Source organism: Acomys minous, assembly GCF_964271855.1.
Source record: "Acomys minous genome assembly, chromosome: 8".
Taxonomy (NCBI): domain Eukaryota; kingdom Metazoa; phylum Chordata; class Mammalia; order Rodentia; family Muridae; genus Acomys; species Acomys minous.
The window spans coordinates 90,632,940-90,705,028 of record NC_140489.1 but is presented as its reverse complement, the minus strand read 5'-3'; the positions used below and the strand labels follow the sequence as shown (position 1 = coordinate 90,705,028).

Genomic DNA, 72,089 nt, shown 5'->3' with positions numbered 1-72,089 from the left:
AATGAATAAATTATAGACCTGTAAAACCAATTGAGAACAATTAAATAGGGTGTTCTTTATAAGGAAAAATTTAACATTTTCAAAAACAACAGATTATTAAACTTGAACATTAAAAATGTGTAAGAGGTTTTCAAATAAGACTATAGGCCTTTAAACATTAATAAAAAGAGATCAGGAAAATTTTATATTAAAAAAAAGACTCATGGCAACAAAAATCACACTGACCTCAGAATTTCTAAAGACAACCTGTATTAAATGAAATGTTAGTAATCCTAAAAGGAAAGTCTTTGTAAAGGAAAAAAATATGCACAACCACCTGGTATGTTCACAAAATAGGAACATCTGGCTAGGAGGGCAATTCAGAGGATAAAATACTTGTCTCAAACACTTAAGACTTGGCATTCAAATCCCTGGCACCCAGCAAAAGCTGAGCAAGCAAACCAACCTGCCTTCAATCCCAGTGATGGGAATAAAAACACAAGGGAGCCCCGGAGCAAGCTTTGTGGCTGGTCTATCTGAACTGATGAGCTCTGGGTTCACCAGGAGACCCTGACTCAGTAACTATGGAAGGCAACCCCAGCTGACAAAGACACCTGACCACCCAGCATCAAGCTTTAACCTCCATACACGTGCACACATGCACAGGAACCTGTACACATAAATGTGAACATGTGTATTCACATGCACCTGCTTGCAATATAAACTCATATGAGAAGCATAAACATTTAGTTTGCCTTTTGAAAAAGAAAAACTAATGTAATTGTACAAAATTGTAAGAAAGAAAAAAGCCTCAGGAACAATGAAAGATGACATTGAACTATGATTTCTTTCTGTCCCCTTTCACTGTTAAAATTTCAAGCTTGTCTGCCTAATCTTTTGGCAAGACTGTAGGGAAGCAGATTTCTCTCACATTGCCCCTAGATTTGCCAAAGGCTGTGAAATGGAAGGAGGGGGGCTTGGACACATTTAGAAAGTTTAGATATGCATTTCTTCTCTAATCCTGCAATGTTGCTGGCAGAACTTGATATCATAAAGTCAGCTGTCATGTCTATGAAAAAGATGTATGCACAAAGCTATTTATTGGAACACTATCTAAAATAGCAAAAGAGCTATGGTCTTAATGTTCAATATAATGTCGTACTATATAGATATAACATGTGGGTGTTTTTAGAAACCCTCATGCAAAAAAGCAGGTAGAAAGAGCATACATAGGCATTCACTGATTTTCAAAGAATATGGCAATTTCTGTAAACACATTTGCAATCAAAACATTAATTTAGGAAATGTGTACATATACAAACAAAACAAAGAAAGAAAAGGAATCTGACCACTGAAATATAGTCACTGTAAATTTGTAAATTGCATTAAGTCAATGAAGAGCTTGGAAATCCCAGTTTCCCTCCAAACCTGGCTTCTTGATCTCCCTGCCAGGAGCTATGAAGTTTCCAGGCACCAATGATAGGATTCCTCTCCCTGTATAGATATTCAGGAAGCTCACTATGTAAACACTAATTTGATTAACTTATTAAAGCTTTTCCCAGCTGCATTAGTAGGAAAAATACTCTTATCTCTCCATTCCTCAGTATTCCTTAATACTTTGAATTCGATTATTGTTAACTTTTAAGAAGTGTTTGGCTACAGGTACCTCTTCATATGGCTGTTTTGTTACAAATAAGTTAATTGGAAGTAAGGATGTAAATTAATTTTCTGTCTATACTTTATGCCACATTTATGAGAAACACTGTGCATCAAAAAAGTCTCCACAGAGCAGGGCACAGTGGCACATGCTTGTAATCCTAGCACTTGGGGAGGCAGAGGCAGTTGGATCTCTGTGAGTTTGAGGCCAGCCTGCTCTGCAAAGCAAGCCCAGGCCAGGCAAGGCTACAGAGAGAAACCCTGTCTCAGAAAAAAAGAAAAGAAAAGGAATCCCCATAGACTGAAGGGTGAGGGGCTGAAGGTGAAGTAATAATAAAAAAGAATCATTATGTCTAAGGGGGCAGCTCCGACAGCAGAGTGCTTGCTTAGCATGGGGGAAGCCCAGAGCTCACTCCAGCAGCCCATAGCCAGTGAGCTGTGGTGCACACCTGTAATCCCGGCACGTGGGAAGGAGGTGGAGGCAGGGGAATGAGAATTCCACAGATCTTCAGTTAGCAACCTATAGAGTTTGAAGGCAGCCTAGGATACGATAGACCCTGCCTCTAATTAATCATTGTTTAAACTGAAAAGAAATCACAACCCTCTTGGACTTAAACTCAAAAACCTCACACTTCGCAAAATGAAAATGCATCCGAATGGCTGCCAAACTGAGCAATTTCTGTATGAAGCAGCTTCTGCAAGTTCAAAAGACTTACTGACATTTACTCTTCCTGAATGAGAAAGAGAAAAGCACAGGTTGAAAAATAAGGCTGAACTGCATCCTTTCAAGCACTCGATGAAAGTCCAACTGTTCAAGACTGCCTTCTGTCACAGTAGACCTTAGCTGTGGAACGTTAAAGCAGTTCTCCACTCAAAGAAAATCATCCCACAGTCAAACAGCTAGCTGGTGGGGTAGGGATATCCTCCCTGAATCTGCAGACCACTTATTTAAAATGAGTTATGGTTGAATATGTCTCCCCCTGCTTAATATATAGCTTCTTCAAAATGATAATTAAAATTTCATATTACCATATGATTTTCTGCAAATTATTTAGCTCAGAAGGACTTTGGCTATGCCTTCACATTTTTTTCCCAAATTGTCCCAGAAACAGCAACAATAATAAGTGATTTTCATTTTGTCATTGATCAAAAAGTATTCATTAATAAAATGATACATTAAGAGCTAAGCTCTGTGTGGAGACTGACTATGAACCATTACAACTAAAGAGTCTACATTTATGTAAACAAAGCAGATGTGCCCCCGACTCATAAAGAAAATCTTTTCATTTAAACCTGTTAAGGAACTTTGAATACAGAAAAAATATTTCTTTTAATCAATGTATTTGATTAAAAACATTTCTAAAGATAAGTAAAATATAAAAAAATTATATGTTATAGCATATACTGTATACAATAGCATATAGGTATTGTGTCATTCATTTGTCCTGTTGCCATGATAAAATACCTGACAAAAACAACTCCAGAGAAAAAAGTTTCTTCAATTCCCATTTGAAGGTTAAGGATCATGGAGCGAAGTCAAGGCAGCTGGAACTTGAAGCAGATGCTGCCACTGTGGTCCCCATGAGAAAAGAAGGAAGAAGGAAACCCTGTGCTCACCTAACTTGCTCCTTCTTATGAAGTTCAATCCAAAGCTCACAATTAAGATGGGTCTTCCTGAAATTTGTGGGCAAATGGATGAAACTAGAAGTGATCATCCTGAGTGACTTAATGCAGACTCAGAAAGACAAGCATGGTATATACTTATTTATAATTGAACACTAGGCCAAAAGGGATGCCCCATGAAAGTCTTCACTTACCAGGAGATTGGGATAGATGTGGGGACCTCCAATTGGGACTCTAGGTGAGAAAAGTACAGGAGAATGGAAAATAGAAGGATCCGGAGGGACCTAGAAACCAACAAGAAGAACATCAGATCTGGAACCAGGGATGTCTGCTCAAACTACTGCACCAACCAAGGACAATACATGCAGTAAATACTGAATCCCTACCCAGATCTAGGCGATGGACAAGACATTCTCCACAGTCGTGTCGAAAGTGGGACTGACTCTGACATGAACTATGGTGCCCCATATTTGACCACTTCCCCTTGGTGAGGAGGCCTGGTGGCACTCAGAGAAAGAATAGGCAGGCTACCAAGATGAGACTTGATAGGCTATGATGATATGGTGGGAGAGGAGGTCCCGTTCTATCACAGACCTAGAGGAGGGGAATAGGGTGAAAGAGGGAGGGAGGGAGGAACGGGAGAAGACAAGCACAGGGATAACAATTGAGTTGTAATCTGAATAAATTAATAAAAAAAAAGAAAAAGAAAAAGAAATGATGGGTCTTCCTACTGCAACTAACCAACATACTCTCTCACAGGCATGCCCAGCATCTAACTTAACATAAAAAATCCCTCACCATCCCACATATTACACACACTTTACAGCACAGTGGACCTGAGTACACCAGCATGGACACAGGCACAGGGGTGATGCTAGGGTAGTAAAAGAAATACACCATCACTAGCCCAGGGTATCTTCAGATTCCTGATACTCTTAGCTTGGTCTGGAGTTGACTAAAGTATCCTCTGCCACATGTGAAACAGTAGCAACACCATCCTTATAAGGGGACCACTGCCCTCAGTGACATGGTTGGGTGACTAACTGGTCCAAACATAATGGAGACTGTCCCAGTTCTAAACATGAAACCAACATCCTGTGCCCTATCATAACCCCAGTCCCACACAAACTGTCAAAGCAAGGTACCCTGAAGTTCTGTGCTTTGCTACCATGGGAACTAAAAAGATGTGTGAACCAAGATTGCTGATGTAAAACTGACTTAGAGATACAAAGAAAAGAAAAGGAGAAAGATATCCCAGGGGGAAAAAAAGATATTTAAAAAGAGAAATGAGATAGAGACTTAACTACTAAAGTATACCTTAAAATAATAAATGCAAACAACTAGATTTTTACTTAAAGATATGATGTAAAAACACGTTTCTGAAATTATAAAATGTCATATCAATATAAGAGTATATTTTTCTTCAGGAAAAAAATCCAAAATGAGTAGTAAAGAGAAATTTTATCCAAATTATTCTATTAGAGGAAAAAAAAACTCCCCTAAGGAAAATGATCAGTATCTAGAAATTAACATAAGATTTACTACAACTTCAATCATCCGAAATTTTTAATTCCAAATAGCAATTAAATCACATTTGATGGTGGACAGCATCAGGCCGTGCATGACTGGATTCTGTTTCCAACTTTTGGCATCTGCTGGCTCTCAGGGTCCCATGACCTTGCTCCCTGTGGAGGGCTGGTAGACATCAATGGGAGTTAGTACTAAGTCTGGACCTTCCTCCACATCAATCCATTCTCCAAGTCTCCAGGATGCTAGAGCTCTACACAACTCTCATCTCACAAATGCTCAGCATATCTTTTCCATGCTTGCTTTGTTAGCTGCAGAGAAAAGTTACCAACATGCATCATTGTTCAGTGGTGAAGAAGTAAGTTTGTTTTTCACATCGTTTCCAGGTTAGGCAGGCCAGCCTATTCTAGAGAATTCATTTCTATTCCACTGCTCTTGTGAAACTTTAAACATAATGACAGTTTCCCGCCCTCCATGGGTGAAGCCCTAGAGCTCTCAGAGCCACTACCTCCTACCACGGTGAATTTGCAGAACTTTAGCTCTGCCCTACTCAAACTGATCCTGTGTAACGAAAAACAAAACCAACCAACCAAACAACAACAACAGCAAGAAGAAGAAACCCTTCCATAGCAAAACAAACTATAGAGCCAACTGTTTGCTGTGGATTGGAAGGCTTTCATTGGCAGATGCAGCGGTGGTCGAACCCAGAGCCATGGTGGTCTAGACAAGTATTCCACCACAGAGCTACACCCTCAGCCCCTGGGGCAAATCTCTGTAGGACACCTTATGCTCTTACCTTCACTTATCTCTGCTTGAACCACAGCATCTAACTTCTTGTTCAATTGCTCCAGTCTTCTCCAGGATTTTAACCTCATGTCTCCTTAAGGCCATTGGTGTCTTTTTCCAAATGACAATCCTTCGGAGTAGTCACTCTGAAATGACACATTTAAAAGCACCTTCTTCAAGTACTGATTCCTTTGCTCTTTCAATGGTTCTTGGCACTTTTACTAAAACTTACTAGCATTGTGAAGGTGGAGTTTTGTCTGCTCCTCTAGAATTGTTTTTTGTTGTGGCGCTCGCGCCGCCACGTACCGAGTGGAGGGCGAGGGACTGCGGATTTAACTCATGCGCGCGCACACACACACACACACACACACACACACACACACACACACACACACGCGCACGCACAATAACACAGCGGGTCCTTCGTGCTAAGAGATTAGCAGCCGTAGCCGGGCGTGGTGGCACACGCCTTTAATCTCAGCACTCGGGAGGCAGAGGCAGGAGGATCGCTGTGAGTTCGAGGCCAGCCTGGTCTACAAAGCGAGTCCAGGACAACCAAGGCTACACAGAGAAACCCTGTCTCGAAAAACCAAAAAAAAAAAAAAAAAAAAAAAAAAAAAGAAAGAAAAAGAGATCAGCAGCCGCAGCAGCAGCCACAGCAGCGGTTTATTATTCTCGTCCCAGAGTTCCAAAAAGCCTTCTTATAGGCAGCCAAACAGGAATCCTCCTCCCAGGTGAAATCCCTCAAGAGGTGATTGCACACAGGAGGAAAAATCTCGAGGTAGGGAGGGGCGCGTCCTCAGAGCAGTAAACACGACTTTGACGTGGAAGCTGCTAGAAACAGGACATGAAACAGCAAGATAGGCAGGCAGCTCAGTTGGGCCTGGTTCCCACATTTTGTAGCGCCAGCCCATCATAGTCTTAACATAAATCTGCATGTCTCATCTGTAACAGAACTTTAATATACATACATACCAGCCAATCAGTGAATTAGCTATCTAAAAGTCACATGATTTACTGGTAGTCTGTGTTCATACTTAACTATTCAACATATTAAAAAAAGTATCTTCGATGTGACTAAGCAAAAGTTACTTTCCAAAACTTGGTATTAGTTGGTGATTATTCTCATTTGCATGACCATTGATTATGCCCAGATTTCTTTATCATTGTGAAACTAAGAGTTGTAAAATTATATGCACCAGTGATTTTTTTCATTGCTCTTTTCCAGCTACTATGAAATTGAATACCACTTAATTTGTTTCCTGGCCATTGACTGTTTCATTCTCATTAATTAGCTACACATGTTTTCAAAGTATTTCAATATTTATATTTCCCTTGTCATTTTAAGAGCCTTATACTAAAGCTAGTGCTAAGTTCTTTTAAGAGTTGACTAGGTACACCTGTCTTATGCAAGTTCTGTCATTGGTTTTCAATATACGCAGTTTCTGTACCAAACGTAAGAAAAAAAAAGCTTATTTTCCTTTAGACCTCTAAGGATTTGTTTGTTATATATGATATTAATATAAGACTTCATTTTAGGATGTGAACTAAAGTTAAGGTGCATGCCATCACCATTTACTTAATATTCCACGTTTGGCTTGTGATGCCATTTCTAATGTGTAAGAGCTGTCACATGTGTAATTACCATGTATTATTGGGTGTGACACCAGGTTCTTTTTTGTGCTCCTATGGACTGAGTCTCCATTCTATTGATGAACAACTGTGTTACTGATTACTTTAGACAGGTATGTTATAGTAGAAGATGATATCCCTCTTTCATTTCTTTATTTCTGCTGTTCTACAATAGAACCCAGTGCTTTGCGCATGCTGGGGGTACTAGGTAATTTTTGTTCATTGTGATCCAAATACTTGACTGAAGCAAATTGAAGAAGGATTGGGGGTGATGATCGAGGCAAGGAAGACATGGTGGTTGCCATGAAAGTAGCTTAGACCTTGGAGGATCTAGAGCCAGAAGGAGAGAGCTAAGCCAGAAGCAGACATGTGCTGCAACACTCAAATGCTGGCATATACAAGAGTCTGTCTGCCAACCTCTAACAGGATCCACACCTCCCAGAGCAGCACTATCACTAGAGATTAAGGGGTTAAACACGCGAACTGGTAGGACATGATTCATTTCCAAACTGTAAGACAAGGCATACATTCTGAGGCTGAGTGACATTGTCATCCCTTGATATTTGTATAGCGCAAGCTGACTTTGTTTTCAGGAACCTCCTCCACCTACAAAATGCTAGAAGAGCTTGTGTCCACCAGCTATGCTCAGCACCTTTGGATTTCTATTTTAAAAATTATCCACAACCATTTTAGAACCAATATGCAAAGTCTGTGAAAAATCTTCTTGGGGTTTTGATTAGATGTTTATTTTACAAAAAGCTGAGTTAGGTAAGAATTGACATTATTATACCAGAACATATTGCATCAAAAAATAGTGCAGATGGTCTTTGACACTGTAATCTATAAATAAACTTGTGCTATACACAGGCAAGACCTGCACAGCAGACAGAAATATTAATTTGTTAAGGCTGAATTTGGCCCTAATTTATCTGCCCTTCAAACTACATTCATGAGCATATATCTCTCCATTTATATTAAGGAAGAAAGTAACAGACACATTTACCCACATCCTTCAACAGCTATGTGGGATGTTTATGGAAGGAGATTGGAGGAAAATATCAGCATCTCTTCCAATTATCTCAAGCTTGGAGTATTAACGGACCTAAGTATGCAGTTAATTCCAGGGGGAGCCAGGCAATAAGCCAGATTTTTCTTTTCTACTATCCACTAACAGTCCATCATTAATAACACAAGGCTGCCTGAATTTCTGTTTAAAGCTTTAACCTCAAGCTCAAAAATACATGGCTTGTTTTCTTTTTGTTGTTGTTGTTTTGGGGTTTGGGTTTTTTGGGGTTTTTTTTCTGTTTGTTTGTTTTTGGCTAAGATATACTTCTGCTTATTTATGAAGTGGAGCCGCATCTCTGCCTTCTAACGTTTGTGGTAGACTGTGAGAAGGAGCAGGCTCCCTGTTATTCAGAAGGAAAGTGACCCAAAGGGAATCAAATCAAGCTGCAGTCTTAGAGTCAAACTAAAAGTTTAACAATGCCAAATCCACACATTTCAGAGCAACAAATTATGGATTTATAAAATATTCCATACTGAGCAATCAGTATGGTGTTTTTGTTGATTTGTTTTGTTTTGTATAGCGTATATATGTATATATACCTATGTATTTGTGCATATACGTGCAGAGAAAAGAGGACCATGTCAGTTACTTTAGTCTTCCTCCAACTTATTTTTGAGATGGAGTCTTTCGCTGAACCTGTAGCCTCTCACCAATTTAGCTAGACTAGCTGGTCAGCAATTCCCCACAGTCTTCTTGAATCTTCTACCCAGTGCTGAGATTACAGTCACACTGCAGGCTTTATATGTGGGCCTGAAATCTGAACTTAGGTGTTCATCCTTGTGTGACAAGCTCTCTACCATCTAGGCCCTTCCCCCACCCCTAAAACTGTGTTTTTACTGTGGATACCATGATTAAATAAAGTCTTTCCCTGCCAGCATGCTCCCACCACTGTGGAAGAGTCATGAAAATGTCATGAAAGAATCTCTAGAAATTTATTTTACTTCTATGGAGGGAGGAGAAGTTTCATATTTCATCTTTTGAAATAAATTGGATCCTTTAATTTCCTTTTCTGCTGGTAGTGACAGATTATTACAAACTTGATCACACCTACACTGGACTGACTTTAAATTATAACATTGCAAGGAAAACAGAAATACTTTCTCCTCATCTCCCAAGGCAATTTAAGAAGACAAATCCTTGGAAGGAGTTCACTCGTTTTATAGAGCAATGCCAACATCTTTTCATTTAAATTACAGCAATCTGTATGTTTTTAAATCTTTAATAAACACTTAAAGCCATGTCTCAGAATAACATGGTAATATAACACAGACAAAGAGTTCAAGGACCAGGATGAAAGAGAGATTTGCTCTCACAGTGAAGAGCTAGCAAGCAAATGAAAATGTAATAAAATGCAAAAGAAAATTATGACCCAGAGGAATGCTTATTATTCTGTTCTAGGTTATTGATATTCAAGGCTTTAGATTTACTTTCTTGATATGAATGTTGCTCAAATATTACTGGGAAAATTTAAAGACTGGAGGGGAAAGTTTGTAGGTTAAAATTTTCAAGGCTTCTGCTTACCTGCTACCACTTTGTTCCTTTCATTTGTTAAATTTATTTGTTCACTTTTCTTTAATGGGTATATTTTAGGCAGGAAGAAAAGCCTAAGACCCCCAACCAGGAGAAAAGACATTAAATCAATGCTGGGAAACACCAGAATAGGTGGATGAAGTCCCCTGTTGCATTACATTTTTACAGTCTACTCAGGCTCACACAGGGAGCCTTTAGGCTTAAAGGTAACTGCAAAAGATTCTGGTAAACACCACATACACCATCTATGTCCCATGACTCACACCATGTCCTCTGGTCCAGCTCTTGACCTTACATACTCCAAGACTAAGAGGAAGTTCTGCATCTTCATCCCTATTTTTTCCATTGAGCATATGCCCAGGAGTGCTATAGCTGAGTTAATTTCAGAGACCCAACATCTGGGATAACTCATTTGCTAAAGAAATGATCACTTTGGATGATAGAGGAACAAGATAGAGGTGACAGGTGGATGAAACTGTCCTGAGAGCATTGAAACATGTGCCATCAGCACAGTGTCAATGTCAGCTCAACAGCACATAATAAAAGCAAGGACAGGAACAACCATTGTGTGGGCCCCCTGGGTCCAGACTGTCTCATTGTGGAGCTCCTGAACCCTCTGGGACCTTCCTTCCCTCCCATTCTTCCATACCATTCTCAGAGCTCCACCCAGAGTCCAGCAGCAAGCCCCAGTGTCTGTCCTGATCCCCCACTGGCTGGAGTCTCTCAGAGGACATCTATGTTGGGCTAATATCCACTTATATGTGAATATATACCATGTGTGTCTTTCTGGGTCTGGGCTACCTCACTCAAAGTGACCATTTCTACTTCCATCCATTTGCCTGCCTGCAAATTTCAAGATTTCCTTTTTAATAGCTGATTAGTATTCCATTGTGTAAATGTAAACCTAGATCTCCTGTTCAGATCTAGCCAATGGACAGCTCATTCTCCACGGTTGTGGGGAGAGCAGGGAGTGACTCTGACATGAACTCTGGTGCCCCAATTTGATCACTGCCCCTTGTTGGGACAGCCAGGCAGGTGGCACACAGAGAAAGGTAAAGCAGGCTATCCTGATGAGACCTGACAAGCTGTGGTCATGTGGTGAGGGAGGAGATCCCCTCTGTCAGAGGTCTATGGGAGGGGGCTAGGGTAGAAGTGGGAGGGAGGGAGCGAGGGAGGGAGGGAGGGTGAGAACTGGGAGATACAAGTGAGGGGATAACATTCAGGATGTAATCTGATAAATTATGATAAATTAATTTTTTTAAAGCAAGGATAGGGACATTCTATTTGAAAGCAAGTCTGGCAATCTCCTTCACTCCACGGAAGAAAGCTACTGCAGATAAATATTCACTTGTTTATAACTATAGAAAGGCATATTGCTCTATAAATCCTTTTATCAGCAAACTCTTCTTTTATATAACTATTAAGCTGTAAGGAAGAGTGGAAGATTAAGGCTGTTACAGCATCAGAACCTTCCTACATCACTCACATGACAAGGGTTTATGCTTTCACTTTTTCTGGAAGGCTAAGTGGACAGAGAAGATCAGTGGAACTTATCTTAAGATGCTAATCAGGGCCAGGAGATCTGAGTCAGATTTACCACAATGGTAGGAACTCAAGTAGAGGCAGAAAGCTATACTGGGCTTATAGTATTGGATACTAGCTAGCCCTATATGAGTCCTGAATTCAGAAAGAAGGGGGGAGAAGGGGAGAAAGAGAAAGGGGAGGAGGGGAGGGGAGGAGAGAGGAGAGGAGAAGAGAAGAGAGGATAGGAGGGGAGAAAAGCGGGAAGGAGGGGGGGGAGGAGAATGGGAATAGGGGAGAAAGAACTATAACTCTCCAGAGGCTAGAAAGTTGATTTTATATCTGATACGTACCTATTGCATGTTCACACACAGTGCTAACCTTTCTTGGTCTTCACATAGCAAAGTGACAAACTAAGCTTTCCTCTTTCCAGATAACTCAAGGTTGTTTCCTGTTGACAATACAAATTAAATAGGACAATCCATCCCTTCTCAACTTGACACACACATATATATCACTATTAAACCTTAACCTTTCTGTTCTTGTTGATCCCCCAAGACCCCATGTTAATATCATAAAGTGTACATTACAACTTATATAACATCTAATATTTACATATATTATATACTATCACATATAAAACAACAATTAATGAAAAAAGAACCCATGTGCTTGAAAAAAGATTAAAGAGTGGTAATCGGGAGGCTTTGGAGGGAGCAATGATAGAGATGAATGGTGTAATTATATTATCATCTCGAAAGAAATAAAGAGAGCAAGCTGGGACAAGATTTTCAGCGCAAACTTAAGATTTTGGCATGCATCTTCTTAAGCATCAATATGAAATAAGCAAAATTGTCCCTGGAGCTTCTTGATTCAGCATAGAGGCGAAGTATATTACTACAGTCAGTTAAAGAAGTAAATGTATGAGCTCCAGTAGACCTCGCACAGGGGGACTAGAATTAGCTCTTTGTAAGACAAATATTTACAAGGTAAGAGGAGCACAGAGGCTCCTTAAGATAAAAATGAATTTAGTTTTATTCATGCCATACTTGTTAATTAGGCATATAATTCATTGTGGGCAGATGGAAATCTCCAGAGTCAAGGAGATGAATAAGATACTATTTCTAGACACACACACAAACACACACACACACACACACACACACACACACACACACAGAGCATTTGCCATCAACAGGAGAGAAATTACACAGAGTGAACCAGGCTGATGAGCCTGCTGTGTGTGAGTCAAAACAAACAAGAGGAATCAGGGGATCCTTTCGAGGAAGATGACACTCTGAGAGGGCCTCAGCTAATAATAAGTCACCCAGAATAACTCCGCAATAGAGAACACGAGAGTTCCCTGGGTATCCTCAAAAGCCAAGGTAATCAGCAGGGACAAACACTAAGACAAATGAACTCAAAAGAAAAAGGAAAAGAAAAAGAAAAAGCTAGCAGTGGGTGATCACCAGGCCAAAGGTGATAGGAAGCAAAAAAGTTTAAAAAACATGGAGAGTGTTTATAAATTATGTAGAGGCCTAAGGGCAGCTGCCACAAACCCTATACATGGCCACAAGTTAGGAGTTAGGACTGACTGAGCTGAAGAGACCAGTCAGTATTAATAATCAGTCATAGCAGAGTGTTAGGAGGAGAAATGACTCATATTTTGGTCCTTGATAATTACATGGTGTATTAATTGCCTTTTTTGTTGTTGCTGTTGTTGCTGCATTGGAAACCAGGACCAAAAGCAAATTAGGGAAGGAAGAATGTATTTGGCTTTGGCCTGTGCATTCAGGGACAGAGGAGCCATGAGAGGATGAATTGGGAGAAGGAAACCGAGAGATCACATCGCATCTGCCCACAGGAAGCAAGAAGGGTGAGCAGGAAGTAGGAGCTTATAGACCCCCACATCCTACCCTCAGTGCCATTCTTTCTTTAGCAGGGCTCTACTTCCTAAAAGTTCCATAATCTCCCTTAAATAGTGCCTTCAGGTGAGAATGGAGCATTCAAATGCCTGAACCTGTGAGGAACTTTTCTCATTTAAAGCACCAGAGGTGGGTTTCTTTCATATGAACGCTGAGGCCTGACAAGTATTCAGAGTACAGGGATTTCAAAACCCAGGGTTTGGGGGGAGGTGGGGAGGAGGCGGGGGCAAGTGAGTGCATGGCTACATGGGGGTTCAGGGAATAGAGTGTACTGACATTTTTAGCATATTGCATGTGTGGGAAGAAGCAGTGGGATACGATGTTGTGGCAATTTCAAGGGCTCTAATTAGGTATGAAGGAGGAAAGAGAAATTTGCTGCAGAAATACTGTGGGTTTTTCCCTTTAGTTTTTCACATTGTATCTTTTCGTCTTTAAATCTAAAAAGGAGAACTTTGGGTTTTTTTTTTTTCAAAAGAAAGAGTTTTCTGCTGCTGGGATAGTTAGTTTACTCTGCTTTTTCCTGCTGCTGTGGCTTCGTGGAAAATATGTTAGGCCTAGTGGCATATGAATACCAAGGTTAGCTTCCATGGAAGGGAAGGAAAGCCAAGATCTAGGTGTGGAAAAACTCTGTGTCTAGTGAGGGTTCAATCTGATAGCTCCTGTCTGCTAACTATGTCTTCACGTGGTAGAAATGAGAACCATTGGATATATAACCTCCCCAGAAGCTTTATCTCTTAGTTTAATAATATTCTTAATATCACAATATTGAGAATTATTACATCAACAAATGAGGTTTCCTGGTTCACCAGTATTCAGCCTGTAGCCATTGTCAACTTCCCTGAACCATAATTTGGTGCCCGAATACTTGGTCAGACACTATTCTTGGTGCTTCTTTTGGGATGTTTCAGGATGAATCTAGCACTTAGAGTACAAAAGTGAGCCAAGTCAATTATTCCTGTTTGTGTAGATGAGCTCTATCTGCTCAGTTTGTGCTCCAAGAATGCAAAGAAGTGTATGGTAATTCCCAGAGCCTACTAGCTCTTAGACAAGAATTGTACCATCAGTGTTCTAGACCTTAGCACACTTCCAGACATCATAGGTTTCCATCCTGCTGGCTCAGCCTGGAGATCTTAGAATTGGCTGGAGTCCATAAACATAATTGACTGTTCCTCGTAAGAACTCTCTCTCTATTTCTCTTGCTTCATTGGTCTTTATACCCATGTCATATCTATATCCACTGCTCTGTCTAGAACTAGTCCACAAATGTTCTCTGTAGAGCTCTAATACATATGCCTAGGACTTTCTTGCTAACCATGCTCATGCACACACACAGAGACACACATTGTGCACTCTGAAGCATAGAGAAATTGCTCAGAATTTTGAGTCTATTGATCTCAATCCAAATCCATGATCCATTCCATTTCCTATCACTTGAAGACTCAGAGTCAAAGGATTTCACTTCAATAGTGTTAATTAATTCTTCCATAAAGTAGAAACAATAAGGCTCAGATGGGATAAGGAATACAAAATACATGTCCTTTTAAAGAGCCTAAGAATCCCAGCGAGTTCCCCTACTTCTATTAAGTGCAAGGATGTGTGAACACTCTCTCTTCTTTCTTTGAGTCTTCTACCATACCCTCTTCTAAAAAAAAGTGATTGGAATGAAATGCCTACTATAAACCCCTTGGCTTTCATTGTGTTCTGAATACACATGAGATCCAATCCCCTTTTGGTTTAGTCATATGAAGAATTTTAAATAAACTGCCTTTGTCAGTGTCCAGGGATATTTATGTATCATGTGTTTAGGTGTCAACCAACAATGAAATCTAAGAAAGAAGAAATGCAAAGCTGTTCCTACAGAGCTGGCTCTCTCTCAAACCCACCCCCTCTCTTACTCTTTCCCTCCTTCCCTCCCTCCCTCTCCTGTATGTGCACATGCGCGCGTGTGCACACACACACACACACACACACACACACACACACACACACACACACGGGCACTAACAAATGCACGTTCATGAAAAACCTTCTTCAGGGCTTTTGCAAAGTCACCTGGTTAATCTCTAAATTAATCTCTCTATAAACAAAACTGCTGTAGGCTGCTCAGTGCCTGGCCTCAGGAACAACATAAGCCCCTGGCAGTATATCGTGGACACTTAATGCATACTAAAGAATACTCCTTCCTTTTTTCATACGTACACTGCATGCTTTACCCTGTACTCACTGTTTAGCTCAGACTGGTCTCAAACTCACAGCGATTTCCCTAATTCAGGCCCCCAAATGCTTAGATTACAGAGCTATACCATCACAACTGGCTTTATATTTTACTTTTTAAAATAATTTTCTTTCATCATCTATAGGAAACCCACCCAGTCAAGCTTATCACTCTGTATCATCAAAGCCCAAACATATCAGGAAAATCCAGCACACATCATTCAATCCCAGAACAGATCTTCAGAGACCAGCACACATCATCAGAGCCCTGAATACATCATCAAAGGCCAAAACACATCACCAAAATCCAGCAAATATCATCAGCATCCAGCACACATCTTCAGAGGCCAGAACACATCAGCAGGGACCTACACTTTCAGTGTAGTTGTGTGGAGATAGTAATGTTTTTGAGTTTTTAAAACCACAAAAGAGTTTTCAATTTCACAAAGGCTGTAAGACTTCCTAGCCAAAGACATTCAGGCTTGAGGACAGAGCCACTGGTGGTCATGGTTTTGGAGACATCATAGCTCAACAGTCTCCTACAACAAGACCTTGACAAATACCTGGAAAGGTGTCTTCCCATATCTATTTGACCTGACTACTTGACTCATTGCTCAAGATCCAATATAATAGTCACTTTTTTGATTAGTGTGAAAAAATATTTGACAGGAAGAAATTTAACAGGAAGGGTTTGTTCTGACTTATATTTCTGTGGATGGATGCCATCATGGTGGGCAAGGTGTGTCATCAGGAGCAGGAGGCTGGCTGGTCATATAGGATCTATAGTCAGGAAGAAGAAAACAATGAATTCCTGTGTCAAGCTTGCTTTTTATTTTTATTCAGTCAGAAACTGTAATCTATTGGTAACAACTAAATGATGATCAGAGTGGATTTTCTGATCTCAGTTGATCTAGTCTACATAATGCCTTTTAGACATGGCCGGAGGCTTACCTATTCAGTGATTCAAGATGACAACCAGCATTTACCACCACACCCAGCAAAAACATTTCATCTTCAAGGACTTCTCACACAGGCAAGGGGCTTTGCTCGTTAATGATACCTCACAAGTTCCTGGCCCTTGCTTGAACTATTCTTTCACTCAACTGATGAGCGACATTAAGCAACAATCAGTTTGAGGACACAAAACGAGGTGGGGCAGTGTAACAGAGAAAATGGAAGGGACAATGCTTCCCATAAAGCAGAGGCCTGTGTGACACTGGTGTCCACACAAGTCTGAGCTTAGGCTTAAAAGTCATGCCTGCCTCCTCTACCCATTCTCTAGCCTGGCCATCACTGTTCAGTGCCTTTTACAGATGTCTAATAACTGATACAGTTTTGTTTTCCTTTCCCCCACTAGTTTCACTTTGGGAAACTTAAAAAATCAATCATACTTTAGGCAGATTCCTTATCAAATCCCCACCAAAGATCAGTGGATGAGAGGATAATCGAAGTTCAATTACATTTACTGTCAGTCAAACCTCACCCTAACTTTAAGGATCAGGAGCCCAGCCAGACTGTAAGGACCAATTCCAGGAAAGGATAAGAGAGAACAAGAATTGAGACCCACCACAGGTCATGTGAAGATACGTTCTAGGCTGAGTCAGCAACGACGAAGCACAAGGTAGCCAAAGAGGAGGGATTCATGGAATGTCACGTTGCCATTAGTATTTTTGTCTTTCTCAAGGTCTTGCCAAGGCCTCTAAAGAGTTTAAAGAGATGCCCAAATTTAGAAGATTCTAGAAGCATTGGGGTACAGGAAGAAATATGTTAGCTTCTAGAGTCCATTCTAACAATAAATTAATAACAATAGCAATAATAATAATGATTATGGTGGTGGTGGTGGTGGTGATGATGATGATGATGATGATGATGATGATGATGATAATAAATAAAATCAATAACTTAGGGCCCTGAAATTTCACACTTTAATGACTGCCTTAAATCCTAGTCTTACTGCCAGAAACTAGGTGCCATTATATAGTTACTCCTGAAATGTTAGTTTATTTGTTTAGTAATGAGACAAAAACAGTATCAAATTTTCATTGTTTATTTTATCAAATTGCTATTTTTTAGACACATTCTGAAATGTGAAAAATACCTTTTTCTTTACTGTTAATTGCTCTGTGATAGCTTGTATTAGCAACAATGAGAGAATAAGAGAGAAGCAACTCCCACAAATTGCTCTGTGATTTCCACATGCATATCCCAATCCCTCACATAAATGCACACAAAATAAATAAATAAAATGTATGAATTACAAACATTCTAGTAATGTATATCAATATCCACCATGGGCCTAGAAACAAGGCTAAGTGGATAACATACTAGCTTTGGGAACATGGGCACCTGGGAAGCCTCCCCCAGAAAGCCAGGAGCATTTGTGCATGTCATTGGCAAAACAGAAGTCCTACACCACACCTGGGATACTTCCTGCAAGCTCAGGCCAACCGCCTTGGAACCACAGCAATGAGCAACTGGAGACCCTTTTTCAAACAAGGAAGAAGGTGAGACAGACAGACAAGTTTGCCCTCTGACCTTCACATAGGAACACACACACACACACACACACACACACACACACACACACACACACACACACACACATGAATACATATTTTCAAGCCATATACTTGGAGAATTACAAAAAAATTTTTTTATCCCGTAGAAGCCAAATTATATTCTAGCCACAAATTAAGTACAATGTCCCGAATGAACCGTCACATCAGATTATATTGGTGGATATAAAATAAGCCCTCTATGAAAGAAAAGATGTGCCGTTCTTCTAGTTATGATTTAACTAAATGAAATGTCAGCTTTGACATGAAGAGTATATAAACTCAGTTCAGATCTAATAAGTACTTTCAACCCAGTATCTTACTGTGAATTTCTACCTAAAGAATGACTGCTTCAAAATAGACAAGAGATTGTTGATAGGGACTATTAAAATGAGGGGAATTGATTTAGCAAGAAGTGGAATGTTTTTAATAATACTGAGCTCGCACCACTGATTATGTCAGGGTGCATGTAGAACTCACACAGGGAAAGTAGATAATTGAAAGTTAAACCTCAGTATTTATGAGAACATAATGCAGCAGAGGTTTGATTGTTATGTGGAGTAGAAAATGTAACAAAAATAACATGCTGCCATTCCACATGAAAATAGCATTGCATTCCGGCTTTTAGTACTTAAAATTAAATTTGAAAATGCAATAACAAAAATGCAGTACCTTAAAAATCTGACTAGTCATATCTCAAGAGTCAGTGTACAAATGGCCAACAGATACGTGAAAAATGTTTAATGTTATTGAGAACTAGGTACAAACAAAGAAAAATGACAATGAAATGCCACCTAACCCCAGCAAAGACTGGGATCATAAAAATGAAATATAAGTCCCAATAGGATGTCCTCCTCTCTGTCCCAGTTCCCTGGTAAGTGAAGGCTTTCATGGGACATGCCCCTTGGGCTAATATGCAGATATAAGTGAGTATATACCATTTGAGTCTTTCTGCTTCTGGGTTAACTCACCCATTATAATCATTTCTAGCTCAATCCATTTGCCCACAAGTTTCTGGAATTCATTGTTTTTAATAGCTGAGTAGTACTCCATAGTGTAAATGTACCACAGTTTCTTTATCCATTCTTCTATTGATGGACACTTAGGCTGTTTCCATGTTCTGGCTATTATGAATAAGGCTGCTCTGAACATGGTTGAGCAAATTTTCTTGTTGTGTGCTGGAGCATCTTCTGGGTATATTCCAAGGAGTGGAATAGCTGGGTCTTGAGGAAGCCCTCTTCCCAGTTTTCTGAGATAGCTCCAGATAGATTTCCAAAGTGGCCGTACTAGTTTGCATTCTCACCAGCAATGTGGGACTCTAGATGAGAGAAGCATGGGAGAATAGCAAAGTAGAAGGATCCAGAGAGTCCTATAAACCTACAAGTAGAACATTATGATAGATAGATTTGGGCCCAGGGGTCCCGCTCAAACTACGGCACCAGCCAAGGACAATACAGGCGGTAAACTTTAAACCCCTACCCAGATCTAGCCAATGGGCAGAACATTCTCCACAGCTGAGTGGAGAGTGGGGTATGACTTTCACACATACTCTGGTGCCTCATATTTGACCATGTCCCCTGGAGGGGGAGACCTGGTGGCACTCAGAGGAAGGATAGGAGGTTACCAAGAAGAGACTTGATACCCTATAACCATATACAGGTGGAGGAGATCCCCCTCAGGAACCATCATAGAGGAGGGGAATAAGGGGAAAATGGGAGGGAGGGAAGAATGGGAGGATACAAGGGATGGGATAGCCATTGAGATGTAACAAGAATAAATTAATAAAAAATTTTAAAAAACAAAACAAAACAAGAAAGAAATACAAATGGGGCATTAGACATAGAAAAAGAGTGACCCTTAGGCATTATTGTTAATCATACAAGTACATGGCACCATGTGACATGAAATATACTTAAGAAACTAAAAATATATCTCATTATACAATTCAATAGTTTCAGCATTGAGTATAAACCCAAAGGTAGTGAAATCACCATATCAGAAAATTAGTGACACTGTCATATCATTAAAAGACCATTGCCACTAATGTCTATCAACAAACAAACAGGTAAGGAAATTTTGCTATATATACAGAGCCATGCCAGAAGTGGAGTCCTGACATTTGTGACAGCTGGCACGGTGCTGGAGGATGTCATGCTTAGTGAAATGTTAAGTACAGAAAGGTAAGAGTCATACAATCCTAGCATTCACACCAAGAATACAAAAAGTTGATATACAGAATATGGTTGGGTAAACAAGACTTACATAATGACACTAATTGGTGTGCTAACATGGAAGGGGGCTATTTTACAAGGTTCCACAACCTGCTCAGAAAGTTTGAGCTCACAGCCATATCTCCAACACCCCGTGGTGTCCCTCAGATTGAAGTCACTTTGACATTGATGCCAACGGCATCTTCAATGTTTCTTCTGTAGGTAAGAGCACAGGAAAGGAGAACAAGATCACTATCACCAATGACAAGGGACATTTGATCAAGGAGGATACTGAGTGGGTGATTCAAGCAGCTGAGAAGTACAAAGCTGAAGATGAGATGCAGAGAGATAAGTTTTCCTCCAAGAATTCACTGCAGTCCTATGCCTTCAACATGAAAGCAACAGTTGGAGATGAGAAACTTCAAGGCAAGATCAATGATGAGGACAAACAGAAGATTCTAGACAAGTGTTATGAAATTATCAGTTGGCTGTATAAGATTCAGACTGCAGAGAAGGAAGAACTGGAACACCAGCAGAAAGAACTCCAGAAAGCCTGCAACCCCATCCTTATCGAGCTGTGCCTGAGTGCTGGTGGCATACCTAGAGGGATGCCTGGTGGCTTCCCTGGTGGGGTAGCACCTCCATCTGGTACGCCTCGTCAGGCTCCACCATTGAAGAGGTGTGTTAAGTCAGTCCAAGTAGAGGTGTAGCATTGTTCCACAGGGAAACACTTGAAGGACACAAATTTATTTAGCATGTTACATGGCAGTTAAGTTAAACTGCTACAGTAAATTCCTGGGCATTCTTAATACTTGAACAAGGAACATGTGCCCAGGGTGAGAACATTGCACTTTATAAACACTGTATCTATCTTAGGTGGAAAATGCAATGTCTAATGAAACTATTTAAATTGGCACCAAAAAAAAAAAAAAAAGGAAAGAAAGAAAAGAAAGGAAGGAAGGAAGGAAGAAAGAAAGAAAGAAAGAAGGAAGGAAGGAAGGAAGAAAATTGGAGAGAAAAGCCTCTTTCTAACAAAAAGTGCACAACAGCATCTCCTGATGTACATAAGAAAGATAAACATACATGACAGCAGTTGCTGTTAGGGGCCCTGTCAACATCCACAGGCAAAATGTCACCATCACAGTTTCTACTACCCACACACCTCCACCTCCTATCTCTTGCTTCCCTGGCTAGGATATCTTATTGGTGGATGGCTAGAGAGTGCTAGTGTCCTACTCACTTGCTGTGCTCTTGTTTAGTCTGTAATCACATTATATTCAAGACAGCAATATGTTCTTCTAAAAGCCAACATTGTTCAGCATGGTCCGCAGCTAGTTGTCCTGTGACTTAATTCTGGCCAACAAAAAGTTAAATGGGCATAGCTCAGGGAAATTTTATTTTAAAGGACACAGAAAGGCACATTTTTTTTCTGTCCTTTTCTACTTTTTTTCAGCTTCTGGAAATGTGGATGCAACATCTGGAGTGCCATTTAACTTGGTCTCAGAAGACCTAGAAGCAGCCTTGAACATGAAAACATTCTTCTAATGAATGATAATGAACAAAATAGGCAGAGTGGCACTCTCACACTGTGCCACTGCCCTAGTATTCCCACTAGATTCGTCACGCTAAATCCCTCAGGCGTGAGATAAGAAGAGAGTCTAAGATGTGTATACCTCTCTGCTGTTGCCATTTTTGGCTGTTGCTGCATACCACTCATGGTAGTACACCATTAGTTACTGCTTTCTCCTGAATCATGCTGTGATGGTCTGAAAGCGAAATGTCTTTAGTGGGGTTGATATGTTTAAATACCTGGTCTCCAAAGCAATAGCAACCCAGCTAAGCCTCCAGCTCAGGAAACAAGAAAACCACAGGGGTTGTTTAATGGTAGAACGCAGTTGCTTCAATATGCAAAAGGCCTGAGAGACTCAGGTGTAGAGCTTTGAAAGAGAACCCTGTATTTCAGAGACTCCATAGAGAAGAGACAGCCTAAAGAATAGCAGAAAATCTTTATAAGTAATTGTCAAATAATAAATTTAGAATAGAAGTAAACAAATGACATTTATTCAATGAAAGATTAATAAACTCAATATATACAGAATTTTAGAAAATGCTGGGCAGTGATGGCTCATGTTTTTAATTCCAACACTTGTGAGGCAGAGGCAAGTGGATCTCTGAGTTCGAGGCCAATCTAGTCTACAGAGTGAGTTCCAAGATAGCCAGGACTACACAGAGAACCCCTCTCTCCCCCCAAAAAAAGGAAAGAAAGAAAGGAAGAAAGAAAGAAAGAAAGAAATAAGAAAGAAAGAAAGAAAGAAAGAAGAAAGAAAGAAAGAAATAAAAGAAAAGAAAAACACTGAATAAAAAATCTACTAATCTGCTAACTAGGTAGACAAATAAAATGAACACTTTTCAAATGAAAATGTGTAAATTAACAACAAGCCCACATTTATACATATTAGCATCTTTACTCATCAGGTAAATAGAAATCAAAATGCATTAATGACCAGTGTTTATAAGTTAGTTAGGAAGTATGCTGGTTCAATACATTAGAGTTGTAGATTCTCCTCCAATAACAATGATTTCACTAGCACTCAGTAGTTAGGTTTCCAGTAGTCATGGTTTCCCTCATGTTGAGCAGTTTTGAAGCCCAACTGGAGATCTGTTGGTTACTGCCAAGATATGTATGCCACTGCTGTACCCTTTGGGTTATTGTATGACCATTTTTCCTTATACTCACAGATAAGCATAATCTTTGCCCCTCATCAAGGAAACATCTCTGCAATAGAAGGAGACTGCTACAGAAAACCATAACCAATCAAAATGCAGGGCTGTGGAACCCATTCCCAATGGACACTGCTACAAAACACTCCTACACCTAAAGCTTAGTAAACATTGTAGAAGAGCAGACACAAAGAGCGTAAGAGCCAGAGGATAAGGCACTGTGCTCTAAGATCATGTCTCTCAGCAACATCAGAAGCTACACCCATAAAGTCTCACAAACATTGCCTACCCAAACTTGAGATGAGAAAGGATGATACCAACATCATATCAAACTGGATGGGTAAAAGCCAACCAGGCCACAGCCCTACACAAAGAAGCATGGATAAGTAAGGAAAGCTGGGAGTGGAAGAAATGATCTTCCCCAGGGAAGAGTACACTGATAGTCCAATGCCAAATGGTCAGTTCTGGAAACAAACATACAAGTATCACTGTATGGACTGAACAGGTTATATTTAGGAATATATATGCACATACATATTCATACATGCATTCAATAACAATTATGGAAAAAAGGCCATGGATCTGAAGGAGCATAGAGAAGGATAATATGGGAGGGATGGAGGGAGGAAAGGGGCAAAAGTTGTACTTTTATCATAAATTTAAAATTTTAACAAAAAAAGAAAAAATGCATTAAGATTCCATTTCAGCCTAACAAGAATTGCTATCATTAAGAAAACATAAAATAATAGTAGTAGCAAGAATGTGCAGGAAATGTCTGGTCTGCATGACGTAATTGCAATGTTAATCTGTCTCTTTCCTCTGGAAGTCAGTTCAGAAGTTCCTTAAATAATTAAAAACAGAGTTACTTCCACTATGATTCAACTATAGATTTTGTGGGCATGTACACAGGAGAAACCACATCAGTTAAATATACATATAGCTGAGTCCCCTGTTTCTTGCTATTTGCAGTAGCCAAATTATAGAACCAGCCTAGATGTCTGCCCATCAAAGGATAAATGAATAAGGGAAATATTATGCAAATATACACATTTGGTGCTGTAGTCAAACATATAAATGAATAAAATTATGTTGTTTGCAGGAAAATGAATGGAACTGGACATTATCATGCAAAGAGAAATAAGTAAAACTGAGGAATATGATCATGATTCCTCTCATATACAGGATTTATTGGATAAGAATAAGAAAATAAAAGCTGCATTAGGAATATAGGAGAGAATGGAAAAGAAAATATGGATTATGGTGGTGAAAATGATTAAATACATTGTATGCATAAAAACATCATCATGAGATGCATTGCCTGGAACTAATAGTAGTTACATATTAATATGAACTCATTAATATACACGTATGTAAGTAGGTTGGTGGCATACACTCACATAACACTCAAAGCACAAAGAAGACTTTCTCCAAACACACACACACACACACACACACACACACACACACACACACACACACACACACACACACAGCTTCTTTTCCCCAAATTTGTGGCAACTATCATATTAAGCTAAATGTGTGTAGTATCAAAGAGGAAGAAATAATCATATTTATACTTCAATATGAAGTAAGTAGACAGGTTTAGGTTCCAACATGCTTTCAATATCAGAGCTTTGATTATCATTAGGAATTACTAGTCCTGATGAATCCCTGAGTCATCAATGCAAACTGTGTATATGATTTAAAGCTCCAGACTCACAATTAAAGGGCTGGCAGGTCTAAAGAAGGGCAATGGATATTCATCATGGTTATATCAATTATGAACTAAATATTTATCCTCATTTTCTCCCAAATGGAGCTGTGCTCCCTGTATTGAACAGATGGTTTTGAAGCAACTTCGTTGGAGAATACAGTACATTTTGCCTGAAGGTTAAAAAGAATCCCAAACAATGCATGAAACTGTGGGTTTTACAGCAAAGATACCAAGAGAAATCTCTTTTTGCTACAGAAAGTAATTGGGTTCCCTCCCTTGGTACAGGCCAAGTCCCCAGTGTCACACACTGCTCCATATGAACACCTAATGACCTTTCCATTTGCTGGGCCAATAGGGAAAAACAGAAAATGTTCCTTCCCACATTAGCTCCCTGTGTGAGTTGCAAAGAATAGATCATGATTAATGAGACAGCCCCTCACAGAGTCCCAAGGGTTTCTAAGGAGATTGTATTGTTTATTCACACTCAACTGTATATTCTAGAATCAAAACAGCATTCCATTTAGATGTGTTAGAGGGCTCGGCTTGTGTGGTTTCCACCGGCCTGCTTCTTCCTGCTGGTAGGGTAGCATCGCATATTCAGGGTTTCAATATCTCAGGCAGGTCATGAGTTCAGTAAATCCATGTTGAATGAATGAACATAGAAATACTCACTTTAGAGATGGATTTCTTATTAAGTTATTCTATCTATCTACTTATCTATCTCTATCTATCTACCAACCATCCATCTACCATCTATACCATCTATCGATAGTATATGTATACTTGTGTGTGCATGTGTAATGCCCAACTTGAAAAATTGACATCAGTGACATGTGTGTTTCTGTGCATTCATGTGTGTGTTTGTGTGAGTGTGTGTGTATGTATGTGTGTGTGTGTGTGTGTGTGTGTGTGTGTGTGTGAGAGAGAGAGAGAGAGAGAGAGAGAGAGAGAGAGAGAGAGAGAGAGAGAGAATGAATGAATGAATGATAGTCATTTATTGCAAAACAATCTAATGTTCTTTTAACGGGAAGGAATGTACAAAACTAGTACAAAGCCTACGGTCTCATCCAGAATGTGCTGGTAGGGGAAGAGAAGAACAAATTTATTGTCATTTCAGCACATCTAGTAGCCACTTTCCCCTTCAAAAGGGCAAAGTTGGTGTGACATACTTCTCACAGCAGGTACCAGCAGAGGCAAACATTCCGCAGCTCAGGAAACAATGGTTTTAATAATGATTTTTTTTTCTAACTGCAACTTTGAGCAATGTGAACAGTCATTTTTCTGCAGGTAGCTAGATAGGGCTAATTTAAGAAATAGAAATTCCCAGGCTCACTGCCTCCTGTGAGTCATAAAAGTCGCAGTGCTTTCCACTCATTATTTTATTTCAGCCTCACGTGAACATTGTCAGGAGTGTGGTTTATGAAAGGCTTCCACCAACAGAAGATATGAAGGTTAAACACTGCACTAACTATCCCTAAGCAAACTCTTTGAGAGAATTGCCTTTTAAAAGATGTTTTATGTTGTAATATAATTATATCATTTCTAACCTCTCCTATGCTCTTCCTCTCTGTCAAGCTCAGGCAGATAAAACCTGCTTAGTTCCTGTAATATTGCATGTATGGATGGCATTTCAGGGCTGACTATTTTGTTACATAACCAATTGAGGGTGTGGCTTTTCCCTAGGGGAGCTGATTTTTCTCACTCCAAGCATCTCTCAGTACCCTGGAGTTTTCTGTATAGGCTTGAAGCCCTGAGAGATTTCCCTCTTCCAGGATATTTCTTAGCGCTTTCCTTGTTCAGGCTTACTTAGGCAGCCATGTTATTGAAACTACAACTACCTGGAGTGGCTGAGGTCTTGGATCTTGCAGGAGAACATGTGACCATTGTTTTATTAAAGGAATGTAATTTCTAATGAATAATGTTCTAAATATGTGTCTTTATGTCCACAATTAAGCTCTTATCCCCCAACAAAGGAACTTCTCTTTGCACCAGATGGAGATCATTACAAAAAACACAGATGATCAAAATCCACAGAATAAGAGATCATGGACTGAAACCCCAGATGATCCATCTATAACATAAACCCTGCACCTAAGGCTCAAGGCTCAGAAGCAGAATTGTGTAAGAGGCAGAGGAACAGGGTGTCTGCTGTGAGATTGCATCTCTTGGAGCCGTTTAGGAAGCTACTCCCATGAAGTATCCTTTTATCTTTTCCTCCTCCTGTTCTATCTCCTCCTCCTCCTCCTCCTCCTCCTCCTCCTCCTCCTCCTCCTCCTCCTGCTCCTCCTTCTCCTTTTGTGACGGTAGTATCACAGGGCCTTAGAGGAAAGTGCTATATTAGCAGCAGATTTCCACCTCTTTGTCGACAGTATGGGCTAACAGTGACTGGAGATAGCTGTGGACCAAATGCCCCCCACCTGCACAGATCGCATTAGAGAATGCTCACAGCAATTCAAGTTCTGCAAGAGCTCACTCTCTCCCCTTCCCTTCCCTCTCCTTCTGTCCCTCCCATCCTCCCTCTCCTCACATGCACACATACCACAAAGCTATACTGGATACGTGTCCATCTATATGTAATCTAGAAGACAGCCCTCTAAAGACCCCACTAGGTTCAAACTATGCCCTTGAGCTCAAAGCTTTCAGAGTGGTAGAAGTATAAAATGTCTTTACTTTATGCATTTATCCAGTCCATGATACTCTGTTGTAGGAGCCTGAGTTAATTTGATCTGTGTGTTAGATACAGTCAACTAACCAAACCATCAAAGCATATTACATACTAGTGACGCACACTGTGCACAAGTCATCTAAGGATTGAGTCTCTTTGGGTCAGGAGCTGCATAGCCTTTAACATCTGTGATGACCATAATTGCTCTTTCCCCTCAAGAAGGACACAGTTATCACCTTGTAATTTTGTTTAATCCCTTTCCTTCCTTTCTTCCTTCCTTCCTTGCTCCTTCCTTCCTTCACTTCTTTTTGTTTTGTTGTGCTGTTTTACAACTAATCATACTACTTTCTTCTACATAAAGAAGCAGATATTATTTAGTGACTCAAAGGTATGTAATTATGAGTGTTGTACCCAAAAATGAAACAATAATGGATATCTGAAAAACACTAAACAGTAATGTAACTTTGTCCACATAGCTGAACACAAATTGTGCTCTCAGAGAGTCTGACCTAGATTTTCCAACACTTCCCCTCTGAGGAAGAGTCCTGTGTGACCAACAGTCCTAATAAATCTGTTCTGTGTGTTATATAAGCAGGATGCTTTATAGTATAAAGAAAACTCTCCACTATAACTTTAAGGCATTGAAAAGTAAGTTCTCCGAATTCCATGTCTTTCCCAGAATCCAAGAGTGAGATACTGTTTGTTGCAGATATAATGAATGAGCAAAGCTGAATCATGCTTCGTTAAGACAGCCCCTTCATCCAATATGGCTTATGTATATATAGTGAGGGGAGAAAAAGCACAGGAGAGTGCAACACCATGGCAGAGAAAGAGCTCAGAATGAAGTGCCTATGAATCAAAGGGCACTAATGGTATCAAGGCCATCCTATTAGAAGCTGATCCTTCCTTGGAGGAACCAACTCTACAGACAGACGTCCTAACTTAAGGCTCAACCTACAGACTTTGAAAGAAAGTAAATATCTTGTTTTCAGCTGCTCAGTTTATGTGCCAAATTGCCATATTCTCATTAAAAAAAAAATAATTACAACTACTCTAGTGATCTGAAATGTCCCATCATACAAAACTTAGCACACAATAAAAAGAAGTACCAAGTTCCAAAAAGTCATGGGTAACTTATAAGCTAGTATTATTAAGAAAGAAGTGCTGCTTTATGCTTCCAAATATGTGACATACTGAAAGATGAACTCTGAGCATACCCTATACTCAGCTCCAGCACAACAATAAGCAGTATTCACTAAACCATCAGTAAACATGGAGATCTGGTAATTAGAGTGATCTGTTAAGTTACTTGAATTCAATTTCACTATCCAGTCATCTTCAGAAGTTGTAGCCAATACATTGATGCTATATGAGTTATGCACACGTGTGCGTGACTACCTGTGAACTTGCGTGGAACTCGGTGTTATTGAGTCTCTGCTTTAGGCTTGGTAGGAGACTGGGGTGGAGATGGGCTCCTGGCTACAACATATTCTTTAGAATCATAGACTTCTTTAATCTGTTTATTTAAATCGAATAAACAGACACACAGAGCCCCTTTTCTCCAAATTTCACTTTTGGTGATTGTGCACCTGGTTTTTAGCTCTGAGGAGTTTGGGAGATGTTACAATGTATTTTATCATTTATTTTGATAGACTGCTCTTTCTTTTTCTCTTCTTTGGCTCTAGATTTAAAAAGATATTTTGAAACTCAGATTGAAATCATGAAGTAATTCTCAAGAAATAGTTTTGGACTCCCTGGGGGGAGTTATTATTTCCTATTTCATAATTATAATTACAATCCTGTTCATTGGGACAATCTTCCAATACCTTCAGACAATTTCTTGCATAAACACATTTGTCATTGTTAATGTACTATAGATTCCTGGGAAGCAAAAGGCCATTAATTTTGTACATTTGAGTGTGTTGCCAACTGGAAGAATTGGTTTCTGATACATTTAGATTGCAGTTAATAGTTCATTGATGTTTAGCTGAATAATAAACTGAAGTTATCTTAAAATTATGAGGCACTAGAAAAATTGTAAGAAAAAAACAGAGGTTTCCATTTCCATAATGTTTATGTCTTCCTTTAAATATTATCATTTCTAATATATACACATATAAAAATGATATAATTATAATTGTAGAGTAACCAGATGGGATGCCATTCTGAATCCAGAAGATAAAAAATGAACTGTAGAACAGACAAGAATAGGCAATGCTAATATAAACCCTCACTCCAGGCCAGTCAATCCTCTGGCCCTCATGTGAAACGCATGCATAAGGAAACAGGACATTTCTTCCTTGTCAGTACTTCCTATTACTTTTTACATTTCTTTTCCTTCTATAAACATTCTTCACCTTGGTAGAAACCTTCAGAGTCTCCTCTTCTAGTTTTCTGATTCTATTATGAAAGATGAGATCTGCAGTGAAGATGTTCAGGTCTTTCTAACAGTTTTGATATCATAAATGGTCAAGGAATATTAAAATATGATCCCAATCAGAAACAGGTGGACAGGAATCCATCAGGGCAAGAAGGACACCTTGGTATGAGAGCATTTGGAATATTCATATCAGTTGTCTAAGTTCATTCTCAATACTCTGAGTCTGGGATGCTCAGGGAGAGTTCTGATGGCATCAGAAAAACAGCTGAGCAATGACCTCCTTCAAAACACATGCCAATAGTAAAGAATACCCTCTGCTCCTTCAGAATCTCTAGCACAGAAGTTTTTACAGAGAATCTGAATTCACCTCGATGTTTTCTAGCCATTTCATTATGTCTTCTACAGAACTCCGAGCTTTACTAGACTGTCTCGATTGTCATCTACTTGGCCACACTAGATGGGAGAGGAGGACTTAGGCAGATGTTGTCTCCATGGACACAACTGTATGTCATTCTCTGGACATCTTGCCCTGAATAATGGTATTTGATATCTGGTCCTATAGAATTATCCGGAATTTATAAACTGATTCATGCTTTCATCGTTACCTACTTCCTCTAGGTTATCAACAAGATAATGAATCTTTTTCAGAGAAAGACTACAATAACCATGCCAACTGGCGCAATTAGGATGGGATTCTGATCAAGAAATTTTAAGGGCTAATACTCCTCTGCAGTGCTAAATGAGACATATTTATTCTTACTTATTTTCTTCAAAGTGCATGACCTTCACCTGGGCCATGGGCTGGCCATAAAAAATTCCACATGCACTCTTCACATACAGCATGCATATTTTCCATGGGGCACAGACTGCCTAGTCCTTGCATGTGTCAGCAAAATTCCTCAACTGAGGTTTAGCCATTGAATGCATGTTTTCTCTAAAATCTCAGTTGTGCGTTAAAAAGCATTCCTTGTTAACTTAACTGTCAACTTGACATCAACTAAAGTCACCTAAGGAGAGAGTTTCAACTGAGGAATTGGCAAGATCAGATTGTGTGATGGGCATGTATGGGGATGGGGGCTGTTTCTGATTATTATTTTTGGAAGGAGGACCATGCTGCTCTGAGGGGCACCATTCTCAGTGTAGATTGTTCTGGGCTACATAAGAAGGCTACTTAAGCATGAGTTCATTAACAAGATGACATGCATTATTTCTCCATGATTTCTGCTTCCAGTTCCTGCCTTCATATCCACCAGTGATAGACTGTAATCTGTAAGCCAGCTTTATCCTTTCCTTACCCTGAGTTTCTTTTGGTCATGGTATTTGTCACAGAAACAGGATGAAACTAGAAAAGACAGCAATGCCGTATGTTTAAGGAAAAGTCATTAACTAGGTCATATCATTCGTTGCAGATCCGGACATGCACATGCCTATGCCCATGAATGTGGGTGTATGCACTTCCATGCATATGGCATATGTATGTGCTGTATACGTACTTTTTGTTCTGTTGTCTTTACTTGTTCTTGTGCGGGTGCTAACGGGAAGTACCAGGTATCCCCCTTTATCACTCTTCCATATTCTTTTGAGGCAGGGTCCCTCCTTGAAACCAAACTGTGTTTTTCAGATAAGTTGGCAGCCAAAACTCACAGTGATCCTGCTGCCTCCGCCCTTCCACCACCAGAGTTAGAAGATGTGTATGTCCATGCCTTGTATTTTACACAGTGCCCGGATCTAATTTCAGGTCCTCATGCTTGCTCAGAAAGCACTCCTGTCCACTCCACCACTCCAGACCCATGCTGTGAGTCTTTCTAATAACCAACATCCCTCTGGAAAATGCCAAGAAATGACTCTGGCCTGGCTTCCTGGACTCTGAATTCCCTCATTTCCCCACAGTTCTCTTTACACCCATCCCTTCCCCCCATCAAAGACTTGTGCACTTGTCTGATTGAATACGGAAGCAGGCCTTCCCCAACCCCTCATGTATATCTGGTAGTTCTCTTCTTTGAAGATTAAAATTATTCTTTCTTATGAGAAAATCTATTCTCATTTCCATGCCCTTTTATTTAATCGTGGAGGTTAATCAACTTTAAACCATAGTTATTGAAATAAAAAGAAAGCATGAAACAGGAAGAACATTCATTTCAATAAATGTAACTTAGAGAAGATAAAATCGTGCCTTTTCCAGCTGCTTAGATCATCTTTATCAGACTTGATACAGGGGGATTTCATTTGAAAAGATAAAAGGCATTGGCTTTAAATAGGTCTTTTGGTATTTCACAGAGAACAGAGGTCAGCAAGAAAAGCTTATCTCTCATAGAAGTATATTCTCAAGTGGAGAGATCTGCACACCAAAGTCTTCATGTCTTTATAACTAATACTACTTACCTCTCAATGGAAAGTTCCTTTAAGTACTGTAAAAGTATCATTTAATATCATAGGATACAGGTGTGACTACTTGACAAATTGAAACTTAATAAATTTTAATACAATTACAGGCCACGGTAAAAGCTTTACTTTTACATATTCCATTGTTTTTCTGTTTTAAAAAATTTACAGCTAAAATCAGCAAGACCGTAAGAATATTCCCCCGCCCCATCTCTCTCCCTCTCTCTCTCTCTCTCTCTCTCTCTCTCTCTCTCTCTCTCTCTCTCTCTAAATTTTGATCGTCCTTCTGGGAACAAACATACACCATATTTTCAAAAGAAAATAATAAATGTAATTTTAAATGGTTATAATAAGAATGAATTATATTTGTGTTTGTGCAGTGTACACACATATTGTGTGTGGTGTATGTATGTTTGGTGTGTGTGTGTGTTGTGTGTGTTTAGTATGTTTGTCAGATAATATGTGTTTAGTGTGCATGCTGTGTGTCTGGTGTTCATGTATTTGGTGTGTGGTGTGGGATATATATGTGTATGTGAGTATAGTTTATGCTTGATGGCATATGTGGTTTTGGTGTGTATACAATGTGTTCTGTGTGTTTGCATGTACATGTACCTAGGTAGGGTATATTTACTCATATGCCCTTCCTCCCAGCAAAGAGCTTTAGAAGTATTATGTTACAAAACCTCCTCTTTGAGGAATAATGTTTAAAACCAGTGGTAATAAACCTCACAGGGGGAAATAGTCTACAGTTTAAATGATGACTTTAACCCGCCCCAACTTTCACCAGCTAAAATAAGGATCACTTGCACCTCATATAGACTCTGCATCATGCAGCCTTTTCATGGGACAACTATGGTGTGCAAGACATCAAAAGTCCCCTACTTGTTCCCTGTTGTCTCTCTGTTTGCAGTGGGTACTATGTGAGATAGAACTCATTACTAACAAGTAGGCAGGTGTCTCTCCCTGTGTCTCTTTTTTTCTTTTACTTTCTTTAAAAAACTTTTTTAATTTATTATAATTTATTCAGATTATAGCCCAGTTGTTATCCCCTCCCTTGTATCTTCCTTTTTCCACTCTCCCTCCCTCTTCCGCCCTATTCCCCTTCCCTAGACCTCTGACAGAATGAGACCTCTTTCCCACGGTATGACCACAGGTTATCAGGGCTCATTAGGATAACCTGCTTCCTCTTTCTCTGTGGACCCGCTAGGCCTCCCCATCAAGGGACAGTGATCAAATGCGGGGGGACACCAGAGTTCATGTCACAGGCAGTCCCTGCTCTCCCTATAACCATGGAGAATGAGCTGTCCATTGGCTATATCTGAACAGGATGTCTACAACCAATTGTCTACTCATCACAGAGTGAAAGTTTGGTCTTTCACACAGATAACAAACTGACTCTTCCTGAGAACTCAGAATTATTTGTTCACACTCACTGCCCAGAGCATTTTTTTTATTTGTGTCATGGGCTTAGATCATATGTTTATGGGGGGATCCCATTCAGTTTAATAGTTCTAAATATACTTAAATATAAGCAATGAATTCATGGGCTTGATGACAATTATTAGTCCTTAAAGTGGGTATTATGGGGTTAATTGCATAAACTCTAAGTTTCAAAGTCTCTGGTCTTAATAGCATCAACTTCTTTTACTTTTGTAAAAAGTAAATTGTGCACTCTGGGATTCTGAGCTTATTTCTGTTGTTCTAAAGGCAGATCACAGGAGACCATTAATGCATCCCATCCAAAGAACAGATAAACAGAAGAGAAGCAAGCAATATCTATGTGATACTGATTCTTGGAGAGACAAAAGGGATTAAACGGCATGTATGCTGTCTGCATTTGATAAATATTGGTTAGAACAGACCTCTTGTATGAAGTTACATGCATAAACACTGGACATGGGTTCCTAAGAGAGAGAATTTTACCACCATTAGTCTGGGTGGTACAAAGGACAGATGGATGCTAGGAGCTTCAGAGGTACTTAGCTTTTATACAGCTAGCAAGGCTTCTCCAGGGCGTGTTACTGCACACCTCACAGGCCCAATGTTGTTATATGTGAGATGGAAATGATAACATTTGCTTCATAAACTTTCGATGAGGGAAAGCAATGAGATAGCATTAAGACAGACCCCAGTGAGTATTGCAAAGTCTTGGTATACTGTAGTCTAGTTGCAAATGTCTTTCAACACACTTGGAAAAAGCACTAACCTAGAATTCCTTTGGCAGTTAATCCACATACAATACAAACAATGGTATTTGCTTTTGCAGGGTATAGAAGCAAGATGCGATGCATGTGTCTATTGTGTAATGATCGAACAAGGGTAATTAGCCTCTCTTCATTCCCCACAGCCATTCTATATGTCTTGAAACCTTTTATCTATTTTTCCTTAGATATTTTTCAAGCACATAACAACTTATTGTTGAATATAGTTACTTTACCATGCTGCAGCACAAGAACTAACTCCTCATTCAACTATGTTTTAGCTCCTGATCTTCTCCTTAGGAAAAGAGTGTATTGCAAACATCTGCTCATGCAGATCTTCACAGTCAACATAGAAATGAAGCTGGTTAATGATGCTCCTCTCTCGTGACCTTAACAAGTGATTTTCCTTTCTTCTTCCTACAAGGTGGCCTTAGGACTTTGCTTTTGTATTCATTCCTTTACAGTTTTATCACACACACACACACACATACAAATATGTGCACTATGCACAATACTCCTTGTGTCCTCTTGTGTCCCCTTCCTCTTCCCAACAAGTTTCTCTTTCACTTCCTGCTCTCTTCTTTGTTTACAGCCCACTTTATTTAATTAGTATAATCATGTGAGCATGGAGGTGGGAATTATTTACTCAAGTAAAGATAATTTGCCAAATATGACTGCCTTCACCCAGCAGCTATTATTTCCATAGATCTCAGGGATGACTGGGATTAAATGAAACCCTCCTCCCTCTATGATGGAATATTGAGGGGCTATTTCTGTAGATATCGTGCAGGTAGCTACTGCTGTTATGTGTTCATGGGTTTAAAAGCCACATCACATCCAGACGACAATATTTCACAACAAAACAAACTTAAAGCACTGAAAAATAAATTAGACATAGTACCTAAAGGTGGAAAGGGCCTCCAGGATCTCGGACTGGCAGAATCAATACTGTGAAAATGGCTGTATCTCCAAGAGTGATTCATGCAATCTACAATTTCAGTAAAATTCATGTAAAGAGTTGACTAATGTTCTTCACAGAAATAGAACATAGCAATCCTGAAAATTGTATGGAAAATTGAATACCATGGGGCCTTAAAGCAATTCTATGCAGGAAAAATACAACTATAGGCATCACAATCCCTGATCTCAAGCTGTGTAACACACAACACACTACTGACCAGCACCACATAAAAATGGAAATCAGGAGAACTTACTAGAAGATACAGAGATAGTCCCACACAGACACAGACACATAAACTTTTCACCAAGACATCAAAAACATGCACTGGACAAAATGGCAGACTTTTCAACAAAACATACTTGTGAAACTAGACATCTACCTGCGAAGAATCCAAGGAGATCTACATCTCTCACTCTCACAAAAATAAAATGAAACTCAGTAACAGACCTTAATTTAAAACTGGAGGCATTACAACTACCAAAGGGAAAGTTAGGGAAAACACTTCAAGTCATAACTATAGGGCAGAAATTTCAGGGTAGATTGTCAATAGCACAGGAAAAGGGATCAAGAAGTGATGCATGAAATTAACCTCAGTCTTCCCATGTAACTCTTCTAAAATCTTATATTCGAATGAAGAGTAGACAGAATCCAAGCCTCAAAGATGTCTAACAATGCTCACCAGGCATTCAGGGCCTTTCTGTGCCTAAGATTTGGCTGGATATAAGATGAGTTCCCGATGTCTGCTAGGTAAGCATGCATTCCGTGATTACTAGTAAGGATTAACAGTTGCTATTTCTGTACACTCCCCTGTGCAGTGGAGGTATCTTTTTCTGACTCGTCACACAGAGGAATGAATGATGCCTCACCACCACCCCACTGTGCAGCGGCTGGTACTGGCCTTGGCTATGTTCTCCCATAAGTCTGAAACACATTGAATGGACTCAGAAAAAAATCTGGTTTTAGGCTTTCCTTCATCCTCTATATTTTCATTTTGAAACTCCACCTTTTGCAAGCACTTTAAGCAAGTTACTTTTAGATATAGTTTTTTTAAGATTTATTTATTTATTTATTTACTATGTGTACAGTGCTCTTTCTGAATGTTCATGTGCAGGCCAGAAAAGGGCATCAGATCACCTTAAAGATGGCTGTGATCCACCATGTGGTTGCTGGGAATTGAACTCAGGAACTCTGGAAGAGCAGACAGTGCTCTTAACTTCTAAGCCATCTCTCCAGCCCCTAGATGGAGGTTTATTTTTGATGCAAAGTTTGGATTCTATCTCCTTTCCTCTTTGAGAACAGTTTTACAAAAAAAGACATGCACTAACAATTCCCTTTAGAATATTTCTAGTCCAGAAGAGGGAAAGGGAAGAAAAAGAAGGAAAGAAGAAAGGTCAAAGAAAGAGAGAGACAAAGTCAGAGATTTGAGTCAGAGAAATGAGATATATAATGCAACCAAGAATGAACATGAGGAAGAAAGAGGGACCAGAGAAAGAACCGGGGAGGTCCGACACAGGAGGTGGAACAAGAGAAGGAATAAAGGAAAGTTAAACTATGTGTGAGAGACAACATATTCAGTTAAAGTTCACAGTTGAACTTTTATCTGTGAATAGTAAATGACTAAGATTTTAGAATACCAAATTCCTTCACATGTTGCAAAAGCAAACTCCCCCCTCAATGAAAATTCACTAAGGACAGAATAAATAAAAAAGAGCATGAATCTTGTCTTTAAAAGTTTGATTTGTGTTTTCAGGGCTTAACAGCACATCTATCATGAAAAGATTTCATGCTGTCATTGTTTAAAACTCTCATATTAAACATGTCATTCCTAATGGCAAGATAAGCAAATTTGAAATTGATTTTGAATTGAGGAAAATTGGGAAGGAATTTAGTGGAACCATTATGTTGTCAAGAATTCTTCATATTTGCTGTAATTCCAAGGCTAATTATTTTGTTCCAAAATCACTCCAACTGTGTGTCTCCTTTTCCTGTGACTTTTCTCCCTTGATAACTTCAGTGTTATTTCTGAAAGATGAACAAGAGGCCAAAAGGGACACATTGTCCTGACATGGTGGACATATGGAACGTGCCAACAAAACTCCATGAAATCTGGGTACTTCTAGGGTTCCCACTACCCATGATCCCCCCAGCGCACAATTATCTCTGAACTGGCTACATACAATAAATCATGAGATGGAAACATCACCGCATCCAAATACAGATGCATACAATTCTACAAGTTCTCTTAACAAACATATCACCTGTGTGATCACCCAAATGCATGCAAATTTTATTATCAAAATCTCTTCTTATACTCTTTCTTCCCATATCCTGATCTCCCAGGCCACTAGTTTCAGAACAATACAGTTGCTTGAACAGGATCTCCCATATGTTCATGTCAACCAAGAAGTCAAGTGTTTAACTTTGCATTGTGACCGTGTAATCAGTTGAGATGGGGTCCTTCACGATGAGTAAGGGTCCTGAAGACAAAGACCCTGCTGCTTTACAGAAAGACACAACAAAAGCACAAACAGAAGGCCATCTGAAGGGAGAAGACAAGTTTATAATCATGTTTGCTTAAGCCATAGGAGAGCAATGAAGGTGGCATTTTGTGAGAGCGGTTCTGAGAAATGAATGCATCCCATGCTCCTTTTGACAGGAGGGACTTTGAGATGATTGAGCCAACTCTAAGCCTCCTGTTAATATATCATGAAATATGTTGAGGAACACAGAGAGGAGTGTGATATTTGAGTGCCTGTCTGTCAGTAATTCATTGAGTACATAACTTTCCATACTCTAGCTGTTTCTTTTTTTTTTTAATCCGCTTATTTATTATGTTCTAAACACCAAGCTGCAGTATAGCTGTGTAACTCGTGCCTATTCTATCGGCAAACCTGTGAAGTGCCAAGCACGTGAAAACTATCCATAAATATCAGCAGAGGAGGGACTAAGGGGAAGAAGCCAAACTCCCCACAAGTGAAGTTGAATCTTTCTTCCTAGTTTATTTCCCCAAATTCTGATGATGTCAGAACACTTTCAATCCAGGACTCTCCTTTTGAACTTACTGAAGAGTATAACTCACCATTATATTGTAAAATATAATTTACCACTTCTATTAATGAAGTCATTAAGTTTTATGACATCTTTATGTTCAGCTTTAGGGATAGGAAATAATAATAGACTTTTAGTGCTATTGGGGACTTTAGAATAATCTTTTCTACTTTAGTTTTATACACATTAGAAAAACACAGGTCTGGAGAGGAGAAATAACAAAACCTGTGTGTCCTAGTTCCTACCTTGGTGTCTGGCAGGCAGTATCACCTTGTATTTCAAGACATCAAACATGGTATCTAAGAGGCTTTATCAAATAAACATGAGATATATGTTCATTCATAAATTTGTGCCATCTCACATTGTAAAATATTGAAGCTTAAAAACATCTGTTTTTCCTAACTGATAGATCCTGGTGTCTTCTGTGAGATGAATTTCTTTTTCTTCTGGGAATGTCATAGTTGTATACAATGTACTACTATGATTATACACAACCCCTTTATCCTCCCCTCCAACTTCCTCAAGTCTCCTCCCATCATGACTCCCAAACTCTTGTGCTTTTTCCCCCATTTTATTTTATGTATATGTGAGTGCTTTGCCTGCACTGTATTTGTCAGTACACCACATGTATGCCGTGCCCTTGGAGATCAGAAGAAGAAATCTGATTCTTAAAGACTGGAGTTACAGACTGCTGTGACCCACCAAGTGCTGGAGATATCTATCCCTCCAATCTCCCATGGTCTCTTTATTCTTTAAGTGTATCTCACTGTATCGAATTAGGGCTATCCATATCCAACTTCCTTACTTATGATACTGTTCATCTTACATTGAATAATTTTGAGTGTTTCATGAAATGTAGAACAATTTATTCTACCCAGCATTTAGAGTGATTAGAAAAGAGTTTCTTGGCCTTCAGCTTGTCTAACCACATAGTTTCTTTCAGATTGTAGCGTAGATCCTATCTTCTGGAATTCTCTAAGCCTAGATCTCTCCTATGTCTTTTATCCCTGTCAGTGAACACTCAGGCATTCTTCTAATAGGCTTCATCCATCTGTTGATGGAAACAGATGCAGAGACACGCAGCCAAACAGTAGGCTGAGGTAGGGGAGTTTTGTTGAAGAGTGGGAGGAAGGACTGAGGGAGCTGAGGGTTCAAGAAGACCTATTGAGCAGACTAACCTGGGTCCATGTGAGTGCACAGAGTCTGAGCCAATACCCAGGAATATGCATGGGCTGATTCTGGGTCCCCTGCACACTTGTAGCAGATGTGCAGCTCTTTCTTCATGTGGGTCCCCTAACAATTGGAGCAAGGTGACTCTGTTGCCTGCCTTTGTATCCCTTTCCCCTAGCTGGGCTGCCTTGTCTGGCTGCAGTGGGAGAGGATGTCCTTATCACTGCTGTGATTTAATGGGAGAGTGCTCCTTTGGTAATTCCCCTTCCCTGGGAAAAGGGGGTGACAAAAGGGGAGGAAAGTGCAGAGGCAAGACTGGGAGGAAAGGATGGAAGGGGCAGCAATCAGGCAGTAAACTGATGAGAGAGGCGGCGGGGGGTGGGGGGTTGAAGAAACCCCAGGTACTATACTACTAAATGTCATGTCAAACTGATACCAAACCTATTGTTTTCTTTTCTAATTTAGGACAAAATAAATGTTACTTCACTGTGGTAGAAAAAGACTTAGTTTTTTATTAACCAGATTGAAGAGAACATAATTTATCAAATAATTTGTTGCATAGACTATTTGATTTCAATATAAAGATTGTCAAACTAGACTCACTAAAAGAAAAGAATCAGATTTGCCCCAGATTCAGTGACAAATTAAAAGCTTGCATGCATTAAAATGTCTCCAGACCTTATCAAGAAACAAGTCTGTTTTTACCAGCTTCGTTTGTAGTGTACTCCTCTACCTGGCCCATAAATCCCTTCTGTTTACTGATAAACGGTCATAATTTAAGTAACATTGGGATCCATTTTCCAGGCATTTTATTAGCTTCTCTGAATTGATTAATGTTTCATAAACTCTGCTTGAGGGAGAAAAAAAGATAGCAATTGTGGTTTTGGTGTAAGCTTTTTAAAATGTGAATTTCACTTTTACTAGCTGACAACATAGCGCCATCTGTTGGATAAAATAAACTTTCTTTAGTAGGAGCCAAGTCTAAATTTCCCCCTTCCTCAGCCTCAAGATAGACACCAACTTAGTTTGTTAGCAGAAGTGACAAACGTTGAAAGGATATCCAATTTTAGCACAGCATTAAGCTCTAAAAAGAGTAGGAAGTCACTGGGTATCAGGAAGGGAATATAAATGCAAGTCTTCAAGCAAATTTTTGACTGCTCTGTTCCTTTCCTACATCATTGGAAGGAGGTGCCTATTGGTGGCAGAGAGATATGATGGTGAGTAAAGTATTTGCTATGTAAGTATGAAGACCTGAGTTTGAGTCTCTAGAACTTTAATTCAAGGGCATTCCTCTGTAATCCCAGAATCCCTTAGGTGAAATGGGAGATGGATACAGAATGCTCAGAAGCTTGCAGTCCAGCTAGCCTAGCAAACAAGAGATGCTGTCTTAAACAAGGTAGCATATGTGCGCAACACACACACACACACACACACACACACAACTTTTTTAAAAAAGAAAATACCAATAATGCAGTATTGTAATGGAGGTAATCATTACAGATCAGGGTTGGATAATGTTTAATACCCTGAAATACTTGAAATCTTATCCAAATTACAGAGATATAGAGTTAATATTGAGAACACTCAATGTTTGATTTTAATCTTTATTGTAGCCAGCTCATCCTCCTTATTTGTATGGATCTTGAATATGTACATTATGATTACAATATGTAAAGAACGGATCCTCACTGGAGGGTGCTACCACAGGAAAGATATTCAACCCTGAGTCTTTTTAAGAAATGATTTTTATTTAGTTATTCACTTTAGATCTCAGGCATAGCCTCCTTCATCCTCTCCTCCGTCCTTCCTCTCTGTCACTCTCTCATCCACCATCTTCCCTCCCCACCCCTCAGAAAATGGGAGACCATCCCCTGCAATCCTGTCCCAGCAATTCAAGTGGCATCAGGACTGTGTACTTCCTCTTCCACAGTGTCCTGGAAAGGCAGTCACACCAAGGTGAAGTGATCAAAAGGCATGCAACTGAGACAGCCTCAATCCCCTTTCTAGGGGACCCACATAGAGGCTAAGCTGCCCATTGGAGTATATATATATATGTGTGTGTGTGTGTGTGTGTGTGTGTGTGTGTGTGTGTGTGTGTATACATACATGTCTCCACAATCCCCTTTGACCCCTTTGGGCCCAGCTTAGTTGGAACTGTTGGTCTTCTAGTGGGGCTCCTGTCCCCTTTGGGTAGCTCTATCTTCTACAAGGCTCCCTAAACTCAGCTCAATGTTTGCCCGTGAGTCTCAGTTTCTGTTTTCATCCTTTTCTGAGCCTCTCAGAGGACAGCCATGCTAAGCTCCTGTTTGCAAACACAGTAGAGCATCATCAATGGTGTCAGGCATTGGCTCTCACCCATGTAGTGCACCTCAGGTTGGGCCAGGTTTTGGTTGCACATTCCCTTGATCTCTGCTTTATCTTTATGCCTACATATCCTGAAGACAGGGTAAATTCTGGATGGAAGTTTTTGTAGGTGGGTTGGTGTTCCCCTCTTTCCACCAGGAGTTCTGTCTGATTAGAGGGTGGCAACTCTAGTCTCTATGACCCCTACCACTAGAGGTTTCATCTATAGTCACCCCCATATCCTCACAGAAGCCCACCCTATTGCAGGTCTCCAGCGTGTCTAAGAGGAGCCCCTGCTCATGGTTGCTCCTCTGTCTGCAAGCCCTCTGTCCTCTCACCACCTCCCCTTACCATATATCTCTGATCCCCACCCTCATCCCCCTCAGTCTTCCCTCTCCTTTCCCGTTCCCTTTCTTCAACTGCTTCCACTGACTATTCTATTTCCCCTTCCACTGACTATTCTATTTCCCCTTCCACTGACTATTCTATTTCCCCTTCCGCTGACTATTCTATTTCCCCTTCCACTGACCATTCTATTTCCCCTTCTGCTGACTATTCTATTTCCCCTTCCACTGACTATTCTATTTCCCCTTCCACTAACTATTCTATTTCCCCTTCCACTGACTATTCTATTTCCCCTTTCACTGACTATTCTATTTCCCCTTCTGCTGACTATTCTATTTGCATTTCTGAATGAGATCTGAGCATCCTCCCTTGTGTTCTCCTTGTTTCTTAGCTTCTTTGGGTCTATTAATTGTAGTATGTTTATCCTATACTATATTGTTAAAATCTTCCTATAACTGAGTACAAACCCTATGTGTCTTTATAGGTCTGGGTTATCTCACTCAGGATGATCTTTTCTAGCCCCATCCATTTGCATGTAGATTTCATGATTTCCTTGTTTTTAACAGTTGTGTACTATTCTATTTTGTAAATGTATCACAGTTTCTTTATCCATTCTTCAGTTAAGGTTGTTTCCAGCTTCTGGCTATTATGAATAGAGCTGCTATGAACATAGTTGAGCAAATATTCTTTCGCCTAGTATGCATCTCTTGGGTATATGCCCAGAAGTGGTAAAGCTGGGTCTTGAGCTAGAGGTATTCCCAATTTTCTTAGAAACCACCGGATTGATTACCAAAGTGTCAACCCTGAACCTTGCACAGGCAAAAACTATACACAAGTTGATTTACAAACAGCAGTAACTCTATAAGAAACCTCTTTTATAAGTCAAACTTTTATACCTTTTCTACTAGAGGTTGACACAGAATGCAGAAGCACCCAACAAAAACGCTCTCTTGAAGGTGGTGTAAAGTGGGTGATGGCGAACTTCCTAACAGGCAGACATCTTCATACCACCTGACGCTGGAGCTGTAGAATGCTAGCATATAGGAATGCAATGTGTTGATAGACTCATCATCAAAGTCCTCCATCATTCAATTTTCATTAAAAAATATTCTTTCATGAGTAAAGCCTGAGAAAAAAACTAGATATTATTTTTAAAACAATCTTAAGAAAGCATATTTTTAATTAATTTCCACATTATAGGCAAGATATTTTCTACACACTATCAAGATTTGTATGGAATTGCTTTTATTAACAACAGGTGTGTATGTGTGTGTGTGTGTGTGTGTGTGTGAGAGAGAGAGAGAGAGAGAGAGAGAGAGAGAGAGAGAGAGAACAAAGCTCAGAGAAGCACACACCTATGAGAAAAACCATAATTATTTAGAAGGCAATTTGATGACATGACCATACAGTAAATTTACATCAACAGATTCTCTCCTTGGGCCAACATTTTCCCAGCCCTCATTTCTGACCACACTTTTAGTCTGGGTATGAACATCCTCCTGTATATGTTAAAAATTCCAACTCTTGGTTTATATTAATTGTAACTAATATGTTTATGTGATTACATAGAACAATATTAAATGTTGACCTTAAAGAATTAGTTGAGCACTACCAATTATTTGCATGGTAAAGAAATGAAATACTACATGTTTTTCTTTGGAAAGAGAAATAATGAAAGGATAAACATAGGTGTCTGGAAACTTCCTCAACTAGGTGACGCTTACAGATGATGCAGGAGAGTAGATAGAGCCCTGTTTTTACATTGTGTGAAAGGTAGATGCTATGGATATGATATCTACTAACACATTTTTGAAATATGTGACATGAAAACGTATTGTGACTTCTCCATTTTTAGCATTTATCTATTTAACTGAATTCCAGGCCAGTATGACAAAATGTCAAAGTCTCTGGAAACCAAAACATCCCCATGTGTTCCAGTCTTCTTCCACAGAAAAACGGATCATATGTTTTGTCTCATACACTGGACTTAGGTGCATATATGATATGCAAGCATGATATGTATACCATATTTTAAAATGCAAAATGTGAGGTGTTTTATATTTTCTAAATCTACTTGAGCTACACTTTGTGCCTGCTCAACTTTGTGCAAGCAGTACAACTGTCACATCTCTGTCTACAATTTATGTAAATAATGCTTTAATAATTATAGTCCCATTTTTATCATCCTGGACTAATCTGTAAGGTATTGTTGAGAGTGACAAACTCTGGAGAAGCCGTCATGGGCCAAGGAGATGTTCTGTCAGCAAAGTACATGTTGTGCAAGAATTAGGCCCCACTGCCATCTCCAGAACCCCTGTAAAATTGATTTGCTGGTCATCATGATAGAGAAGGCTTGCAATCCTAGAGCTGAGTAGAAAGAATCAGAAGAAATGTTAGGGCTCCCTTGATACCCAGTGAATCTAACTGGTGAGCTTCAAATCCTTGGGAGACCCTGTTTCAAAAGAGGTAGATGATAGTTTCTGAGGAAGTTATCTGAGGCTTCCCACTGACCTCCACATGCAAGTGTAGGAACAGGTATGCATGCACACCAGGGTGCACACACACACACAAGCATGTGCATACATGCACACATACATGCATAAAAGAGAAAAGTCATTATAGTAAGTCTGCCACATTTATCACCATTAACACTCAAATAGGACTCTCAATCACAATGTTCTCTATCTGGTGTTTGGTGTACTGAGTAATTCTGCCACTGTATTTTATTAACATTTTCTTATGATAAAAGTGAATTAAAGGTAGGGGTCCATATTGGCAGGCTACAAAAGACCCCTTTCCTACCATAGTTTAGTTTCTAATTCTCCATGCATTATTTTTAAAATGATTGCATAGTAGTAGCAATGATATCTAAAGCAATTTGAATAGTTATTATTTATTTGTGCTTATATTTTCTATTTATTTCTATATATTCATCATTTGAGAAATGAACAGCTTAAAGATAAAATTAATGAGTCCGTATTTCCACTTTATGGGTCAGTAACCACTCCTCGATAGTTCAGCTTTGTAAGCATCCTTGAGAGTGCCTTCTCACTCATCTTTCTACCTCCTGGTTCTTGAACAAAAACCATTTTGGATTCCTAAATCATAATTTCTAATGGGGGGGGGGTGAGTATAGACAAGTATATGTCCAAATTTCTTGAGGCATAGGAGCTAGTAGTTCTTTGTAGCCTTCTGGGAATGGGTAAGTTTTAAGTACATTGACATAAATAGATATTTTGTTAATAAAATGAAAGAATTAATTATATTATTTTCTTTTACCAAAGTTAAAAATTAATGTTAACATCCATGTTAGAATCATGCTGTGAATCCATGGCTGTCTGTCTTTGAAACCTTGGCTTCTTCCATAGAATCAGAATAAAAAGTGCTGACAGTCTGATAGGAGAAGGGGCAGCAATTTTAAAGAGAGAAGAAAGGAAAAATAAACAAGCATTATTGATCACTGACTTGTGAAATACAAGTCAAGTTTCCATTTATTCAGATTCATATTAAATATGGATACATTGAGTCATAGTGGCCTCTTCTGGTGAAGATGAGAATACCACAAATGGTTATTAAATTATAAATGTAATATAATTATAAATTTTAAATATCCTTTTACTTATTTAGATATTTCATTTCTTTATTAATATTAACTTGAAAAACATAAGACTCAGTGATATGAGTGGTAGGCAGATCATCAGGGACCGTTTTCCTATAGACCATCAAAGTATCATCATGAAAACAGAGTGTCATGTTAACAAGCACAGAGCTGAGTCTTCCCAGTGATGTCATCTTAAGAGAACTCCTTGGACTTTTCAGAGCTCAATCTTCCAAAAGACAAAAAAGAAAAAGAAAAGAAAAAAAAAAGAAGTACAGTATTCCTGCTTCTACTTGATGATGTGTTGCCATTTATTAGTATATGTTCAATGTGATGATGTAACACTCTTCATGAGGACCTATGAAATTATGGGTACAGCTCAGAAGTTACATATGAGGACATTCAACTAAGTATACCTCTTAATTGTGAATCCAGCCCTTAGACTGATGTCATTCACAGTTGATTGGCATGTCTGCTAACAAACAGAATTAAGCCATCACAAATGGCATCTGTCCTTGCACATGTAGACCCATCTTAGTTGATGTTTGTTATCCCTACCACCATTTTCAACCAGAGAAAACAGTGGAGGAAAGCCATTGTTTACTCAGATTACTATCTGCAGGTAAACAGGGTAGTGTAATAAAATAATAAAACTGGGCAAATTTCCAGTTCGTTCCCATGCCAAACATGCATAGCTATGGTTTAGGAGTAGGGAACATATACATCATGGTAATTTCAGAAACATAATTGTTTAACCTCCAAATACATTGTATGATTTTCACAGAAAATCACAATAGTAGAAAGATAGCTTACCAAACAGGAAAACCCGTCGTTGGCAGCTATATATCAAACCGAGACTTAACTTGCAGGTTCTATAAAGGACTACAAAGATAAACATGGCCCCTCCAAAACATGAGTCGTGGTGAAAGAAAATGGTATGACTTGAGATACCTATCTGTTAAGGGCTGATCAATCCCAGACTAGTGCCAATGTATCTAAATGAACTCTGAACTACATAATAGATGGCCCTTCTAATCACACAGAGGCCTTTAATAGCTGTGTGTCCACTTACTATATAGGTGGTATCAGGATGCATCAACAGACACTACGTTAAATGTAGAGCCAGTATGTCTTCCTCAAAATGTGATGATAAACCCCTAAGGTAGCTCATGTTTCATATTTGGAGGGACTGGCAGTGATGCTCTGCGTGGGCCAGTTGAGTATCGGTTGGCTCTGTTGGGAAGTCAATAAGAAGCATTTCATCTCTGGCTCACAGGCAGCCTTGCTTCAAGGTTAGCATAGATGTGCAGAGCCCTTTAGACAAAACTTATACATCATGCTCTGATATCATTTTACAGGTTATTTCTTTATTTAATATAATTTAATTTTTTTGTTTAATGTAATTTTGATGTTTTGGGATGCATGTGAGTGCACGCAGGCGTGTGCGTGTGCGTGTGCGTGTGCGTGTGCGTGTGTGTGTGTGTGTGTGTGTGTGTGTGTGTTCCAGAAGCTAGAGACTGATATCAGTTGTCCTACTCAGTGACTGACTACCACATTTTTTTTGATACAAGGGCTCTCACTGAACCCTGAATTCCTTTATTTGGCTGTACTGCTGACTGCAGAAAATCCCACCTCCAGCCCTCAGCTCTTGAGTGATACATACATGCTGCTGAGAAGTACTTTATATGGGTCCTGGGGATCCACTCTATAGTCCTCATGTTTGCATGGTAAGCACATTGCCAACTAAGCCATCACCCTAGCCTGCCAAATGTGATTTCTTTTTTAATTAATTAACTTATTATCACATTACATCATGATTGTAGCCCCCTTCCTCCACTCCTCCTAGTCCCACCCTTCCTCCCTCTTCTCCAATCCCCTGTTTCTCAGAAAAGTAGAGCCCCATCCCATCCGCCTCTCCTATAGCCTGGTGAGGCAGCCTTGCCAGGGAGGAGTGACCAAAAAGCAGGCAACAGAGTCCATGTCAGAGACAGCTCCCACTCCCCTTACTAGGGGACTCACATGAAGCCTGAGCTGCCCATCACTACATCTATGTAGGAGGCCTAGGTCCAGTCCATTTGTGGTCCTTAGTTGGAGCTTCAGTCTCCACAAGCCCCTCTGGGCCCTGGTTAGTTGGCTCTGTTGGTCTTCTTGTGGAGCTTCTGTCACTTCCAGGTCTTTCTATTCTACCCCCCACTTTTCCACAGCATCTATTTCCACCTGCTTCTGGGTAGAAACTTTGAGAGGACAGCTATGCTAAGATCCTGTCTGTGAGCATAGCAGAGTATCATTAATAGTGCAGGCACTGTCTCTTTCCCATGGGGTGGGTCTCAGGTTGGGCCAGGCATTGGTTGGACATTCCCTCAATCTCTGCTCTATCTTTATTCCTACACATCTCTTAGGCAGCGTAAATTTCAGGTCATAGTTTTTGTGGGTGGGTTAGTGTTCCTCTCCCTCTTTTAGAAGCCCTGTCTAGTTAGTGTCTTTTTCAGTCTCCATGAACCCTGGAACCTGTTGGTCCTTGAGAACTTCAACTTCAGCCTTTGGTTTTTCTTTTATTCATCAAACATTTTTTTTTCATCTATCACCACAGACTTTCTAAAGAGATAGCGCACTTGGTCGGGCTCTGAAGAAAAGTGCTGTTCTTTCCCTGAGTCTCTTAAGCCCCTGAATGCTAAAGGCAGCACAGAGACAAATTCAGAAAAATGTCCTTAATCTAACTCTGTAAAACAGAAGTAATTCACTTTCAAAAGCTCATTCAAAACCAACCCAACTTTATATTCTGTTTACACTGGGTACAACTTGCATCGTCCTGACCTAAAATAAACCAAGCATCTGTAAAGTTAGAAACCCTATGAGCCTGGCTTCTCTGCAATTGGCTTGCAATTACTGAACGCTGCTGAAGCAAGGAGGCTTCTCTCTCTGCTGTTTTCTTGGAATTGCCTTTTTCTACTGTATTTTCTTTTGCCTGGCTGCAGGAGCCTCTGCCATCTATCACTGTACAGTTTACTTAAGGTAACTTTGCACAGTAAAGGGTGACTTGTACCATCATTGCATTGAATGTCTCCTACCATCTGCCCCTTTCTGCGTTGTTCATTCTGACACATCTTTCATCTAATAGCTCATGAGGCGCCTCAATGAGAACATCTTTCTTGACATCCATATTGGACTCCTAGCTCTTCGGTATTTGCATAGGGACTGACAAGGTCATTTGCAAATCTTCATATTAAGTTGAATTGCAGTTTCGTATGAATCTGTCATCCTCTAACTGAATTATGCATTGCTGAGCAAAGGCCCATATCCATTCCGTGTTGCTTTCATATGGACTGTGTACACAGAGAGGCCGCTGAAACTGTTACAAAATATGCAAACCTGAGTGGCAATGCAAACGCTGAAGGCAGCTTTGCACCGCTTTCCACACAGACAGCTCCTTCATGCAAAGTGACAATTAGAGAATCTTCTTATCATTCATAGATCTGCTCGATAAAAAATAGGGCCAACAGCTACAGCCTATGTGCCATTTCCAGTTGAAGTGAGAAATGTCAAAAGTAGGGACCTCATTGTGACAACATATCTGTTGCTTACTGCTTGGGCCCCTGGTAACCCTATTAGACATTGTAATGTATCCTCACACCTCGATTTCCATCCCCGTACTGTCCCATCAAGGGCAGGATGGGCATCTATAGTCCACAGAACTCAACACTTATTTTTTTGGGTCTAGGCTGCTTAGTATAAATAACAAACCTCAAGTTTATTTGACTAAATCTAAACCATTAATCATTGCCTCACTATTCAAAAGATTTCTGTGGTTTACTTTGTCGTGTCTTAATAATATCGTTGATATCTTTGTGAAGCTATCTTATTAGAATTTGTAGAACGGCCATTTCTTCCTTTGACGATGTTCATTCTCTTTTCGTGTAAATTTCCATTCTACACAATCTTTAGGAAACAATGTGAGGCTTAATTTTACAGTTTCTCATATAGGCTCTTAGCTCTTCCTTCTGTTAGGTGTGAATTTTCTTCCATCAGTTTATATGATAACGTCAGATCATCTTGTCAGTGTGTGCTGACCTTGGGTGGCAGATCCCTGCAAGTATGCAGTCAAGGTTGGCCTCGTGCCCCTCACTCTGCAGGTTTGTACAGATCAAAGCTTTCCAGAGCCTCCTAAGTACCCCGACATTCTCTGACTCTCTATAGGCTATCACTTCTGAATTTTCAGATCATATGAAGTCATTTTCCACCCCAAATCTGTGGGTTCAACTTTGCTCCCTGATTTTCTGTGCCACATCCCACCTTTGACTTCTCTCCCACAAAGCTCAACTACATGGCCTACCTGAGGGGTTCTGGTCTCTCCTAACTTTACAAGATCCATTCTGGAAATTTAAATAGAATTCTCACATGTTGTATCACCTTAGTGTCTTGTTGCACCAGTTAACAATGAAAACATGCTCCATTATTTCCAATACTCACAAATACCTTTCTATTGTTATTTATAACTATGCAGATTTCTTTTCTCATCTTTATTGGCATGAATGCCAAAGATTTGAGAATATCTATACAAATAAATTGAGTTCCCCAATCCAAAAACATTGTAGATATCTATTATATTTTTAAATTGTTTTCTTAGTTTCTCTAGTAATACTGTCCATCTCTCATTATTTCAATCATTAGATAATTCATACTTGTGATGGCTAGTTTTATGTAAACTTGACACAAGCTAAAGTCATCTGGGAGGAGAGAATTTCAATGGAGGAGATGTCTCTATAAGATGCAGCTGTACACGAGCTTGTAGAGCATTTTCTTAATAAGTGAATCCTGGAGAGAGCCCAGCCCAATGTGGATGGGATCATCCCTGGGCTGGTGATCCTCAAGGTTTATAAGAAAGCAGACTGGCAGGGTGGTACACCGCTTTAATCCCAGTACTTGGAAGGCAGAGGCAGGGAGATCACTGTGAGATCAAGGCCAGCCTGGTCTACAGAGGAAGATCCAGGACAGCTAAGGCTACAAAAACAAATCAAATGAGAGGGGGAGGGGGGACGCAGGCTAAGCAAGCCATGATGAGCAAGCCAGTCAATAGCACCCCTCCATGGCCTCTGCATTAGCTCCTGCCTCCAGGTCCCTGCCCAATTTGAGTTCCTGTCCTGACTTCCTTTGAACATGAACAGGGATATGGAAGTGTAAGGCAACCCTTTCCTTCCCAAGTTGCTTTTGTTCGTGGTTTTTCATCACAGCAACAATAACCTTAAGACAATACTCTGATGCAATTCAAAACCTATTTTTAAACATAATTTTTAGTTTATATTTTTAAAAGTAAAATAAACTTCATATTGATAGTTTACTCAGGTTTTATTATTGAGGGTTTCATGCATGCATATAATGTGCTTTGATCAAATCCAATCCCCTTCACCCCCATCAGTTTCTCCCCTATCCCATCCCCATTTTTTCCTCTCAACTTTAAGTGATTTAAAACAACCAGGAAAACTATTGCTGTGTGTGCATGAATGTAGGACCATGTACTTGAACATGAGGAGCGTTTTAGGGGCCTCATCCCTACAGAAAAATGACTTTGTCTCCCCCAGCAGCCTTCAGATTACCAATAGCACTTCAGATATATATGGTAGGCCCATAAACCTCCCTTTCATCCTTGCTAGGATTTAGGTTGGGTTTATCCTATGGAAGACTCCAAACTGCCCCTCTCTCCCACTCTTCCACAGGACAACCCAACCTCCACCTAATGCTTTGCTGTGAGTCTTAGCCTCTGATTCCATCAGCTGCTGGGTGGGGCTTCTCAGGAAAGTTAGGCTTCTACCTGTAACCATAGCAGAGTATCCTTAATGATGTCAGGGGTTGCCTCTCTCCCATAGGGTGGGTGTCAGGTTATGCCAGGCATTGGTTGGGCAATCTCTCGGTCTCTACTCATCTTTATCTCTGTACATCTTGCTGATAGGGTGAATTTTGGTCCAAAAGTTTTGTAGGTGGATTGGTGGTTCTCTTTCACCACTATAGGTCCTTCTTGGCTAGAAGATGGCCTCCTCAGTTTCCAGTCCCCTGCCAATATCAGGCTCAGCTAGAGACATCCCCATACCCTCCCTGTAGTCTACCCTGCCACAGTTCTCTGGCTTAGAACGCTACAGGAAGACCAACAGAGTCAATTAACCTAAACCCACGGTGGCTTATAGAGATGGAAGCACCCACCAAAAAGCATGCATGAAATTGATTTAGACCCCCTTGCGCATATGTAACCGGTGGGCAGTTTGATCATCATCTAGTAAGTTGAGAAGGTGCTGTCAATGACACGGACTCTGTTGTCTGCTTTCGATCACTTTACCCTAACTGGGCTGCCTTGGGCCTGACTTCAGTGGACGAAGAAGAGCTCAGTCCTGATGCGACTTTATGTGTTGGCGTGGGTTGGTGGGGGTGGCTCCCCTTTTCTGAGGACAAGGAGAGAAAGACAATAAGATAAAAGGGTGGGAGGGAGGGACCAGCAGAAGAGGAGGGAGGGATCTATGATCAGGATGTAAAGTGAATATATAAATTAAAAATGAATTTTAAAAAAGACTCCAAAGTGGAAGAAATTAATTTTTCTGTCTTTCTAAACCAATCAGTATGTCAGTATGGTGATTTTCTTTCTTTCTTTCTTTCTTTCTTTCTTTCTTTCTTTCTTTTTTTTTTATTAGAACAGATTTACTTATAAACTCAACAGTGACAGTAGGTTGTAGATACAGATTTCCGTTAAACCACAGTCTGGTACAATTATGCTAGATAATCAATAGTTCTTTACTCAAGATATAATTGCCTTATTGGAATCGGGAGATGTTCCTCTTTTGGTAATTTATAGCACATAAATACCATCACTTGGCTAGTCTGTCTTTTGTTGCCAAGAAGGTACAAAGGTCCTAGAACTCGAGTGTTTGACTTCCAGGGACAGTTTGACCAAATGCAGATTCTCTGCACCCTTCCCATCTGAGAGAATGGCTACCACATCAGAAAAACAGGGGACTGAGTTTAAGTGACAAATAATTATTCTCATTATTTTATGAGACATGTTTATAGTAAACAGTTATTGTTTATTTAGAAGTCAAATCTAACTGAACATCCTGGGTTTTTTTTTTCTTTTTTTCATGTCTGTTCAATTCATTAACCCTGTTCCTGAGGGGCCATGAAGGGACTGAGTGTGATATGGAGGATGTTTCTATGGATACTACACTCAACTCGACCCCAGTTCAGGTTGTCAGTCTCCAGATGATTGAGGTGAGGGAAAGGCATTTATCCAACTCAACGCCTCTCCCTCACCTCAATCATCTGGTGATTTTCTAACTGTAGGAAAAGTGGAGCTATACAACACTTGCTTCTGCCTTCTCAAGCATCCAATACTATATCTAACACTATCAACAATGATTGATCCTCTTCATCCGCGTTGCAAGAAAAAATATTATACATTACGGTAAATGCTCAGATTTGGTCTTTAATTCTTTTCTTTTTGGAGAACTATGATCTTCTTTTCTAAAATATTTAATCAAGATGCCATGACCTCCGAGATTTGTTCCCGAATTGCTATGTGACGTTTGAATCAGAGGGGCCTGGTAGTGCAAAATTGTCTTTCAAAGGAATCCTTACTAAGCAGAGAGGAACAAAGTCCTGAGGAAAAAAATAAATCAGTATTCTTGGCCATGATTCTTTAAAAATGTATTCAGAATACACTCTCAGAGGCAGGGAGTGGGTTATCAGTGCCTCTGCAATGGCTCCCGGTAATGTCAGCGATAGAAGGAGCTCTGGCGATGAAAGGACGCAGCCGTCCCTTGATGCCTCTTATCTCAGCCACAGCCACGGTTGGCTGAACTCTGCTTCAAGCCAGCTGAATTCAAAGTAGACCCAAACAGAAAGCCATAAAGCCAAACCGTAGATAGCTTTTTGGGTCCTCCTTCCTTTCATCCTTCTCGTATGTCAGATAGTCTCACTGTAGGAGTCCGCCTGCGGAAGAAAGACCAGCTGATCTTAATACGCAAACCTTCATAGCAACTGTAGAAAGACGCGAGGGGATGGAAAATGCGCTCAGATCCTGAATGGGAAACCCGGACTACCATTGAATTAGAAGGATTTGGTGGCAAATCCACTGCCTGGCTGATCAAGCAGCTATCCTGGAAGCGTCTGGACAATAGTAGAGGAGAGTAATCAAAGCCTTACTGTAAGGAAGTCAGGAAGAGAGCCCACTTAAAATTATCAATAATCATTAAAACAATTGTAAACCTGCTGCTGAGAGCTAGCAGAACTCAAAGGAAAGGAATCTCATGTGGAAAACTATCAATTCATATTATAATGAATTTAAACACTCTTTCCTCACTCAACGGTTAAACCTCCTGTAGGAAAGTTTTGAATAACACACTCTGCTCACGTGCTCATATTTGCATTATATAATTCATACAGAGATTCGCTAACAGATTTGTAGACAGGATAAATGACATTTCTTTGACTATTAGACTGTGAAAGTTATAAACACCTGTTAAGAGTGTACTTACACAAAAAAATGTGACTTGGATCTTGGCATGTGAAACCTAAGGTTTTTCTGTCCTGTGTTTCAGTGTGTGTTACAAGGTTTGGGAGTGGGTATTGTTCATACTTATAGCACCGAAGGAACACTAGCAAAGATAATGACTACTATTTTAACATTTACTAGACGGCCAGATTAAACTACGCTATGATGATGGGGTACTTCAACTGCGATAGACTGACCAACCGGAATCCTCTTTTCACTCAGTGTCTGTAGCAAGGCGGTGTGACTGCTATGATCTTACAGCCTCCAGCAGGGCAGGCGTTAATGGAGGCTATAAGTCCTAGTAAAATGTAGTCCTAGAAATGAGACAGCATCTCTTCTGAGGAATTCGAAGTAGCACATGGAAGACCCCTGGGAGGGCAAGATTGCCTCCTGATGGGAGAGGACGGAAAATTGCCTTGCAAAACAACATGTAGTGCAAGAGTCTTAAGTCATCTTTGGAAACGTCTTCTATACTAATCTAGTCTTTTAGGCAAACTGTCTGGCTTAATTTGTTTCTTGTTCCCATAACAGATACTTGCATCCTATTTGTCCATAAGAAAGAGTAGAAGATTATGGAAATTCATGACTAAGAAGCCCATGACAACAGTTGCCATGATCTAGTAAAGCCCACCTGGCTACGTGATAACGGGACTGAGACCATCACGAGGTAAGACGTGTTCTAGCTTTCTTTTCTTCAAAGAAAGCTTCCACTTTCTTTTCTTCAAAAGCCTCTACTGCCATCCTGAGAGCTCCATTTTCAAGACTTCATCTCCTCTTCAATTACTCCCCTGGGTGTCATTAACAGAGAAATCTGAGGAACAAGCTCCCAAGTCATGAACTTCTAGGGCAGGAGGACACAGCAAAGCCATTGCACACCCCATTAGCCATCGTCATCGGAGAGCTCTCATTTTCAAGGTCAGAGCTCTGTTGAGAAAGTGGAGGGGGGTGTACACAGGCAGATATGGGGAGAATGAAATGACTCCCAGTGATTCCCTCTGTCTTGGCTGACTAAAATCTGCTGTGTACTTTCTAAGAAGAAAAACAATTTTCTCTTTGGGATGGATAAACCACTTTCAAAGAGAGTTACCAAGAGAAATTAACTCTAAGGGTGAAAGAAATATGATACAGGAAACATCTTAACAGTAACATCTGTCTTTTTTTATAAATGTTTTTGAGATTATAATTATATCTTTCTTCTCTCTAAACCCTATGATGTAAAACACCTTGCTCTATTTCAAAGTCATGGCCTATTATTTTTAACTATTGTTACATACATATATACATACATACACACACAAAATCTCTCTCTACATATATGTGTGAGTGTATATGTGTGTCTGTGTGTAAATACAACCTGATCAATCATAATATTGATTGTATGATTTTGTTTTCACGGATGACCACTTGGTATTGGGTAACCAGTTGCTGTGCTCTTTTTATATATATATTTTTAATAAACATCTTTGTGGGAAAGATTAAGCTTTGTCACAGGTGGAAGCAGTCTTGGCGGGCTTTACTCTTGGGGCACCCCATGAATACCTAGTGATAGACTGAGTGGAGCCTTCCTGGGCTTGGAATTCAGGAAACAGACCTGGAAACCCCACCTGGGCTATTGTTTTCCTAATTGACTCTCAATGGGAGAAGGAGACACCCTTTCCATGTGACTCAGGGAAGTAGGGAGGAGAGAACAACAAGTTCAGCCCGGGCGAGAGCTTGTGGGGAGCAGCAACCAGGCCGGACCAGCACACGGGCCAGAGAGACACCTAAGGACCCGTCCTGTGGAATGAATACCGGAAGGCTCACTCTTTTGTCCCTTTAACCTTTTTTCTTTCTTGTGTAAGCTAGTTGGGTTGTATAATAAAGTTTAATTGTTAAAAAACAGAGCCAACACATCTTTATTGCAGATAGATGGGAAAACCATCAAAGGAAAATGGATCTCATGAAATGAAAATATTAAGAAAATACAAATTATTGTTGACATACATTGGATCAAAAAATGACTCTGAAACATGTAGTTAGATAGCTTGATATGGTGTAATCTAGTGTTTTCTCTTCTAAGAGAAATTTTGCCATCCCAACTGTGAATACACACACAAAACCAGTCATTTTACATTATAATGTCACTTTGAACTGCTCTGTCCAAAGAGAAAATTCTGACTGGCTGTGCTGGTGTTTTATATCAATTTGACACAAGCTATACTTATCTGAAAGGAGGGAACCTCAAAGCAGAAAACTCCTCTACAATGTTGGTTTGTAGGCAAGCCTATAGAGTATTTAGTTAGTGATTGATGGGAAAGGGCCCAGCCCATTGTGGGTGGGGCCACCCCTGGGCTTCTTGGCTTCTGTTAAGAATGCAGTCTCAGGAAGCCAGGAAGAGCAAGCCAGTAAGCAACACCCCTCCATGACCTCTGCATCAGCTCCTATACCGAAGTTCCTGCCCTACTTGTGGTCCTATCCTGACTTCCTTCAACTGTAAGTGCAAATCAAATAAACCCTCTGCCCTCTAAACTGCTTTGGTCATGGTGTTTCATCACAGCAATGATAATCCTAAAACAGAAGTTAGTGCCAGGACTGTGTGGCATTGCTGGGGTGGTTTTGGAAGGACTGTGAAAGGACTTTAGAACTTTAGCCTAGAAGAGGCAAGGAGCGTCAGTGCTTGGTGGTGCATTCTATAGGAACTTAGAAGATAAGATCTTCAGAACAATGAAGATGATAGAGGCCTGGCTTGCTAACTTCCAGAGAGAAGTTTGAAAGCCCTTTAATGACTCTACCTGGGCCATTTACTATTTTGAATTAAGAATCTGTGGTTGACAACCAGGAAGCATGTATGGTTCTGACCTATGACCTCTGCATATGTGTTATGGTTGTGTAGCTTAGTCTTTTTGTGGGACTCCTAACAGCAGGAAGAGAGGCTGTCTCTGACTCTCCTGCCTGCTTTTGGAACCCTCTTCTTCCTACTGGGTCACCTTGTCCAGCCTTAATACAAGGGGAGATGCCTTGTATTATCTCAATTTGATATGCCAGGTTTGGCTGCTATCCCTGAGAGACCTGCCCTTTTCTGAAGTGAAATTGAAGAGGAGTGCCTGGCAGGGAGGGCGGGACTGGTAGGGGGAGGGGAAACCGTTGTTGAGGTGCAGTCTATGAGAGAAAAATAAATAACAGTTCAAAATAAATAAAATTAAATAAATCATAAAAATAAAAAAAGGAACATGGGCCAGAGAATCACTAAGCAGGGCTCACTGGGCCTCACAGAGACTGAAGCAACTATGACAGAGCCTGTACAGGTCTGCACTAGGTCCTCTGCATCTAGGTTACGGTTGTGTAGCTTGGTGGTTTTGTGGGACTCATAACACTCGGAGCTGGAGGTCTCTCTAACTCTTTTGCCTGGTTTGGCGGCCTTTTTCCTCCTACTAGGTTGCCTCATCTAGCCTGGATATGCAGGGTTTTGCCTAGTCTTATTGTAAGTTTTTATGCTGTCTTCGGCTGAGGCCTTGGGAGTCCTGCTCTTTTCTAAAGGGAAAATGAGGGGGCATGGATGTGGGAAAGAGGAGAGGTGAGGAAAGGGACTAGGAGGAGTGGAGGAAGAGGAAACTTCAGCCAGGATGGAATGTATGAGAAAAGAATAAAAAGCAAGTTGTGGTTCTGGTTGTCTGGGAACTGGAGAATCAGCCATTATTAACAAGATACCGGAGTCACTAAAATGATCCCCTTGTTGTACTAGTGCAATTGATGCTTTTTATCTAGAACCAAGAAATAAACTGTGGTTAAAAAGACACCAGATTCACTGAAATGAAATCTTCTAGGAAGAGGTTCTTAAGAGTCAACACACACAAGCAGCAGTTCCGAGGCCCGCGAGCTTGCACCTTGTGCTAGCAGTGGAAATTGGTGGTATGGGTCATCCAGGTGGCGCTGGTTTGGAAGGCAAGAAGGAGTCATGGAGCACAGCTGAGCTTTGGCACTATGCAGCAGGGTTGGAGTCCCTGAAGAGAGGCCAGGGGAGGCTGTTGTTGAAAGTACAGTCCAGTGGCAGCGAGAGACCCCAGCATTGTGGAGGTGCCAGTATCATGGGATGACCTCCAAAAACAGGTATGAATTGGAGCTGGCCTAAGCTAAAAATACGAGCTGTGTACACTGCAGAGGGAGGAGCAGCAAAATGACCCAAGTCCCTAGGAGGAGCTCTGAAGACGAGGTAGAGATCAGATATTGGCCATGGAGTTATTTACACTGTGGGGTTTTGGTTTTGATTTGATTTGACTGTGACTGTGACTCTGTGCTGCTGCTGCTGCTTCTATCTTGAAGTAAGAAAATATTTAATCTATTTGATTTTATAGAAGTCCACAATTGATATGGCACCAACCAAGGACAATACATGCAGTAAACATCGAACCCCTACCCAGATCTAGCCAATGGACAGGACATTCTCCACAGATGAGTGAAGAGTGGGGACTGACTTTCACATGAACTCTGATGCCCCATTTTTGACCACGGCCCCTTAATGGGGAGACCTGGTGGCACTCAGAGGAAGGATAGCAGACTACCAAGAGGAGAATTTATACCCTATGAGCATATACAGGGGGAGGAGGTACCCCTCAGCCACAGTCATAGGGGAGGGGAATAGGGTGAAAGTGAAAGGGAGGGAGGAATGGGAGGATAGAAGGGATGGGATAATAATTGAGATGTAATACGAATGAATGAATGAATGAATGAATGAATAAAAAGAAGTCCGCAGTTGAAAACTAAACTTTAAAAAGAGATTTTATGTAGCCTGTTGTTCTTGTGGGACTCCCAACAGTGGAAGTGAGAGTGTCTCTGATTTTGTTTTTGCCTGCACTTGAGACCCCTTTTCCTCTTCCACCTGGATTGCCTCATCCAGGCTTCATATGAAGGCTTATGCCGAATTTCATTTTAACTTGTTATACCGTGTTTGTTTGACATTCCTGGGAGGCTTGCCTTCTTTTCTTTTCTTTCTTTCTTTCTTTTCTTTCTTTCTTTCTTTTTTTTTGCGAAAGAAAGAGGAGTGGATCTTGAGGAGGGAGTGACTGAGAGGAGTGGAGGGAGGAAAAATAAATTTTAAAAGGTGATTTTAGAATTTATAGAGACTGAAATTTTAAAAGACAACCTTTGAAGGGTTTGAATTTGTAAGACTGTAGGACTTTTATTGTGGTGTCTTCTTAAATGTGCGATGTTGGGAATAAACAAGAAAGAAAGGTTGTGGCTTAATAATGATGTGTTTGTGTGTTACCTTGACAACGTTTGCTGGCTAGTTTTATACCAACTTGACACAAACTATAGTCATCTTAGAAGAGGGAGACTCAACAGAGAAAATGCCTCCATAACATCCAGCTTAAAGGGTTTTCTTAGTGTTTGTTGGGAGGGACCCAGCCCCCACCTCAGCTGCTGCCTCCAGGTCCTGCTCTGTTTGAATTCCTGTCCTAACTTCCTTTGATGATGAACAGTGAAGTAAAAGAGTAAGCCAAATGAACCCTATTCTCCCCAAGTAGCTTTGTTCATGGTGTTTCATTACAGTAATTATAACCCGAAGACAGTGACCAAATGATTGTTTTACCCCTCCTCCTCCTTCTTAATTGTGTAAGAAGAAGAAAGAACACAGAAAGCAATGCTGATTTGTAAGGAGGTAGGCCAATACTAACATATTTACAGCATTGTACAGATTTAATTCCTAGTCATAAAATCTTTTAGCATTTAATTGTTGTTCATAGTTATTTCTGTGTGTATATCTGGCTCTGTCAGGAATGAATCTTAATTCTTAGGGAAGTTATGTCCTAATATTAAAATAGTTCTTTGACTCTTCTGACTGTAAATAGACAAGCTATACTTTTTTTTAAAAAAAATTTACAACTTTTACTATCATCCTCTGACAAGAAAAATATATTTCCCAGAATGATAAAAGCCAAACTACATTCCAAACCCTCTTGCCAGTCTACTTGCTCAGGACTGTTGAATTATACTCTATGGTAGTAACTAGTGCCTGTTTTTGTGAGTGACATTATATTGTCCCACACTCACTCTCACTTGCATGATGTCTACGGAAGCTTTTATATTACCACAGTCACTTTACACCCTGCAAAGCCCAATATCTTTACCTTTATCTCTATAATAAGAGTAGAAACATGCTAGCCTATAGCCTACTTAAACACTAAATATCTTCCAATTTCTAGTTTCCAGAATTCTCTGATTCTATGAAATTTCCCTGTAAAGCTTGGAGCTACAGAAAGTTTCTGGGTATAGTAGGGGAGTTACACATGCCCTAGAATTATCAACCTCTTGCTGTTTTAAGATTGGACAGAGACAAGTGGTGGGGATAATAAGTCTGTTACTGCAGAGTCCATGTAATGGTTAATTTTAATTAACTAATAAATATAAATATTGTATAAATAGGATGAGTTACTGTATTGAACAATTTTGTTTCTTATCAACATTATTTACAGATTTGATTGAACAAGAATACCTGCAGTCCTTACTGTATCCCATCCATCCTCCCATCCATCCTCCCATCCATCCTCCCATCCATCCTCCCCAGGATGTGCAAAGACAGCAGCAGGCAGCTATCAAACCAACAACAACAACAACAAAAAAAAAACCACATACGAATGTTGAAAGGTAGAAAGAGATAAATCGTCAAAACAAATACAGCATAAAGGGGATGCTGTCAGACATTACTCTTTGTCCTTTACATTTTCCTCATAATCAGTAATGATTACCAGCAGTAACTAACAGTTACTGACAAGGGCAGCTGTGTCCTATCTCCCTGATGCATTGTAATCAGGTCACTGAGAGGAAGCTCAGCAGCTAAAAGCTATCCATTTTCTTTGCAATAATCATGCAATATAACTTACTTTATCAGCACTTCGTGGCAGAAGAGGCACGCTCTGTCATGTGGTCTCATTCATGCCTACTGTCAGTGTTGTTAACACTTGAGGAACCTTTGTACACATCATTATCTCATACTCTTGAAGTCCATTAGCTTTTCCGTGCCTTTGCTTCCTGGCTAGCCAGAGTAAAGACTTAAAGCACTTATCATCGAAAGCCATAAATCACAGGAAGATTCAGTCTTAGTGACAGTGTGCCACGGACCAGCTCAGTTGGGGATAGGTCCCTGCATACGGGGTTCTTGAAGCATCGGTGGACAGAAGATAAGGCAGTGACAAACAGAAACAAAACTCACGAGAAAGTTTTGCATCTGAGTGTATTTTTTCAAGCAAGCAGTCTAGAGTTATATACATTCATTTCAAAAGCGGGGGTGGGGGAGTGTGGGGGAACTCCAGTTTCCATGGAGTAGGGTCAAAGGGATCAGTGAGCAGTCAAGCATACATGGTGCAGGTACAGACAGTTTTGTCATAATTCGAACTATAACTTTAAATGCACAGTAAAAGACAACATCATTTGTAAGTAATTGGCTTGCTATCAGTACGGATGCATTCCTCGCCAAAGCTCAGCCTTCTCTTGCTAATTATTTTGCCCAGCACCTGGTGCTGAGGTTACAGGAATCAAGATAGTTTTTTTGAAACACTCTGTTTTTTGGTAAATGTCAAAAGATAGCACCAAATGGCTAATTCTTAGGTATGTTTCTTTGATAAGTAGAGAAGACCAGTGGAGCTTGACGGTGAACTTTAAGCTTGAACGATCCCTGGCTGCAGCCCCATGTTAGCAATGTCTCTTAGCGATGTGCATACCTGAAAAAGATTCTGACCTGGGACTGAAGTCTAAGAAATAGAATAGAGGGGATGAAGCTTAAAGAAATAGGATAAAGACAGAGAATCGGGTGCTAGTCTTCAGGCCTGTGCAATGCTTGTCACACAGACTCTACTGAAGAGGGCTGACAATAGTGTCCATTGTAGTGAACAGGACTCGGGCCCTGACTCATTAGTTATCAAAGCCACACAAACTCCAGTTACATTCAAAAACTACCACCTGGTGCACTAGCCACAATAGGAAGCCTCTTAAGATTGGAGAATTATCTGTTGAACGATGCCATTCTCTAACTTCAAAAATTGAGCCAATGAATCTAAAAAATAAAACCATTAAAGCTCATTAGCCATAAGAGAAGCAAAAATTACAACTACACTGAGATTTTCTCTTACACTGATTGAAACAGCAATTATTAAAAGAGAAATGCAAATAGAAAGTCTTAAACTTAAAACGAAAGGATGACAATCAGTAATTTGAAATTTCAATATAAAATACATTGGTAAAAGTAAGTAGGATCCACATCTGGATCCACGGCCTTTCTTTCTTTCTTTCTTTCTTCCTTTCTTTCTTTTTTGCAATCCTGATCCCAGTTTCTTCATATGCAAAACAGAATTACAAATTACTACCTCATAGTATTGATATCTTTTGTAACAAAATGATTTTGAAGCAAGCGTATGTGCTATACCAAGAGGTACCTGTTAGCAAGCTTAATATATCAATTACCTCAATACTTATAAAGTGTGCAATATCATTGATATGTACCAGACTATATATATGCTCAAACAAGTGAACTTTGAAATTTCATACACTCATATAGTACTCAAAGGAAACAGTATTGAGATTTTTCTAGCACATTTAAAATTCCTTTGAACTCTTTTCTAGATAATTCTAGCTGTCTACTTCCAAAAATAGGAAGCAACCTGGTGGGGGCAGGGCTTAAAATGAATGGGATTTTCTACTATATCTATGGATATGGCTGTTGTGCTTTTTTTAATGAATATACTTTGAGAGCCATCCTCGTAGTTGAGTATATTTTTCTCTGTGTTACTACTCAGTTCACTGATATACCAAAATTTGTCTATTATACTCTTGATGGATATTTGGTGGGTTCCAGTTTGAAACAGTGGTAAAAGTTTTCATAATCTCCCTTGGCAAATCATTTTGCATACCTACTTTTATTTCTCTTGAGAAACTGGAGAGAAAGATGCTAGGAGTGGGTGTATATACGGCTTATCTAAAAATGACAAATGTTCCTAATGTGCCAGACTGTGTCACACTTACAACAGGACTGTTTGTACTGCCATCAAATGAAAGTTATGGAAGGAAACTATCCCCTTCCACCCACACTTGGGGTTAGTCGTCAAGGCAGATGACATCAACAGAAAGAGTGTCAGAAAGATTTACCACTCACATAATGAGGTTTTCTGGGGAAGAGTTTCTTGTTGGTTTCCAACTCCATTCAACATGCTTCGAGAAGAGGAAGAGGTGCCTGAGTGGGTTTCATGACTTCTGTGGGTAGAGTTGGCACATAATGGGCACAGGGGGAGGAACGGACGGTTCTTCGTGCAGGTCAGGTCTAGTGTGGTGTAAACTTCCAACTAGTGTCAATAAAGGAAGCAGAGCTTAACAAGATGAAAGGCAGAAATTGGGGAGGTAGTAAGACCTGAAAGTATCCACGAGTTAAATTTTAAAAACTAAGACAGACAGACAGACAGACAGACAGACAGACAGACAGACACACACACACACACACACACACACACACACACACACACACACCACTAACTTGGAAATGTCTAGGATCTGTTTTTTTAAGACTTGTAGACCAATATATTTTTTCCATGTTCATAGCAGCCTTATTCATAATAGCCAGAACATGGAAACAGCCTAAGTGTCCATCAATAGAAGAATAGATAAAGAAACTGTGGTACATATACACTATGGAATACTATTCAGCTATTAAAAACAAGGAATTCCCGAAATTTGTGGACAAATGGATTGAGCTAGAAATGATTATAATGAGTGAGTTAACCCAGAAGCAGAAAGACTCAAATGGTATATACTCACTTATATCTGCATATTAGCCCAAGGAGCATGTCCCATGAAAGCCTTCACTTACCAGGAAACTGAGACAGAGGGGAGGACATTCTATTGGGACTCTAGATGAGAGAAGCATGGGAGAATGGCAAAGTAGAAGGATCCAGAGGGTCCTAGAAACCTACAAGTAGAACATTATGATAGGCAGATTTGGGCTCAGGAGTACCGCTCAAACTAAGGCACCAGCCAAGGACAACACAGGAGGTAAACCTTAAACCCCTACCCAGATCTAGACAATGGACAGAACACTCTCCACAGTAGAGTGGAGAGTGGGATATTACTTTCTCACATACTCTGGTGCCTCACCTTTGACCATGTCCCCTGGAGGGGGAGACCTGGTGGCACTCAGAGGAAGGACAGCAGGTTACCAAGAAGAGACTTGATACCCTATGAACATATACAGGGGGAGGTAATCCCCCTCAGGAACAGTCATAGGGGAGGGGAACAAGGGGAAAAGAGGAGGGAGGGAAGAATGGGAGGATACAAGGGATGGGATAACCATTGAGATGTAACAAGAATAAATTAATAAAGGAGAAAAAAATAAAAAAAATAAAAGTTTATTATGTTTATTTACTATATAAGATGCCAGTATCTGAATCTCAAGAAATTCCTAATAATAGGAAAAACCTTTCACCCTTTCTCTTTTTGTCTCAAATCCAGAACACAGTGACATCAGGCAGTGATACAATGACAAAATGACAAAAATGAGGGGAAACCTTCACTGTTGGGAATTTGTGTTTCAGTGTGCTGTGTGCCAGGTCAGAGAAACATAAAAGCCCGATGTTAAAACATTGTTCTAAATTAATCTCAGATTAGCTGGACTAACAGAAAACAGTTGTCATTTTGCCAAGAAAGGCTTTAAGATCCATATGCAATTCATTTATTACCTTGGCCACTTCAGGCCCAGTGTCCTTTCTGTCATGAAGCCCTGGGACTTAGAGTCCCTACTACAGGAGGTGTAGGCTCTTTCTCTCTCTATTCCAATTCCTTCCAGATGGGCCACTAGAGTTAGTGATAGTGTACATTTCATCGTGAAATTTGCAATGTCACCCTCTGCTTAATGGATTATGGGTGACAAGTCAATTCCCCAAGATTCAGAGCCTTCATTCTGTTCTCTGGGCATATCTGAGGGTTGTTTGTTTGTTCGTGTTTTTAATGTTATCAGAAAGATCTCTAAATGTCTTATTAAAGGGGCCAGTTTGGTCAGGATATTCAGAAGAATGTTAAGCATACAGCCTACAGTTATGCAAAGAATTACCCCAGAATCCCCAGGACAGCGTCTGGAATTGCTCCTCATCCTGAGGCAAGGCATCTGCCACTGGCTGGTTTCTGTTTTCTGAAGACCTTATTACACTAAAAAAATAAAAGAAGAAGGAGATTGATTTACACCTAAGCAAGCTCACATGCATACATGCTCACATGAAATAGAGAAATTACATTTGAATAAAACTGATCCATTTAAAAGATCACATTCTCACTCTGGTCGTCAGCTTTTCTTTTTGAAGTCATAAATTCCTTCTACAGATCCACAGAAAATGTCCTGTGTTTGACATTTGCCAAAAACTATAGAAATTAAAGTGGGAAAAAAATCTAATTCAGCCTCTATCTTATTATTTGTATAACTGTAGTCAAAATATTTCATAAGACATTTGCCAATTGATACACCGTGGATAGTTCATGTGTGTGTGTGTATTTCTAATGATTATGACTGAACTAAATTAATTTGAAGATACTAATTTTTTATTTTATTTTGTTGTTTTCTTATTTAACAAGACTGACCGAACATTGTTCAACATATTGTGTTCTTAAGTCTCAGCAAAAATGTGAATTAAAATCATCAACTGGGGCTTCAAGAGTGTATATTCCCTGCTTCAAGCAGGAGTGTTTCTAACAATGTGTACATAATGGAAGGTCACATCGCTGCATTCCTGTGAGTATGGATAAATGAGGCCATCCACCACTCTCTGAAGCACCAGAGACAATGCAGTGCTCACAGACACAGCAGTGAATATGGTCAAGTCTTAGCTGTAGGAGTGCTAGAAAATTTTCAGGAAATAGGCCAATAAAAAGGCACCTTCATATAAGTAGGGAAGAGGAATGCTCTCAGGAGCCCGGGAAACCTTAGCTGCATCCTCTTTGAAAGTGGAATTCACTCTGGAGCAGATAAGAGGAAGGACCTGGCTGGCAGAGAAAGCATCTTACGCAGATATTCAGCAAGGCGTGGATCCTCTGCTACTTGAGGAATTTTAAGTAAATAGTTTTGGGAGCAATGCATGATGACAGACTATGTCATGTTAGGTCTTGTAAGCTATGTCAAGTATTTAGAATTTAGCTAACTGAACAGACATAGTTTTAAAATGTGTACAATATGTATCTCATATCTTTAAAAAAAGTCTGTTATTTACAAACTACAAAACAGTCACATACACTCTCTAATATTCATTTTTCTAATGTCTTAAAGGGAACCATCCTTTTATGTAGTTAGTAGATAAAATACTTTGACCGATAGAATAGGTTTTTTTGAACTCCTTTTTCCTTCCAAAAGGCAGATTTTTATCATTAACTCTTACAGTATTAGCTCCCAGAACATGGCCCATAGGCTATCCCAGCCATAGCCCAGGAAAGGCTAGAGCCTGGACCACAAAAGCTATAAAGGACAAACTCTGCAAATCACGCAAATCGTCACTTCTCTGCTAATGGCCTTACTCTTGCCTCCTGTGTGTGCTTGGTCCTCAGATTTGGGGTGTGAAAACTTGAGCCACTGGGTGAACTCACTCATTATGATAATTTCTAGTTCAATCCATTTGTCCACAAATCTCAGGAATTCCTTGTTTTTAATAGCTGAGTAGTATTCCATAGTGTAAATGTACCACAGTTTCTTTATCCATTCTTCTACTGAGGGACACTATCATATCATCTGCAAATAGAGATAACTTAACTTCTTTCTTTCCCATTTGGATCCCCTTGATCTCCTTTTGATGTCTTATTGCTCTGGCTAGAACTTCAAGAACTATATAGAAGAGATATGGGGAAAGTGGGCAGCCTTGTCTGGTCCCCGATTTTAGAGGGATTTCCTTGAGTGTGAGAAGCCTGGGAGAATAAGGAAATAGAAGGATCCAGAGGGTCCTGGAAAACTACAGGCGGTTCTGGGCCCTGGGGTCCTCCTCAAACTATGGTACCAGCCAAGGAAAATATAGGCAGTAAATTTCGAACCCCTACCCAGACTAGCCGATGGGCAGGACACTCTCCACCATTAAGTGGTGCCCCATATTTGACCATGTCCCTTGGATGGGGACGCCTGGTGGCACTTAGAGGAAGGATAATAGGTCACCAAGAAGAGACTCGATACCCTATGAGCATATACAGGGGGAGGAGGTCCCCCTCAGTCACAGACATAGGGGATGGGAGTAGGGGGGAAGCAGGAGGGAGGGAGGAATGGGAGGATATAAGGGATGGGCTAACAACTGAGATGTAATATGAATAAATTAATAATAAAAAAAGGGGAAAAAAAAGGAAAACTTGAGCCAGATGCATTTGTGGCTCTCAGTCTTTACATCATGCTTATCAGTTGGTAGCTCTGCAACAGCAAGCAGGAGCTACTTACATGTGACTCATGGGGTGTGGGGCAAGAGTGGAAGGCAAAAGGTTAGATGGAGAGAATAGAAATATAAGCCTCTGCATGGATATATACATTTTAATATTATGTATGACTCCCACTTTCCTCCATAACCTTTTTATTGTACAGAAAAAGAAAAAGGCAAGTAGAAAGTTATACCCCGTTATTCAGCAACCTTAGCTCATTCTTCCATGCGGGAGCTGGGATTGCATGGGAAGTTCATGCTATGCATGCATACCAGGAGTAGGGACAGCATTCTGCCTTTGTATTCCTATCTTCAGACTCCTGTTACTGAGGAGAAACATGAAAGATGTCTCCCAGTCAACAAAAAATACTAATGTGCATCACGAAGGAGAGCCCTAGGAAAGTGGGCAGGCTAACAATATAGAGAGAGCCAGGCAGGAGGAGAAAGCCAGAGCTTTGACCATGAAAAATCAAGACTAAAGGTAATAAATAAATAGTTTGAGCAGTCTTGTTTCCAGCAGATGGGAGAGTGATTGCAAAAGTGCAGAGGAAAAAGATAACTATGTTCAGCTAGATGAATAGAGAAAATACCTTTAACACATTAAAACAAAATGGGAATGTGGTGTAAGCAAACCCTCAGAGTCACAAATTCTAGTAGAGACTCTAAGACGGTAGCTGCCTTTCTGCTATGCAAGTTATAAAGCCGTTGGTGTGTGCCAGCCTTCTGTAACCCAGAGCTGCCCTACTGGAGACTGCCTTGTAAGCCATCAGCACACAAACAAACACACTGCAGATGTCTTAAAAACAAATGAAGAAGTATCCAGAAGAGAAAACTAAAAACAAAAGCCTCCTCTATGACTCTACGTGCACCCTTCCTTGAGAGCATGCAATAAAAGAAAAAAATCTCCAATGGTAAAAGACAGCAAGAATGCAGGTGATTTAAAAACACCCACTGGAGCTGTAATAGTTCACACACCTTCTGGTTTTACATTCCTTCATTTCCTGCATGAGTCGCCACCCGGGATGAGAAATGAAGACCATAATCCTTCAGAAAACATCGGACTTCTGACCCAGGGCACTAAGTTGCAGCCTTTCTGGAACAAGGCATGGGGTGGGAGGGAGAGAAAGAGGAGAGGGGAAGAGAGGGAGGAAAAGGCAGAGGGAAACAAAAGGGGAGGAGAGAAGAAGGGAGGCAAGGGAGTCTGACCCAGAGTCCAGGCATGCGCTCTTTGTTCTGTGTGTTATGTTGTGTGAAGTGATCCCCATCACCTCCACTTTATAGACGAGGAAGCCCTTTCAAAGAAGTTAAGATCTGTCTATATTAAGTCTATTCACATCTTACAGCGCAATGGCTGGGACTGCTGTGTTCAGACAGTTTATCCACTCCCTACTAAAGCCCAGTCATTCTTTCAGATCCAGTCTTGCTGGGCCACAATGAGCAACTGAGAACATCTGAGTCAGTCATTGCAAGCCACTGTCCAACAAGCAGAGGAGCTGGGAGCGTCTCCTTCATCTGAAGAGGAATCCTGTTTCATTCTACATCCCTGTTCATCGTCTACAGAAAAGCCAGTAATCCAGAATATGTCAGGAGGGCACTGTGTTATACTCAGGACAAGGATGGTGCAAGGCCCTGCCTTTTCCCTGCCTTCAAAATCATTGTAGACCCAATCACTGTAACTTTGGAATAAGTGAGTCAAAGCCACATAAATGCCATGTAACAAAATGATCAAGTAAAAGGCTCTGCCACTGGTAAAATTAAGATTTATTAATTATGTGTTTTATATGTAGTGATCATAGGTATGCATGTATGCATATGCAAGCATGCACATAAATAAATCAAGTATTGTCACTTCCTAACCAACTAGGTTAGACCAGTTTATGTTGTTAGAGGGTATCAGAAAAATATTTGCACTTCATCCCCTTAATTTTAGTCTACCAATATGACTATTTCAGATTGTTTCCCAGATAATTCCTTCTTAAGAGTCTGTTGTTCCACTGGTTTAGTCACCTGCTCCCTGGTCAGTATTCAGTTCTCAAATCTCCCAAGGCAATCTCTCTTAAACTACAGCAGTGAAAAATTGCTTTCAAATACAGAGTAATCCATTTTAGAGACTACTTTCATCTGAACGCTGAGAATGCACAAGACTGCACCCATCAACTTGGGGAATATACAGCAGAGACACAGTATTTTGTCAGCTCTCTGGAAAACCAGGCTATGTTGCTTATTGTATTTATGTACATTCTCATTCTAACATTGTTCTATTCTGATTTTTGAAAGATATGTTAATTCCTTGTAGGTTCGGAAATGAGAAAATCCAAGCAGAGGTAACTAAGGCGTTATCTCAAAAACCATGCTCCTGTCAAATAGCACTATTCACGAGAAACTAATCTGCACAGGCACTCAAGACTGGGGGAGCCGGATGGATTTGTCAACATTTTCTGGATAAAGAAGTAATGACCCTTAACCTGTCTTCTAGGTATCAGTTAGGGTGTTCTGTAGATGAGAACGATGCTTGTTGAGACAGTGGCTTGCACTGACTTATTAACTAAAGGGAATCCCAGGGAACCTACGAGATCTCCCTGACAAGAGAAGAACCCTCTGGTCCATGCTCACAATCTTTGCCCTTCCAGTCTGCGGGGCCCAACTCTGGAACTTTCTAAATTCCACCTGGTCCTGTACAGGTGACATCTTGGGAGCCATGGGAAGATTCTGCACATTCTGGTCTTCCAAATGATCAAATTATTGTTTTTTGCTGGGCACTGGGTCCTATCTGGAATTTTGGGGTCACCTCAACAAGCACAGGCTGGGGTCCCGGGATCTAGCACCTAGTCCTAACTCCCTGGCTCACTCTGCCTCTCCAGTCGGCCTTGCCCCATGTGTGAAGATGACCGGCAACCAACTGAACTAGGATTAGGATTTTGAAAAGAAATTCTAGAGTTTTCTCAAACTACCAATTCACACAATCTACTCGGAATATCTGCTGCTGGCTCAAGAAATCCAGAATGTTCTCCAGGGGGGAAAATGTTAAATTTTATAAATCCAGGGACTATAAATCCAGGGACATAATGAAAACTTGCTCATATGAAATATTAAATGAACTTAAAATTTCTAAATCATAACTTTTTTCACAGACTATTTTAAAATCATAATTTTTTTTTATTGTCAACAAATTCTAAAAGCAAAGATTTTTCTACCTAATCCTCAGAGTTGGCTTTTTATAAGTTCTGGATCTAACCAATGTTATTTCTTGTGGAAATCATAATGAAAAGGCCCTTATGCGGTTGAACCATCTACACCACCTGAGCTGTGCCCTGCACCTCTCCCCTTAACTGGCAACAGATTTCTTTTGTCTAACTCATTTCGTTTATTACTCTGAAACCTGACTCACAGGCATTGTCCAACCAAAGTGCAGAAATTTGAAAAATATCACTGCTCTGTCCTTCTGGGTCAGTGTGGACAAAGATTGTTATGTTCCTATTCCTTCTATATGGAAATATCTCCCAGGTAGGAGCTGAGGGCTGAGGGAGTTTTCAGATGCTGACGTCGGCATGGGTGTGACAAGCATGTGTCCCAGTTGAAGATTCTAGGGGGTTACAATTAAATTTAAGGGGCTCAGATTTGTGAAAAATAGTCTTGCTTGCAAAAGTTTATTGTGGGCTTGTGTGTGTGTGTGTGTGTGTGTGTGTGTGTGTGTGTGTGTGCGCGTGCGCCTGTGGGTGTGTGCATGGAGCAGATGCTAGCCTAGGTCACTTGGTCAACATGAAGCTGAGTTTTACCACTAGGCTGGCAGCCAGTAAGTCCCACTGATGTTCCTTTGTGATCCCAGAGCAGAAGGCTACACAGCACACCTGGCTCTGACATCATACCCTTGCAAAGCAAAGTCACAGAGCAACTGCTCTTAACTGCTGAGCCATCACCCGGCCTGCAGCATGGTTTCCTTTGTAATGAACTGCATGGATTCCACCTCACAAAATGTCAGTGTCTCACCCCACTTCAGATGGCACTCAGTCTCATCCTTGAGTCACGGTTAAGGTTGTTGTGACTGAGCCACGAAGACAGATCTAGAACAAAACACGCAGCCAGCCTCATAGAGGACATCCACTGCTCATTGGTTTCCACACAATCATGCCCTGCTCCTTCCACCTCAGCTGACGTGTCTTCACTTTTTTATCACCAAAATGTTTACTTCTTCATTCTCTACTGATTTTTTTTCACCCTGCCTAATGTCCCTCAGCCCAAATAACGTACTCTCCTCTACTATCCACTCTGTGTTGTGCCACACTCACCTCCACCCCTCCCACCCCACCTACACACACACACACACACACACACACACACACACACACACACACACACCACACACACTGAATGGAAAGCCAAAGTTCTCTTCTCCTTCCACACAAAGTCACTAATATCAGG

At 40.2% G+C, this 72,089-nt stretch overlaps 1 long non-coding RNA gene across 4 annotated transcripts; it reads left to right on the top strand.

Moving 5' to 3' along the window:
- The first annotated feature begins 25,176 nt into the window (after positions 1–25,176).
- On the top strand, positions 25,177–69,394 carry LOC311603942. 4 transcript variants are annotated; one of them, XR_014781335.1, is made up of 6 exons: positions 25,177–25,276; positions 28,004–28,297; positions 30,110–30,207; positions 33,794–33,908; positions 54,814–54,949; positions 69,083–69,394. It is a non-coding gene; the product is annotated as an uncharacterized lncRNA (long non-coding RNA). The 4 variants fall into 4 exon arrangements; XR_014781334.1 differs by lacking the exon at positions 33,794–33,908; XR_014781336.1 differs by lacking the exon at positions 33,794–33,908 and having other exon boundaries at positions 30,110–30,243.
- Positions 69,395–72,089: the final 2,695 nt, after the last annotated feature.